At 36.1% G+C, this 72,089-nt stretch overlaps 5 protein-coding genes and 2 long non-coding RNA genes across 10 annotated transcripts in view; 2 read left to right on the top strand and 5 right to left on the bottom strand.

The window, feature by feature from the left end:
* The window catches only part of LOC126625232 (protein BRANCHLESS TRICHOME-like), a 1,540-nt gene extending 1,177 nt beyond the window's left edge, over window positions 1-363 (top strand). The window contains exon 1 of the mRNA XM_050294317.1: window positions 1-363. This exon is cut by the window's left edge and continues 1,177 nt beyond it. Coding sequence (XP_050150274.1) covers window positions 1-71 — 71 coding nt within the window. The 3' untranslated portion in view covers window positions 72-363.
* A 7,031-nt stretch (window positions 364-7,394) lies between these two features.
* On the top strand, window positions 7,395-10,229 carry LOC126625216 (growth-regulating factor 8-like). The gene is made up of 4 exons (XM_050294304.1): window positions 7,395-8,145; window positions 8,285-8,449; window positions 8,706-9,039; window positions 9,525-10,229. The coding sequence occupies exons 1-4, from the start codon at window positions 7,785-7,787 to the stop codon at window positions 10,108-10,110; spliced, it is 1,446 nt and encodes a 481-aa protein (XP_050150261.1). The 5' UTR covers window positions 7,395-7,784; the 3' UTR covers window positions 10,111-10,229.
* Window positions 10,230-11,319: 1,090 nt separating this feature from the next.
* LOC126625068 (protein IQ-DOMAIN 17-like) lies at window positions 11,320-13,961 on the bottom strand. Of its 2 annotated transcripts, XM_050294139.1 has the most exons (6): window positions 13,908-13,925; window positions 13,671-13,873; window positions 13,299-13,565; window positions 12,757-13,005; window positions 12,479-12,598; window positions 11,320-12,255 (listed from the first exon to the last, which is right to left on the bottom strand). In XM_050294139.1, the coding sequence occupies exons 2-6, from the start codon at window positions 13,797-13,799 to the stop codon at window positions 11,467-11,469; spliced, it is 1,554 nt and encodes a 517-aa protein (XP_050150096.1). In that variant the 5' UTR covers window positions 13,800-13,873; window positions 13,908-13,925; the 3' UTR covers window positions 11,320-11,466. The 2 variants fall into 2 exon arrangements, with proteins under 2 accessions (XP_050150096.1, XP_050150097.1); XM_050294140.1 differs by having other exon boundaries at window positions 13,671-13,961.
* Window positions 13,962-21,197: 7,236 nt separating this feature from the next.
* On the bottom strand, window positions 21,198-21,620 carry LOC126627212 (uncharacterized). Its single transcript, XR_007624934.1, has 2 exons — window positions 21,532-21,620; window positions 21,198-21,464 (listed from the first exon to the last, which is right to left on the bottom strand). It is a non-coding gene; the product is annotated as an uncharacterized LOC126627212 (long non-coding RNA).
* A 5,248-nt stretch (window positions 21,621-26,868) lies between these two features.
* LOC126625197 (uncharacterized protein At3g28850-like) lies at window positions 26,869-28,327 on the bottom strand. Its single transcript, XM_050294288.1, has one exon. The coding sequence runs from the start codon at window positions 28,048-28,050 to the stop codon at window positions 27,064-27,066; it is 987 nt and encodes a 328-aa protein (XP_050150245.1). The 5' UTR covers window positions 28,051-28,327; the 3' UTR covers window positions 26,869-27,063.
* Window positions 28,328-30,839: 2,512 nt separating this feature from the next.
* LOC126627441 (uncharacterized) lies at window positions 30,840-33,439 on the bottom strand. Of its 3 annotated transcripts, none has more exons than XR_007625017.1 (4): window positions 33,051-33,439; window positions 32,467-32,967; window positions 32,068-32,154; window positions 30,840-31,150 (listed from the first exon to the last, which is right to left on the bottom strand). It is a non-coding gene; the product is annotated as an uncharacterized LOC126627441 (long non-coding RNA). The 3 variants fall into 3 exon arrangements; XR_007625018.1 differs by having other exon boundaries at window positions 32,068-32,797; window positions 32,919-32,967; window positions 33,051-33,437; XR_007625016.1 differs by having other exon boundaries at window positions 32,068-32,967; window positions 33,051-33,437.
* A 5,898-nt stretch (window positions 33,440-39,337) lies between these two features.
* Window positions 39,338-41,317, bottom strand: LOC126625218 (NAC domain-containing protein 43-like). The gene is made up of 3 exons (XM_050294306.1): window positions 40,997-41,317; window positions 40,535-40,806; window positions 39,338-40,228 (listed from the first exon to the last, which is right to left on the bottom strand). The coding sequence occupies exons 1-3, from the start codon at window positions 41,181-41,183 to the stop codon at window positions 39,485-39,487; spliced, it is 1,203 nt and encodes a 400-aa protein (XP_050150263.1). The 5' UTR covers window positions 41,184-41,317; the 3' UTR covers window positions 39,338-39,484.
* Window positions 41,318-72,089: the final 30,772 nt, after the last annotated feature.

Here is a 72,089-nt window from a genome sequence, read left to right on the forward strand (position 1 = left end):
AAAAAGCTCAGCTCAGAATTCTGATGAAGCAAAAGAGCCCCATTAGATCCAATAGTTTCATTATTAGTTGAAAGATCGTAATGTGAATTGGAAAATCCGTCAAAATTATCATTTTTCAAATTTTAATTGTTTGAATGATCAATTTTTTGCTCTGTATGTCGTTGATCAATTCAGCAATTAAAATTTGACTTCTGATTATTTTACGCCATTTTTCATGTTAGTTTATTTTTTTAATTATTATTTTTTCTTATGTGGATTGTCGAAAGAGTGGTATGATTTTTGTGGTTATTGCACATTTTTGTGTATGATGAAATTAATCAGAAAAAGTCTTGCTTTGGATCTGATCAAGGCTTTAAATTAAAATTTTTGACTTTATTCTAAATCTGTGATGCTTTTGACTTGTAAGAACACATGCACTTGCTTCATTTTTTTAGTTCACTCAAGTGAGTGTATTTTTGAGTTTTGAATACACTTACACATGCACTGGTACATGTACACGTTTCTTCTTTTCTTTTCTTTTTTCACTTGAGATTCTGGATTTTTAGTACATAAATAATTAGATGGTTTGTAAAGCAGATTATGTGGAAATGTTTTAGGTCTCTATTTGGAGGTGGATTTAGGAGATGATCAATTGGGGCTGGAAAATGCCTGAGGGTTGCATGAACAGTTGGTTTCCTTTCCCAAAAAGGACCACACATGCCTTTATCTACAAGGAAAGGACCACACATGGTATATGACATGCCCAAAATTTTCAGATCATATCTACTTGGTCCATAGTGAGGTTGGACCATGACACAGAAATGTCAACAACCCACAATTGCTATAAAAACCGACAATAGTCAGTAACATTAGTTGCATAAAATAAGGGTGTATAAAAGACCTAATAGTGATAATCAGGTGAGTAAAGACATATTAGCGGCTAATGAGATGGGTAAAAAAGAATATCAATGATGCATGAGAGTATTCGACATGGCTGAGCCTTTTTATTTTCAAATAGAGAAAGATTAGGTGAGATTAACTTTTCGACAATAATCGCGTACGATGCGAGGCACCTACCCTCCTTTGAAGGGGTGAGCACCATTACACCCGAAAATCTGTCGCCCCTCCCTCCTCTACCTTGTATACAACTAATATTAGTGATTATTGTCAATTTTATAGAAGTGACAACGAGACATATTAATGTTCATGCCTATAATGTAGCACATGAGGGTTAATCTTTGTTAGATTATCATTTTGGGAAGGGAAGATTCTTTAATGTTTAGAGATGATTACCATCCAATTAAACAATTTTGTGGGAAGTAGAAAAGGCATAACATATATGATTTAAAACCATTCACTTTGCCACTTGTGAAGAATGCAATCATTAACCGAATTTGTGATGGTATTACACCCTGGAAACTCTGCACAAAATTGTTTCTATTTAGAGGGTCCATAACTGTTAGGAAGACTACACTAGGTTAATACAAAGATAGAAAAATGCTAAGGAGACTCTTTTAAAGTAAGACTTTTTATAGATTTTCTGTCACCTCATTGTTTAACGTCAATTTCTATGTCAGCATTTAAAATTTTCATCCAGTACATGTATGATTAAGATGAACTGCTAAAGAATGCTACATACCTTCTCCTTTGTAATTTTCCATTTAACCTTCTTTTTTTTTCTTTTTCTTTTTTTATCAAACGATAACATTTGTTAGATTAGTTATTAGATTAGGGAGCCAACGGGGTTCGAACCCACGACGTGGTGTAAGAGCAATACTTCTCTCCATCACTGTAGTAGAGGACCACTTGTCGTTTTACCTTCTCATTTCTAATCTACAAAGTTGTTCATTTTTTTTTTATTATCTTTAAAGGATCATTGCTATGTAATCAAAACACCAAGCTCGTCTGTTTAATAGATGGTGTGAAAATTTTGTTGACACATAAATTCATTATTAACATTATATCATAAATTCTTAAGATATAAACCATGCCGTTTGGCACGTGAATTAGTAATAATATCTAAACAAGATAGACGAGTATTTTTCGACCACATCGTACAACAAAGCAATTCACCGTCTAAAATCATGAGATTACAAATTTAGGATCTCTAGGTCTAAAAGCAAGAAATACAAGAACAAGTACTGGTTCCATTGCATGAATCTTATCCTTTGAAATTATCAGAAATGGTACTGCGTAGTACTCCTTGTCCATATTACTCTCTTCTCATCTCTTCAGTCTTCAAGGTTGTACCGTGGACATGAAAATGTACTTTGAAATCAGCTTCAAGATTTTTACCGTACCATGATATTTGACAAGGCTGCCAAAGTAATTTTAATCTTTAATTCAGCTCTTCATGTTACACCAAAGTATCCTATATATGTACCCATATAATATTTTTCTTCGCCACAATGTTTCTCTCTGATTCTCCCTTACTTGGCAACAAAAAAATTTATATATATTAGGAGAAATTCTTAGGTAGGGTCAACTGTGTCAAGTCACCTATCCGCTCAAGACACATAGACCTCGTTTGGCAAGCCGTATAAGGAATCAGATAAGATAAGTAATACAGACTCAAGTGTTTGGTGTAGTTTTGCACTAAATAGTACCCTAATTAAATAAACTGGGCCCGCATCCTTATACGGTATACACCTGCTAAATTATCCAAACCAAACCCTCTGTATTATTAGTCGGGTAGGAAACCACGTTGTGCTCTCCCACTCTCTCCCGTCGTGTCCCTCTCTCGCATTGTGCACAAGACTCATTCCTGTTGCAGTCGTTCAATCGTCGTCTCCGTCAAGATTTCTTCTTCTTTCTTTCTTTCTATTCTACTCTAAATTTTTGGTCAAGTTACAGTTCCTTTCAAAATTAAGGTTTTGAGCCCCAAAATTTCTATACAATTATGTGAAAATAATTAGGGTTGGCAGATGAAGCTTATTGGCTCAATTTCTGCTGTTGCAATGACCCACCACGATGTAAATCCAATTAATCGATTTCCTTGACAAGATCTGAAACCCGACGACCTGCAAGTCGCCCTTCCGACTGAAATAGTTAGTACAGTTCGAGCTGCCAAACGAGACATGAGCTTGTGTAAGATATGATTCCTTCTTGTGTGTATCTTTAGCGGATTGAGTGACGTAGCATGAATAGATGTATTCAAGAATCTCTCATAATTTTGGTCCTATTTGGTCGAACGACTTGGATAGCATTGGATTGTGATTTGATCATTCGATAAGACTAATTGGAATCTAACTAGACTTATCATGTGTCTTTGACACTCAAGTCTCAAGTTAGGAAACAAATCGGCCATTTTTTCGACATTCGTCCAATATACGAGTTATGTCCACAATCCTTGTGACACAAGTGGCCATACTCAAGAATCTCTTCTAAATTAGATCATAGTGGAGGTCCTTGGATAATAATGTATTGAGCTTTAAGTATTGCATACGATTAACTAAAATTTGACTACACTTATCATGTCACGTCAACACTCACTTCTTAAGTATGGACAATTGGACCTCATTTTTTCAAGGGAACTTTAACGAAAAGCATCTGGTACTGTTCACTTTAACGAAAAACCACATTTTTACACTAAAAAGTCAATCTTGGTACTATTCACTTTACCCTTTATTTTGCCCTTATCATTAAAACTCAAAGTTTACAAGCCCATTTTCATTAGTTTTCCTTTTTTTCGAACCTTAATCCAAAATACAAGTCCAGTCCACAATCCTTACTAGTGCAACAAAACATCGACCATGACACTAGTAAACTCACTAATCACAAATCCGAGAGACAAAGACATGAATGTTTTGGGATCCACCCAGATATATAAACATATCAGACATAACCAAACTAACCAAAACTTATTAATTATTCACACCATCACATTAAACTTTTATGCATCATTTTTGGGTAGAGAGAACGAAAGGTTTCAAATCAATGTGTTGCATAAGTTATAAAACATTCCTTAAACCAATTTGCAAAATTAATGTCACAACATTTGTGGGGTCTAAATTAATAGGGCGAGTGAGATGGACAAACGTCAATTAACCATGGCGAAATTGGTTACTGCATCAACATCTCACCAGCCTTTTTCCTTTCAAACTCTACAAGAATTATAAGGATGAGAAATTTTTCAATGTGTTCGGAATACAAAACGAAACACCACATACACGTGACGCGACGCTTCCCAATGCTTGACAATTGTTAACGGCGTGATGTGATGCCGTCAAGCTTACGTCAGAGTCTCAACGTGTCAGTTGTACAAAATGACAGACAGCCAATGAGAGCCTTGTCTGCACTGAAAATATTTTGACTCCTTCTCTGGAAGGAGTCAATGCTTACTGACCGACCAATATGGGTCTGCTGTCGAACAAATTGAAATAAATAAAAAGAGAAATGCCATGAATACTTTCAATGAATTTTTTAAAGATGTGATATCCAACACATTCCATTTTATTTCTTATATATCTTTTTAATTTTTAACCGTCGGATCGGATGAATTGAAGAAGATCAATGAACAAAAATTATTAAGGGATGTGTGAGAAGTAAAATGAGATGTGTGGATAGCACACTTTATTTTTTTATCACCATATACTTTTATGTTAATTTATGTGTAAATATTATAAAATATTATGTAAAAAAAAATATATATATATATAATGGCAGAGACTCTACAAGGTGTCTTACTTTAAGAAAGTTAACATTTCTTAAATTAAAATTTTAAATCTAATTGAACGTTTTACGGAAAGGTAATGGTAAGGAAACTAAATTGGTAAACAATATTTGTAAACTAAATGATGTGTAACTAATATGAATGAGATGTTTATCAACGTTTAAGTAATAATTTAATCATCAATTTTCATGTCATTTAATTTACAAAATTTTGTCTATAAATTTAGGGAATTGTTATTAGCACTCCAAAAATCTCATTTGGCACTTCAAACTTTCTATAATTAGAAAGAAAAATACACTTATGAAGAGTGTAAAATGAAATTTTTAGAATGCTAATAACAATTTCCTAAATGTACTCTTCCTAAAATTATCCTTTACGGAATGAAAATTGTCTTCCAATTTAGCTCTTTCAAAATATCAACATTCTATTGTAATTTCGTAAACTCTGAATTTTTCATATATTTTTTAACTAGAAAATTCCAATAATTTTTAGTGAAGTCGAACAATATCCAAGGAATTGTAGCTAAGGGTGGTATTGGTATGATTACCGTATCAAAACTCATGTACCAATTACCATACCAAATTTTTGGTATGATAAAATTTATTACCATTATTGTGCCAAACTTTCAGTATACCTAATTTTGGCATGCCAAATAGTTCGGTTGGCATGGTATGGTAATGGTAATTACCATTTTGTTTTAGCCCATTCTTTTGGGCCAAAATTTGATTTCTTTTTAACAACCTAATTCAAGGCCTAAACGTGTTTTGGCCACTCCCTTTGGGTATCTAGAACTTTTTTATTTAATTATGAGAATTTTATAGAGATTCATTAATAAACAAGAAGTAAATAAATGACAGAATTGTGAAAAAACCCAATATCCCTAAAAAAATAGTACAAAGATTCCTAAATTTCATCTCTACATTCTTTAAAATTGTACAAAATTAACTTGATAGACGAAGTCAGGGAGAAACATCCCAATTTGATGAAGGAGAAGATGAGATGGACTCCGGAGAGAGAGAGAGTCGCCGAAACTGGAGCAACAAAGATGAAGTCGGTGGTTAGATGAGTGAAAAGATGAAAAGTCGCAATGCAAGAAGGCTTAGGTTTTTTATTGGGAAAGTAGAGGTTAGAGGGTGAGATGATTGGATAAATGACTAGGAAAAAAATATAAAGTGCAAATATAATGATAATAATACCTAATTATATATAAATGAATAAATAAATGATATAATATTAATAGTAGTGGTATGGTACGGTATACCATTGGTAATGGTTTTGAATACCATTAACGTACCAAAAATGTATGGTACGGTACAAATACCGTTCCATTACCAATGGTACAAATTTTTTGGCACAACTTTGGTATGATATGGTTGGTAATTCGTTTGGTATGGTAATTTAGCAAAACATTCCACCCCTAATTGTAGCACCACAATTCTATCAGACACTGTCATCATAAATAATTGGTGGAACAACATCAGGGGCAGATTCAGATTTACCGAATGTATGTAATCTTATCTTAATAGTTAGCCGCAATTTAAATTCGTGTGCATGTAGTCTAATAACTTGATGGACAAAATACTAAATTTCTACTTATGCGTTATGCATTCAAAATTCTCCACTCATCTAAATTAACGTAAAAATTTCAAGTCTTCTCTCGTTCTCTTAATAATAATAATAATTTTTCCATATATAATTTTTTTTTTTTTAAACAAGCACCTATATTCTAAATTACAAGGAGAGGGATGTGAAACTTTCTTTTTAATATAAGAAGTCTATGACCACTCATTAATAACATATTAATGCTCCTCCTTCTGTAGCTTCAGTATCACATGAAGTAGTAACATACTTTTAATATTAAAGTAAAGTCGGCCCAAAGAATGCATCCGTTGAAGTTCATACTTGGGTTGGAGGTTTCAAACCATTGTTCGCTTTTCACTAGACTATCCACTTGGAATTAAAAATATAATTATACTAAGAGTTTGGATGTAGGTTAAGCTACACAATGTGTCATTTATAATAAATTGATATCGAACTCGTCATCAATAATATTCAAATATAAAACCTCTTAAACTATCTCCAAAGGAGATTTCAAATTTTTAACATAAAATTTAAATTTTGACAGCTTATGTGGCACTTTGACATCTTTTAAAGTTTTGTTCTCCAACCGATATGTCAAATTAAATTATTATTTTATTATTTTATAAAATAAATTATTAAACTAATTAAAATTTAATAAAGGACATTAAAAGTTTAATCAGTAATCTGTTCACATTTTTTTATTGAAAAGAAGAAAAAGTAGAATAATTGCATGGTCAACTCAACATTAATTATAATAAATGATTAAGCTAATTAAAATTTAATAAAATACATTTAATAATTAATAAAAAAACATTTGAAGTTGCTGCCAAATTTGACAGCAACCTCTTTTGCTGCCAATCCATGACATCGTCACATAGGATTTGGTACTTTGATTGAAGAATATTAATGTGATCTTTTTTTATTGTTATAATTGATGTGTACATTTTGATATCTCATTTGAAGATGTTCTTACTTGCATATAGTCTATAGACGAAGAAGAAACAAGTTCAACTAGTCAAAATAATGAATGTTGAGAGAACACACTATTGTGGCTAAATAATTTTTTTCAAGTAGTGTCCTCTATTTATGGCCAAATATTGGTACCTATAATCCCCTACTTTTAGAAACTTAACACTGTTAGATTAGACGTGAAGTAAACGTTATGTACCACAGTGTGAGAGAGGGAGAGAGAGAGAGAGAGAGAGAGAGAGATGTTATTCTGGGTTTGTTGCCAGCTGCTTGTACTAGTTTTGTCCTTATTCATAAGGGGAAGTAATGTTGGAAGCTTGGGAAGCAAAGCCCAACACATGGCTAAAAATGGCGGCACCGCCACACCCTAGCAAACCCCCCCACAACACCACCACACTCCCACCCACAGAAGAGAGAGAGAGGGAGGGAGAGAGAGAGAGGCAAAGCTAGCATGGGTTGTAATTAAGGCCATTTTCCTTTTCAGAGTTTTGTGGGGTTGAACATTGAAGGGGAAGGCAGTGAGAAAAACTCAGAAAAGGTGCCCCTTTTTATTTCAATTTTTTGAGTTTTTTAATACCAAATCATGGGAAAAAGAAATGGGTTTGCTGAGAAGGGAGCAGCAGCAGAAACAGAGTGGCTGGGTTTGATGATGCAAAACACTCAGCAGACCCAGCAATCATTTCCTCGGAAGAAGACGATGACGGTGATGCATCATCATCCTCATCATCATGATCCTCTGCTTGCCAGTGCAGGAAGAGAAGCTTGTGGGGTTTGGGATAACAGTCCTGGTGCTGGTGGTGGACCTTTGTTTTGCAACACAAGCAATCCAGTCCCGACTTGTCCGACTGATTTATACAATCCTGTCGGTTCTGATTTTGTCCTCCCAAAGTCTCTGCAGCACCATCTGCCTTGCTCTGATCACACCTTGGCTTTCAGTTCCTCAGGTAAAGTTCCCACCTTTATTTCTTAAAAAAAATAACAAAGATTCCATACTTGATGAACAGTTTAGTGATTTTCTGGTCCTTTTTCTGTTGGGTTTTTTTAATTTTTTCTTTTTTATTTGAATTTTTTTAATTTGAATAGGTGGAATAGTGAATGCGAGACGCCCTTTTACAGCAGCTCAAAGGGAAGAGCTTGAGAGACAGACAATGATTTACAAGTACATGATGGACTCTTCCCCTGTCCCTCCCCAATTACTTTTACCAACTTCCAAGAACACATCAATTGTCCCTCGTTTGTTCCCAAACTGTAAATCTTTCTCCTTGTTTTTTTCATCTTTTGGAATTTTTCTACAATACACTGGAGTATTGCATATTTCGGCACTTAGAGCCATTACATTCAACCCGTAGATTGGATCCAACGGCTCTAGGTGCCCGTGAACTCCGATGTAGTTGTAGGCAGACTCCATCGTTAGGTCTATTTTAACAACGTTTGTGTTCCTTTGTCTTTAAAAAACAAAAAAAGCATTCCTTTGTTTTACTTTGTTGTTGGGTTTTTTGTTTAGTGGTGAAGGGTTCACTGGAGTTGGGGATTTCTGGGAGCTCTGATCCGGAGCCATGGAGGTGCAAAAGAACAGATGGAAAAAAATGGAGGTGTTCCAGAGATGTAGCTCCGGATCTGAAGTACTGTGAGAGACATGCTCACAAGACCAGGAACCGTTCAAGAAAGCCTGTGGAATCCCAAACCCTAAACCCCAACTTCCTCACCAACAACAACAACATGAGAAGTCCTACGTCTAATTTTTTCAGACAAAGCAACATCACCAACCAGCAAAGTCCATATTCTAGCAACATGGTTCCTAGTGCTGCCGCTGCTGCTGGACCACATGTCCAACCCAGGTGGGTTTGGTTTTGGGTTGGGTTAGGTTAGGTTTGGATTCAATTTTGAATGCTCTGAAACTTAGGACCGAAACTCATTAATTCGGTTGTATTTTATTGCTTTGATCTCATCCGTTCCCTATTAATGTGCACGGGATGTCACTGTAGCATAGCAGTATTTCAAGCAATAAGTCACTACAATGTGTTTTAACATTTTCACTTGGAATTGCTTAATTGGCTTGTAATACCGTTATTGTACCATCCCGTGATAGAAAGTTGTTTCTAGAGAAACATACCTACAACAAGATGCCACTGCAACGGTATTTGAATTCAATCAATCACTGCTATGTGTTTTAACTTTTCTACTTGGCATCGCATGAATAAATTGTGATACTGCTACAGTGGCATCTCGTTGTAGAGAAGTTCTTCTAATGTGATGTGGTTCTTGCTTGGATGTTTCCATTGTTTTGTGTAATAAATGAGGTTTTTGTCCTTGACCATGGAAGGTCCTTGGCTTGGTTCATGAATGGGGAAGCCCCAGCTGTGGGTGGCTCAAACCAAGAGTGGGAGCAAATGATGCAATTCAAGCTGGGCCTAAAGAGCAGCAGTCACAACTACACAAAGCCTACTAACACAGATGTGGATGTTCCAAAGCAACAAACTGAAGGCTCACTGAATTTGCACACAGATTACAGCGGTGAAATCCAAGGCCTGCAAATTCAACAGACAAGGCATTTCATTGATGCATGGTCAACATCAACGTCAGCAGAGAGAGAAGAAGATAGAGTTTTTGTTTCTCCAAACCAGAAGCTGCCCTTTTCATCTCTCACTCTATCAATGTCTGGAGGGGAAGGAAGCAATGAAGAGAGGGAAAATACCCAAATGGGGCTTGGGGTTTTGGGGGAAGAGAGGGAAAGTGTTGGGGGTTTGAAGTCCCAGTGGATGAACCCTATGTCATGGATGATGGGGTCACCACCTGGTGGACCATTGGCTGAAGCTTTGTGCCTTGGCATTGCTGGTGGATCTAAAGGCTGCAACAGTGGCTCCACGAGCTGTAAGAGCTCTAGTGGACATGGTAGGCAAGAATTTTGATTTGAATCACTGAGGATGGCAGTGATGGTTTGTTTTCACCTAAATGTTTGAAGTTCTAACTTTTGTGTCTGTCTCTTGAGGTTGATCATGAATGGGAAAATAGTTACTGTTTTAGTTGATTTTGTTGCCTGCATACTATGCCATTATGTTCTAGATTTTAGAACATCCTAAAAAGAAAATTTTGAACTCTTAAACTAAACTACTCGCAAGTGTACGACTCAATAACAGTAGAGAGATAAGAACGAGATCGTACCCACGAAGATTGAGTTTCACTCAACGTCGCGGCAATTTGTCCAACTTGCTTACCTCATACCTTGTTCAAAGAGATATGGCAAGACTCATGATGCAGACTGCAGACGTTCTAAACCTCGTATTCTACCAAACCTATATTCAGCCTTGAGAAACATTTGGTGCTGAAGAATTTCTGAGGCTAAACAACCTAACTCAGAATCAGCATCGACAAATGATGACGATGATCCGCTAAAAATTACAACTATCTGCTTCTTCCTCACACTACTCTCAACTGAACTCAACTTGCAAATTCTCAGAATCTACCAAAACTTGTGACACTTAAAAACTAGGAAGAAAAAGAGATGGGTGAGAGGCCAGCCTCTCTGCCTACCTGCATCCGTATGATGTGTGGGGCTGGGCCAGCATCACAACATGATTGAATACTCCTTTCATAGCTCAAACATTATTTGAGTTGTAAATTCCAAATATATTTTATAATAGTCTACTTTAAAAAAAAAGAAAGATATAATAAACTACTTTAATTTACAAGGAGTATACGAGCTTGGATGCATGAACGGGCAAACTACCTTAACCAACCAGTCGAAACCAATTTTGCTTGTAATATTTCACTTTAGGCTTGTACCATGATGTATCATTTTGAGTTGTATATAACTTTCCCAACTTATTAACCTTATGGGACGTCTCAAAATCACCATTTTCATCCTTTTTAAAATCATTAAATTCCCTTGCAACCTCCTATTGTAATTAGCCCACAAAACGAATCAAAATTTCAGTTAGGATTTCAAATCTCCTACATTTTCTCCTTTTTGAACCCAAATTCCAAAATCCATTTGAGTATTCTTCACTTTGTTCATTAGTCTCTTTGGTAATCTTTGTTCCTTGGTTTCTATCCCATTGAAGAGTAAGGAATCGCATCCTACATCGATTGTCAAAGCAATGATACCGAAGCATCATAAATTTTTCAGATAAACACCTCTCATTGCTAGCACATTACAGAGCAGAGAAGAAAGCATCTCATCCAACCAAACCAATAATAAAATTTCCATTCCAGTTCCAAACCAGACAACAAATTAAAAACTAGGTTCAATTTCATAATCACCTGCCTCACTTTAACCACCACAGATCAGTGGTTGAACATGGAGAAATCTCTCCCCCAAGGGTATCGGCGTACGACGACAAGTTCTCCCTCCCATCGTAGCCATTATTTTGTACGCTCTTGAAGCTAGGACTTCTCGAGTTCTGGCTAAAGCTACTACAATCAATGCCAACACAATTATGGTGTTGTGGCTCAGCCGAGACAGGGTACAAAAGGCGCTTCTTGGCTGAGCCGCTGCCTCTTTCTCTCTCGGGTGTAGAAGGCCTTGTTTTTGGTGTGCTAAGCGATCGAGCCTTGGCCTTTGCGGATTCAGTAGCAGCCATGTAATTTGGTGTTCCAGAACGGCACATTGCACCCCTGAAGCCCCAATAAGCATTGGTGCCTGATAAGCTTGGTGTGTGTGCAGCTGATGAACAATAGTATTTTTCCTCTTTCGGGCATCTTGGACTCGCCGTCCGCACTTTCAGAGCTTTTGGTTTTGAAGGAGAGGGTGTTGCAGGCGAGAGATGATTCATGTACTGTGATTTGTGCAGGGGTGAAGCTGAAGCAATGGCGTAGGAGGCTAGCTGCTGTTGATGTTGCGAATGTGACGATGAAATTGGGACATTTGAAGATGTGCACGAGGAAGGCCTTGAATTCGTATCGATCTCAACTGTTTTTATGGAGTTCCTTTTGTCAATTGAAGCTCGGCTTCTGTTCTCAAATTGCTTCGTGGCCATCCATCTTTCTAGCCATCTTGTTCTCTCTTCTAGCTCTGCATCATCCCCTGAAGATGGGTTCCTCTCAGGCCTCCATATCTTCAATTAGGCATCAAAGAATTAAAGACATTAGCTTGTTAGACAGAAACTTATATGCATGCATGTGACTGTGTCCTAAACCAATCACCAACTTTCTGACATGGCATTGTATGATTAGCTTGGGATAACGTCTGCCGTCTCATTTCGAGAAAAAAATATCTTCTAAAACAAACACACAAGTACTAAAAGAACCATATATTTGAGTGATGGAAAATTGATCAACCTGATGAGAGAAAGCATAAGCCAGAGCCTTTTCACGTTTTAAAGCAGCTTCCTTTCTACTATGCAATACGGGTTCAAGCCCTTTGTCCCAATAGTCCTCACCACGACTTTTCTCCCTACACTGCTTGACGCAGCGGAATATAAGAACGAGGAATTAGACAAGCACCGGAAACTAGTAACTGAGAAAACCCTCGAGTTTTATCGAAATCAAGCAAAAGCACGAATATAAAATTCATATTTTTATGCTAAAAAGGTGAAGAGGTAGCAGCTGCTGCATACTATTGACTTTCTGTCACGAATGTCCTGAAGAAATCTGGATTCCCACAAGTGAAGGCCTGTTTCAGCAAACATGGAGTTTCGACCGGCGTCATGCGAAAGCCTTGATCTTTCGTTGCGAACCTGATCTTGTACTCGAACCAGAGCTTGCATGCATTTCAGTGTCAGCTTTGCTTGCTTCCTAACGTTATGACCTCTCACTAAAGCTTGAAGCTTTACCAGCCCCTTGAGTGCATGTAGAGCTCTCCTTGCCTTCAGTCAAAAACCACATTTGCAATATGTAAAAAAAATTCAAATAACGACCATAGCCTCTGTAAGTAATCACATCTATACATTGTGCTCTATTTTTGTGTTTTAGGACTGGTTTGGGACTGGTTTGATAAGAATCACTTTTGTTCATTGCGGTTTTGCTAGAAGTACTACGTTGAAGTTTTTATCGAAAATCCAAGTGAAGAAACAGTTTTAAACATTACGCAGTCAAAAGTGTGTTGTTAAAAAGTGATTTCCCTAAGCAATCTCGAACATGTTCTTAGTAAGTTACTTACCAAGTAACCTCTGAATGCCGTTTGAATGAGTGTAGCAGCATAGTGTTCTCTAGCAAAGTTATTCGGTCTTGTGAGCCGAACAATATCTACTGCCGCTTGGGCAGTAGCCACTGCTGCAGTTGCTGCGGCCACAGCAATTGCATGCCTTTGCTCAGCATCCAAAACAGGATTCACAGGCGCGCTTGCATCTACAGTCACCGTCCTTGCTTCACATTGTTGAACATGCAGAGTAGGCTTCCGGAAAAGCCACCTTCTCTTTTCTCTCTTCTGTACACAAACCAAACATTGAGTACTCAAAAAGTAAAAAAAAAAACATAGATTAGAATAGTTTAAAATATTGTCTTATGAAAAAATTGTATGCAATATTGTTACCTTTTCTTCCTCTTTTGGTTCATGTTCATCTCTTCTTCTGCTACTTTTTGGCTGATCGTAATCTTTAGTGGGAGACCTGAACGCCCCTTTCACTATAGTCAGCCATGAAGTACCACTCTTCTTTCCCATTTGAGTGTTTGAGAAAAATTTTCCAGCATCACATGAATTTAAGCTGAGGAAGGCAAAAGAAGAAGGTGAAGTTGGTAGAGAGAGAGAGAGAGAGAGAGAGAGAGAGAGAGAGAGAGAGAGAGAGAGAGAGAGAGGGAGAGGTTTGTTTGGTTACATGCAATGCAGGAATCAAAGTACGAGCTCTGAGGTCCTCCAATATATATTGTAAAAAACGATGGTTTTTTTTTTTTTTGGTGGCATGCGAAACATTATAAAACAAAAATGGAGGGGACACAACGATGAGAGGGAGAGGTTTCAATGTAGGAAGAAGAATCCAAAGCATCCTAGCTAGGGCTTCTTTGATTGATCAATGGCTTTAAATTTCACTGACGAAAATCTAATGGTTTCACGTGACATGGACAACTAAAGGACGATGGAGAGAGAGAGAGAGAGAGAGAGAGAGAGAGTGAGAGAGAGATTTACAGTGAGAGAATGTGGCCAAATGTGAGTTTTGTTGTTATATTGCATCTTGCATCTGCATGCATTGGAAGTCCTCGAAGACCACCCACTCAGCTCGTATTCATGGGTAAAAGCAAACAGAGTGGGGCTTCATTTTCCCAGTAATCTCAGTCAAACTAGTTGGTAGGGTTTCTCCTTTCGTCAATTTTTTGTTTGGGTTAATTTTACTTGCTCAAGTAAAACACATATTCAATCAGACAGTGAACCAGAACTCTCCCTTTCTTTGCATGAAAATAACTACTAAGCATGTGAATTTCTACTAGTTTTTCTGAGATTAAATGGGAAAAATTACCAGTTACTAGTTCCAAACAAATCTTCAAAATTTACGCGGACCCAATATGTGTAGTAGTGTCAGTGTCGGTCATATTTACACCTTGATAATGGCCAGGCCAGACTCAAATTAAAAGCTGCATGTACATGTTGAAGAGAGGTTGAACTCAAAACATCTCTATTGGTATTTTAAGTCAATCATGCAACATCTTGCATTTTAATTTTTCTCATATGATATTTTATAATTAGTTTGAAATACTTTCATAGTAACTTTTTCCTTGCATGAAAATTATTTTTAGACTGCGGTTTTACAACCAAGATTTTTTGAAATGAGAATGAAACTTAAATGCATCATAGATTAATAGATTTCAAGGGTCAAAATGTGTTCAAGATCTATCCTAGAAAGGCTGACCTTGTAAGAAAATCGAACTCTGAACTATTATAAATAACAAGAGAATAACGTTTCATTATTTGGCGTCCGTTTATCTCACTCCACTACTCTATTTTGATTTGAAGGATACTCTTTAATAAGCTTCCAACAGAAGATCAACTACAACGATGAGGTATTTTTTAGTACTTATCTGCTGATTATGTTACCGCAACTCTAAATCCATTGATCACATATTTTTTAGCTGTGGGTTTACACAATGTCCTTGGCTTTAGTTTGCTGCTCAATTTGGCATTCTTTTGTTTACTGGCTTATTTTCGGATTTTTAGCTCTCTTTTATGTCGAAGCGGTTTCCTCCACATCTTCGAAATGTTTGGTTGGCTGTAGTGTTTTTCTTGCTAATGACTATTTGGAAGATACGAAATAAAGTGAAGTTGAAAGCAAGTCCCCTTCATTTTTATGTATATGTTGTTCTACTTTGGCTTGGATTAGACAGTTTGGGACTTTCTCTCGTGGTCATGTGCGCAAAGTTTCAGACAAGCAATCTCTCTTGGATTTCGACTAAGTTATGTAATGCTCTTCCCATTCTTTGACACCCTCCTCCGCGTATAATTGGGTTAAAGTGAATACAAATGGGCTGCTAAGGGTAACCCTGCCATGCAACTTGTGGTGGGGCCCTTCTTGTATAATGAAATGTAAGGTTAATGTTTCCCTGACTAATGTAACTTCTTTTAATGTCCTCCTGATTAATGTAACTTCTTTTTTTCGTTATCAATAAAATTTCTCTCTTAAGGCAAAAATTTTCTTATAAAAAATAAAGAAAAGAAAAATGATAAACAAACAAGAGAATAAGGGATTCATTATAATCAACCCTTTATTAATCTTGTGTGGAGCTTTTTCTTCATCAACTTCCTTACCGGTTTTCTCTAGGCAGATGGAAGAATCATCTATAGGAACTGGAAACATTAACCACCCCCAATTTCAAATCGGATTTGATTGTGAAAACTATTGAAAGATTTTCTAATATTATGACCTTTGGTGGATTATGTAGGTTTATACAAAAAGAAATCATATGAGCAATACCCTTTTGTCCTCCTATGCTCTTTTTTTTTTTTAATTTGTTTTAGCCTCTAGACTGAATAAATAAAAGAGAATTAGTGGACAAAAACAAGAGGAGGGGTGCAGAACAGCAGAAGGAGAAAATCTGAGCGTGAAGATTTACTACCCTTAACCATACAAGACAGACCAGACTTTGCCAAACCTTGCAACTGAAACTAAACAGTCGCAGGTGAAAATTTTGAGCCTACTCCCGATTCAACACGCAAATTTTACCCCTTCACAATCATTGTGATTCACCGTGGATAATAAGAATGTCCTTTCCTGGCATCCACTTCAATCCTCGGTGAAACATCAAACAGAAAACAGTAAAGAAAGTGAAAAAGCTTCAGAAAAGTACATATTCGCCAACTCACATCACCCTTTTTCAGGACCAAAGTTCCACAGAAAAAGTAGAGGCCTCCAAAACACTTTAAGCTTAGGAATGATATGTTCATTATTCCTCAAGCAAATGTAAACATTCATGATGCATTCGGAGTTCCACCTACTCACCGTAAACTGATTTTTTTTTTTTAATTCTGGAGAACAAATCGGTCTAAGCAAAATTTACGCTTGATACCACTGGTTTTTGTCAATCTAGTTTAGAAGGTTTCCACCACTTTTGTCTTTCCTCGCTAGCTTTAGAGCACTTCCATCCCATGAATATACCCTAGGTTATTGGGCAATCAAATTCCCCCTCCGCAAAATCACTCCAGCCTTACCCAATCAACTGGGCTTCAGGGGAGCCCGACAGACAACACGGGCGAATCGCCTGAGGTAGTCTGATGTCAGGTTGGCGTCAGCGACCTTTTTATATTTTTTTAGGCAAGTGCTTGAATTATACACTGGAGAAGGACGAGTGGCTCGACAAGAAAACAGGGCTAGGCCTGTCGAGCAGGCGCACTCAACCCTTCTCAACGGCTAGGTGACATGTCAAAATTTTGACCGTTGGCTTTTCAGATCAATGGTCCAAATTTTTAGGCCTAAAAAAATTCAAATGTTACTGTTGGCATATGTGTCAAAACTTGGGCTATTGGATTACAATTTTTTTAATCCAACGGTCCATATTAATTAAGTTAACAAAGATTTTTAAAAAATTATTCAAAAATATGAAGAAAAAAAAATTATAATTTTATTATATAAATACCTAACCATGCTCTTCTACTTTACACCATATTTCGTATTTATTCACAAATCTTATCGGAAATTTATCCACAAAATTCTTACAGAATCATGACATGTGGCGCTACGGAACTAGTTAAAAATCTACTAAAAAAATCTATCCACAAAAAGTGTGCTTTTAGTTAATGATATGTGACGTAACAAAATTTGTTAAAAATCATATCTGAAATTAAAAATAAAATTATCTTTTGTTATTCTATAATAAAAAAATATTTTAAACCAATAGTCTGATCTATTCAATTTAAAGGTGGAGATGCATTTAAGTAGTTAGTAAAGGCACTAATTGTCCTGCTCAATAGCCTAATTGCTCGGGCAATTTGGTAAGGGTGGAAGTGCTATTAAAGATTGATCCCTCTCTTCCACTAATAAGCTTTTGGGCAATCATTTTCTAGAGGCAGAGAAGAATACAAAAGAAGAGAAGGGAAATGACAAGTCGGCATCGACCAAGTTTGTGTTTAAAGGTGTTTTAAAGATTCTGTACGTTCACTGTCGGTACTTCCCTGGACAAAAGAAGTGTTTTAGTTTCTCCACTGATAAATCAGCGGACTCTTCGCCACAAACTTGTGGCAGCCAAGAAGCATCAGCATTCTCCATATATTCTTCAAATCCATGTGTTGAACTCTATCATGGTACAACAGTTCTCAAACAATTGAAGGGTAACTACTAGTTTAACCCTGTACTAACATAGTAAATCTTTCATTCGTCGCATTAGATTTTCTGAAAATCGTTATGATAAGTAGAGATAAGGATAACTCATTTTGAAGAAAAAACTTCATCGGTATATCATGTCTTACGACTAGTCATCTGAAAGATAAGTGAAACTAAAACATCACTAACTATGCAACTGGTGTGCCTATGTTCTGTTAGAATATGAGTATGAAATTGAATATTATGATTGGTCGTAATGTTTCAATTAACATAGAAAAGTCTTATTAAAAAGCTTAAAACTATCGTAATTCTTGTAGAATTTAATTCAGATTATAATAGTCCTTGTGAGACTGAAAGTATTTTGTTGATGCACTCATAATATGTTTGGATTCATAGTTGGTATCCTATGGTGATTCTAATAGGTGAATTATTAGAATTAATCTATTATAAATAATGGCCACTGCTCTTACAAAACATACGCTCAATATTGAACTAAGACATATTGTTAATTTGAGTACTTTTGGTTTTTCAAGAGAGGAGAAGGTGCACTGTTTATAAGTCTGCTTTAGCATATTGTTCTACTGTTTTTTCGGGTTAGTTTGTCATTGTGTATATCGAATTGTGATTTTAATGCTTGTATAAATTTGTGATTCATGAGCTTAATCTCTTAACTTATATTTATGATAAGTTTAGTTTTACATGTTCTCCACATTCAACGAAAGGCGACTAATTCCGGAGATTTGAGTTTCAAAGAATTTGTAATTTATTGTACCAACTGCAGCACCATTGAAGACTGGTTTTCTTTTTTCTTTTTTTAATTTTTTTTTCCAGAAGACTCTTTAAGTGTTCGTTTGGTTCCTAAAATTGGATAACTCCCTCTATTTAAAGTATGTTGTAAGAAGAAATGAAGAAACATTGTCTAAGTTAAAGGTATAAGATGGATTACTCGTTAAGGAATTTTGTCCATTCCAATCCCTCACAAAACGGCAGGATTAGACATAATAAGTTTTCCTCATGTTGAATATCAGAGTGCGCGACGAACGAGATTAACAAAAAATAAGAATATTATTAAACAACCGAGAATGCCGGAACGGCTACAAAACCTTAAGAGACTACATTGTGAATAACTTGATCCCTCAAACTAAATTACAAGCTCTATTTATAGAGCAATAAACCTAAGAAACCCTAATGCTTAAATGCCAAAAATACCCAACTACAAAATCAAATCAAATCTCTAATTAATTTCCTAAATAAACCAAATAAATTTCAACACCCCCTGTCAAACTCATGGCGGTATACGTCATGAGGTTGCCAACAAGCAGATGCGGATGCAAGACTCCAAATTCCAGTGCTAGTGCCAGTGCCAATGTCAATACCAATGCCAATACCAATTCTAATGCCAATACCAATATCAATGCCGATGCCGATGCCGATGCCAATTTCAATACGAAATTCCATCGGTGCAAGTACAAGATTCCAATGCCAGTGCCAGTGCAAGATTCCAATGCCAGTGCCAGTGCAAGATTCCAATGCTAATGCCAATTGCGAACTCCAGAACAAACCTGAACAAGCAAGCAAAAAACCCAACTTTCGCAACGTTACTCGAGTAGTCACTAGTCCAAACACTCGAGCAATCGTCACGGAAGGCAACAACAAACCTCCCAATACAAGCGGCCTTAAAAACAACCAAACCACTAAAAAACAAACGACCACTATTTTCCCGATCCAACCTCAAACTTCACAACCTGAAAAGGACACATTGAAACCCACAAAAAATTCAAGATCCAGAGAACAACCTAGAGAGAGAAGAAACAAAACGACCCCAATATTTCTTTCATCTCCGCGTGGGCCTCCAAAAAAACAATCAAGCCTTTTTTTTTTTCTACTACGACCAAGGTATTAAATATCGGTAATATCGGAAATATCGGTAGTCCGAAAATACGGAAATATCGATGGAAATATCGGGATAATATCGATATCGATAAAAATTACATGGAAACCACGGAAATTGTAAGAAAAACTTGGAAATTTTTATTGAAACTTTGCAGGATGTTTATTTAGTCAATTATCTATTAGTTTATCACAAAAAATTGGAAGGAAATGCATTGCATGATGGATTTAACATTATCAAGTTGATTATATAGTGAGCTGACAAACATTGTGAGTGTAGAAAATATGTAGTAATTAATGAAAGAAGTCTAAACACACCATAATCATTTATATATAATGAATTAGTACAATATTTTACACTTTATACATTGCATGGTAAGATACATGAGTGACTTAGTACCACATAGAGTTCCTATGAGGTTCAAAATTTTCACTATCTTCATTATCTCTATGTGTAGAGTGAGTGTATTGTGAAGAATAGTTATCAAATGATAAATCCCCAAAATAGTTTTGCATGTAATTGTTAACATGCCACCCATATGGATCCGAGATTGGTTGACGTTGTTCATAAGCAAAATCATTTGAAGATTGAGTCTCGGATTGTTTCCATGAGTCGCTCGATTCCATCCCAATAGGAATGGGATATAAAGGGTAGGGAAATTGTTGGTTATGAGTATTACCATAGTTACTACTTCCCACTCCAACAAAGTCCGAAGTTCTAGATAACGAGTCATTTTCTTGACTTGACAAAATCCCCTTGCCTTTTTCTCTACGAGTATAGTCCTTCCCTATGGCACCAATTCCTGGTCCTGCCCGCCTACTGCCATGGTCATCATCCTGTGTTGCATGCGTGAAGTTTGCCTCACTAGTGAAAGGGCTCATAAATCCGGGAGGTGATCCAACATAGTTTCCATATCCACTACCACTACCTCCAGCTCCACTATATCCTTCATCATTCCCACCTCTGGTGGTAGGTGAGTCTCCTGATCTTGTACTAGAGCTATCATTAGTATCAGCACGATGTTGTGGTTGTGTAGGATTGGAAGAAGGTGGAATTCCAATGTTTCTTAGTCTTGGGCGCAAAAGTTCTTCCAAATAGTCAGCGCTGCTAGATCCCACCTCCTCCTCTAATACTCTTTCTACATTTATCCCTTCATTACGTGCTTCTTCAGCAACTCTGGGAGCTGGGTTGCCTTCATAATCATCTAAATGAAGAGGTCTAATCCATTGATAATGTTGGTTACCTTTTGTATCATCATCTTCACCAACAATATCAAACATATATAGTGGGTCACCACGGTCGACATGATCTATTTCTGCTTCCTTATCTCGAATTTGAAGCTTCATGTTGTAGTAACAATAAACTAATTTTTCCAAGCTACTGTGAGCCAACTTATTTCTTTGCTTTGTGTGTATGAGTGCAAATGTGCTCCAATTTCTTTCACAAGCAGATGAGGAAGCTGTTTGTGATAATACTTTGATTGCTAACTTTCTCACAGTTGGTGCATCGGTCCCATACATGATCCACCATTCAGCTACAATGAAAAACAATGTTGATAAGCCTAATAACTCGAACAAATTCTATTATAAACTTATAGTGAAATATGTTTACACTCACTAGGAGACATTGTTGTTCGAGCAGCAATTGATGTTGGTTCTCCAAAAGTTCTTCTTGCATCTTTAAACCATGTTAGCTGAATTCAATAAATCGTGTTAGTTTAATCCAACAAAGTAATTATTATAATTTAAGTAATTGTGTACCTCATTTCCAAATTGGCCAACTGCTGGTGATGCAGGGTCTAATTTAAAGTATACATTATGTACAACACGTATAAGGGTACCATCATCTCTAACACCGGGTCTGTATTGGTATTGGGGATTCAAATAATATGTTGTTCAAAGAAACACATACTCTAATAAGAGAAATAATACTTATGCAACTAAAGAAATGAATTTCAAATTATGACATAATTTATACCTGCTATATGCAAATCGTGGTATAATGTTTTATAGCATCGGTCTTCAATTATCTTTATGACCCACCTTGCACCATGTTTTCTTTTCAATTCATCCTTCACTACACGCATCAACTCATATACTGCCCTCATAGTAGGATACACTTCTGTGTCAACGATCCGTAAAACTTTGTAAAAAGGTTCAAACACTTGGCACACATATTCTGATTGAGTACAAAAAGCATGATCAAGCACTATACTTTCTTCTTAAGTAGGCTGTCTAATGCAATATAGTTAGTGGCGAATCGAGTGGTAGCTGGACGAATAATTTCTCCTTTGCAAAATTCACGCATCTTTGCCAACAACCAACCGTGATTGTAAATATAATTTGTGATCTTTCTAGCTCTTTTTACCACAGTAGCAACATTCTCTCTCTTCCCCATTGCCTCAAACATGAGATCAATACAATGTGCTGCACCAGGGCCGGCGCTGAGGAGGTGCAAGTGGTGCTACCGTACAGGGCCCCCAAATCGGAAGGGCCCCCGATTTTTCAATTTTGCATGCATATACATATATATAGTAATAAGTGTAGAATATTACCAACTTGAGTTTTAGCGCAAGTGGAATTATTGCTTCTTTACGTTGGCCTAGGAGATGGGTTCAAAACTCATCTCCATTATTTTTTCAGTTTATATTTTTATTAAATGCATAAGCTTCCACAAAATAATATAAAATTCCACACAATAACATGAAAATTTGAACCCTGACCCTCTAAATAGTTAAGGAAAAACAATACACCATCTTTTCACTTGTTGATTTGTTAAATTTGTTTGTGCTAATAGAATTTATAGAAGCTCAATTGAAAACTAAAATTATTACTTTGAACAAAAAAATAAAAAAAATAAAAAGTCTTAGTACTTTTTAGGGCCTCCAATTCACTTTCGCACGGGACCCCTGAAATCTCAGGGCCGGCTTTGTGCTGCACATGATGTCCAAAACACATTATGATGATTCATTAACTTTTTTCCAGCTTTGACAAATGCAGAACCGTTGTCGGTCACGACTTGGACAACATTATGCTCTCCCACCTCCATGATTACATCCCTTAATAATTTGTAAATATACTTGTAGTTCTTTATATGGTCTGAAGCATCAACAGACTTAAAAAAAATTGTCTTTCCCTTGGAGTATACTATGAAGTTTATGATAGACAATCCGGTCGGGTCATTCCATCTGTCACACATGATTGTGCAACCATTAGTTTCCCACTTTGACCTCAACTTGTTAACATACTCGCCAATGTCCTTATACTGCATATCCAAATATTTGTTTCTTATCTCATAAGGAGTGGGAGGTTGTACTCCAACACATGCCTGTTGACATCCCACTACCATATTTTTGAAATGATGTGATGATGCCTTTGCAGCAGGGACATTTTCATAGATAAAGAACTTGCTAATTAGACGCCCCATTCCTTCCTTCACATTACCTCCAGTGAAATAACTCCAAACACTCTTTTGACGTGCTTTGGATGACTTATATAAACTTGGGGCTATTGGTGGTGTTGGTTATGATTCTCTAAGACTGCCTCCCCGTCTCATTTATGTACCACCACTTGTCCCAGAACCTTGTGCTCTATTAGGAATTTTATGAAGGTGTTCTCTTTCCCATGCTGACTGTTTGGAGGCATGTAATGCTTGTTTCAAACTGCGTCGTTCTTCAGGTCCCATGTCATCATCACATTCGTCCTCATCGTCATCATCATCACTGTCAACCACTTGGCCAATGACTTCTCCTCGTAGCCCAGCTCGAATATTTTCCATTCCATGTGTTATCTTTTCCTTCTGCTGTTTTTTATTTTTTAATAATGTGCTGATGAATGCCTTCACTTCTGGGGGGACATTATCACATCGTTGGACATTTTTTGCTGGATCTAATCCACTAAGATGGTACTTAAGTCGTGTCACTCCGCCACTCTTCATTACCCAACCACAATATTTGCAAATTGTGCCATGTTTGTTTCCGTCTATTGGGTCTCCATGTTCCCAAGCTGGATCACGTTTAGTAGCTCCACTGGACATCTTAAACGTACCTACATTTATTTTTCATGAAAATTAGACAAATATTTTTTGGCCAAAAAATATAGTAGTGATGATGGTTATATAAGAGAGAACCTAAATAATAAAGTTATTCTACAGAAGAATTAAATACGAAGTAAAGAAAATGATTGTAAAAATTTACAGAAGAATTAAATACGAAGTAAAGAAAATGATTGTAAAAATTTAAGTAATTAAAAAAATAATATGGAATAATAAAACCTAATATTAATGAATAATAATCCAATTTGATAAAAAAATAATTCTAATATAAAACATAGTGATGAATAATAATCCAATTTGATAATAATTCAATTTAATAATAATCCAATTTAATGAATAGTCCAATTTGATAATAAGCCAATTTAATGAATAATAATCCAATTTGATAATAATCTAATTTAATGAATAATAATCCAATTTGATAATAAAAAAAACCTAATATTAATGAATAATAATCCAATTTGATAAAAAATAATCCTAATATAAAACATAGTGGTGAATAATAATCCAATTTGATAATAATCCAATTCAATAATAATCCAATTTAATGAATAGTCCAATTTGATAATAAGCCAATTTAATGAATAATCCAATTTAATGAATAATAATCCAATTTGATAATAATCTAATTTAATGAATAATAATCCAATTTGATAATAAAAAAAACCTAATATTAATGAATAATAATCCAATTTGATAAAAAAATAATCCTAATATAAAACATAGTGATGAATAATAATCCAATTTGATAATAATCCAATTTAATAATAATCCAATTTAATGAATAGTCCAATTTGATAATAAGCCAATTTAATGAATAATCCAATTTAATGAATAATAATCCAATTTGATAATAATCTAATTTAATGAATAATAATCCAATTTGATAATAAAAAAACCTAATATTAATGAATAATAATCCAATTTGATAATAAAACCTAATATTAATAAAATAATAAATAACATTAAACATATTAAAATTATCCTAGGGAATAATTATACAACATTACTTAATTACTTAAAAAAATTAACATGTAATTGTTAACATTACTTAATTACTTACAAAAATTAACATGCAAGTATTAATTACTTAAAAAAAATTAACAAACGAGTCCATATAAATTTATTTGTTGTTGTATAAATTACAATAATATAAATATAAGTTTGTAAACTTACCTTAAATATGGAACCCTTTGTGTTCAAGCTTTGGAATGGATCTGGAATGGCTTTGAAAATGGTAAGGGAAGAAGAAGGAACGAAAATGCTCTGAATGCCTCTGATACTCCACCTCTGATAAGGTGAAAGAATATAAGTATATAACAGACAGTGGCACATGGTTTTGCATGTGAAAGAATATCATAGACTTACAGTAGCACACGGTTTCATTATTAAAGCACTATTATTTGTTGTCCATGGTTTGAAATTGTAAAAAGTGATTGTAAAATCAGTCAAGTGAGTCAGATGAGATGACCCAACCACACACACACACACACAGACATGCCATCACACACGCACACAACACACGCACACAGACCTCACACGCATACGTCTCTCTCTCTCGAATCTCGATCATTCTCTCTTCTTCTTTGAACTCTCTTCTCCCCCTTCTCCATTCTCCTACACACACAGATCTCTCACTCTCTCGATCCTTCTCCCACACACACGCACACAGACCCACATCGCCTTCTGCTCCTCAGTCCGACAATCTCGAATCCCTCTTCCTTTTCAGAAACTAGCTTTCTGGGTCAATTCCTCCTAAGCTCAGCAACATCGGAGCTCTCCAAAGCTTGGATCTTTCCGACAATCTGATTTCTGGGTGGATCCCAGAAACCTTTTCGGAGCTGAAAAACCTTAGACTCCTCAGTCTTTTCTACAACGAGATGAGCGGCGAAGTTTCCAACTGAATTGCAGAGCTTCTGTCTTTGGAGACGCTGCTTTTATGGAACAATTTATTCTCCGGCAACCTTCCCCGGAGCTTGGGGAGGAACTCGAAGCTCGGATGGGTGGACGTCTCCACAAACAACTTAAACGGCAGCGTTCCGCCGGATATCTGTGCGAATGGTCAGCTCCTTAAGCTGATGCTGTTTTCGAACAATTTCTCCGGCGATCTCTCCACTTCTCTGTCAAACTGTTCGTCTCTGGTTCGTCTTCGACCCGAAGATAACAAGTTTTCAAGTGAGATTTCATTGAAATTCAGCATTCTTACATGCGTGAAATTTGAACCTTATATGTGAAATTTAAGTTCGAAATCGTGTTTTTGCAAGGTTTTTGGGATGAAATCGGCTCGGGAATAGGCACACCATCTCCGGCGAGGCCGTGGGTGGTCGACGAACTTTCCGATTGCACAGTTCAAAAAATATCGCGATATTTTGACGAAAACCATTTCGATACCTATTTAAATATCCATTGCGCGAAAAACCGATAATATCGGCATTTTCTTCCATGACTACGACTATCAATACCGAATTTCCAAAGACAAAAGAAGGAACATAAACAGAGTGACCAAGAAGAACAAGGGACACAGACAGAAGCAGAAGCCAACGCGTAATCGAGACCAAAACTAAACCAAAAGAACAAAAACTGACAAAACAAACTGATACCATACAAGAGCAAATAGAATCCGCTCTGATACCAAATTGAATATCAGAGTGCGCAACGAACAAGATTAACAATAAAATAAGAATATTATTAAACAACCGAGAATGCCGGAACGGCTACAAAACCTTACGAGACTACATTGTGAATAACTTGATCCTCAAACTAAATTACAAGCTCTATTTATAGAGCAATAAACCTAAGAAACCCTAATGCTTAAATACCAAAAATACCCAACTACAAAATCAAATCAAATCTCTAATTAATTTCCTAAATAAACCAAATAAATTTCAACAGTCTAATATCTTCTAATCCCTCAAATGAAAACCACTCACCTCTACAGACCTCGACTTTAATGAGTTATCAAATCCAATCTTAGACACCAATCAGTCCTAACAACAGAAGATTAGTATAACTTCACAGAAAACAACTACACCAGCAAATCAATATATCTTCACAAATCAAAAGCAGATATATATATATAATAACTATCAACATAAAAACAAGAGAGTAGAGTACAGAATTAGAAGCCTTTGGTTTCCATCAGAAACACAAAAGATGCCCCAAATTTAAGATAGAAGAAAATGCTTAAACACAATTTCGACACGAAAACAGAGATCTTTGCATCTCTTGTTCTTCACCATTCAGCTACAAATTGGGCAAAGCACCAGCCCATTCTCATTACACTCAGGACACCTCGTCACCACCGTCGTCCCCTGCCGCTGCCCCGCCACATCATCATTCACCATCAGCACCATCTTTGAACTCCCATTGCACTGGAAGCAGGGCAAGAACCTTGCCTCCCCACACCCTTCACACACAGACCCAGCTTTTTTCTTTGGACACCCAGCAAGAATCTCACCCAGCAAACCCTCCTCCAAAATCTTCAGCACCTCCTCAGAGCCGCCTATATATCTCCCCTTCACAAACACCCGCGGCGGCACCGCCGCCTCCTTCCCTTTCCTCTTCATCAAGTCGCTCAACTCTTCTCTGAACCCGCGATCCATCGACACGTCACGCTCGACAATCATCACCCCGAGGCCTTCTATCTCTGCCCGGACGGCGTTGCACTCCTCAAAAGTCCGCCGCACTCCTCGCAGCGTCGTCGTGTAGACAACCACTTTGTTTTCTCCGCCCGGCGGGCATATTTTCTCGAACCGGTCAAGTGGGTCCTTCTTGTTGTTCACCCGGAAGACGCTTTCGTACGGAGATTTGAGAATTGTGCGATTCGGGTTGGAGTTTTCTTTATCGGGGGTTTTTGGGTCTAAGAAACCGAAGGGTTTGGGCGGCGGAAGCGGCGAGAATCTGAAGCTGTCGGCGTCAAGCCCGTCCATAAGCTCCCATGAGTTAATGACTTCCGGGTCGGAAGGCAGCGGTCTCGGGTCGGACAAGAGCGACTTGGGTTCGGACTCGAGCGACTTGGGCTGGGACAAGGGGCTCGGGAAAATGGACCCGAGAGTGAATCGAGAAGGGGGTGTCGACGGAGTGGTGGGCGCAGGCGGCGGCGGGTCGAGAGTGAGGAGGCCGTAGGTGGAGGAAGTCAGCGAGACGATGTGGTGGCTCAGCGCGGAGCTGCCGAGTTGGGAGAACTCGTCGTTGTGGTTGAAGAGATTAGAAGAAGCACAACCCATGTTCTCGTTTCCGGAATTGCGAGCTTCGATTGCGAACTGTGAAGTGGCGGAGGAGTGAGACTTATGTTGGAGTCGAATTTAATGCTTTTTTTTTCTAAATTTGGAAGGAATTGAAGAACCTTTTTATATAATTTTGAAATGGGGATTCTGTAGCACATGAGATTTGAGCGCTAAAATTTGATTCAAATATATTGTGCGTGTGGGTGTTACGAAGACGAAGAGCGGTGCCGGCCAATTATTGCGTTACAGCGTTAGGAGGACTGCGTTTCCTTTCCTTTACTTTCCTTTCCTTTCCTTTCCTTTCCAGTCAAAAGGTATTTGGTTTCCACAACTTTAGAGTTTAGACAATGGGCCTTCTGGTTTCTAATAATCCAATTTGTACAGTCCACCACCACTTCTGTTTACATGAATCGGTCCAAAGGCTCATTGTCCCTCTTCATAGGCCTTGTTCATCAGATGCGGCGTTGAGGGGGAATGAAAAGTGCAATCGCATAGAGCCTCTAAAACTTTTTTGGTATCTTATATTTATATGTAATAATGTTATATATTAAAAATACTTTTATTAGCACTTTAAAATTTTATAGTGTACTTTTTATAAGTGTAAATTTTGTTTTCTTTCTAAATAAAAAAAAAATTAGAGTGCACAATGAGAGAGTAGAAGAGCCAATAACAACACCTTAAAAAACGATTTTCTTTTCAATTTTATTGTATAATAATGCTATATATTCAAGTGAAACTTTAAAGTTAGAGTTTTTTAAGCTTTTTTTCTTTTTTTATTTGGTTGCTTAAGATTGAACTGTTTTTTATTATTTAGTGAAGATTATATTTGTAACACTTTTTACTTATTTCATGATATTTGTAAACTTACCGTGAGTCCTAAAGATTGTTTTGATTTATGTTATTATTTTCTAGTACCAATATATTGTCCTACTTTAAAAAAATAAAAACTATCTTAAAAATGGGCCCCTTTATAAATTTCGCACATAGCCCCCGAAATCTCAGAGACGGTCATGCTGTTCATCTAACGGGTCATTTGCCCACGTACGAGTCACTGTCATCAGTTGACGGATATGGCGTTGTTGACACTTGATAGTGTACGTGAGTGACATTGTTAGTATTCTAACATGTTATGTTATGTTGTTCAATATCGAATTTAGACGAAAACCAGAGCTTGAATGATTTAGAATCTCAATGATAATAGTGCACCGATTATCAAATTATTGTTTTAACACCCTCAACAAAATTGTTGAAGAGAGAAAAACCTTCTCTTTGATGGTTTTGCAGATTTTGATCATTCTCTCTGTTTCTGGATTTTATTTATTTCAAGTGTCCCTTCTTAACTGTGCGAATCTTACAAACCGATGACTTTTCTAAGTCGAGCTTGGTCTTGTTCTATAGTTAGTTAACTTCTCAACATGATTAACTTTATAATTAAGTTTGTAATTGAATAACTAATCAATCCTCCGAATCATGCAAGAAGGGTTGTTGTCTAAATAATTAAGCTTGACTTAAAATTCAATACAGCCAACAAAGTCCATTATTAATTTTCTACTAAGTAAAGTAGCATATAATTATTAGGGAAGGAAATTAGTATACGTGAACAGCAGTAGTCGGCAGTACCCACATTCAGCGGACGTAAATAGCTTCTTTTTTTCTTAAACAGTCATTTTTTGAAATTAAGAAAATTAATTTGGATTATATTATTTGGATTCAGCGTCAAATCTACAGTCTACAATACTGTTTTGAGATTTCAACGATAAAATTATCGTCCCAAATTGCAAACTTGGTATTTTCTGTAGAAACCTAATGATTACATATATGGATTGATGATACAAGTCTTTAGTAATATAATTTTAACATACACTTGCAGAAAAATATCAGTTACGTAATCTGAGAATTTTTATTCGTTTTTGGACAAAGGTGAATAATATTACCAAGCTCACAAACAAGAAGATCTGAAACAAAGAAAACCAAGCAGACTGCTACCTCTGCCACCGCCGCACTTCCAGCAGACACTGGGGGGCAAACCCTCGAACCTGCACCGCCTGCAGACGCTGGATATGAAACCAGATAAAGCCCCATAATCGGAAAGAGAGAAGACTCCATGTTCCTTCAACAAGCACCACAACGATCGGATCTGCAGCCATGAACGAAAAGAAGCCAATGGGAATATGCAGCCCACTACCAACAGTGCCGAAAACAGCAAAGATAGGGAAGGTCGTGGTGTGAACATCCGATCCGAAACTCTACGCAGCTTTCGATATGACCGCAACAAACTCATATATTGTTGTGTTTATTTTGTTTTCCGTGTTATTGGTGAAAGTTAAGATTCTACCATAAAATCAATTGGTGATATGGAAAGTACTTAACTATTTATAAACATGTGCAAGGTCCCTTCCTCTTATCAATGTGAAATTCATTCTCAATACGCCCTCTCATATGTAGGAAATTTTCAAGCCTAATACGTGAACAACACAATTCGGATGGCGTGAAGCACGTGTGGTCATTAGGCTTCACACGTGAGACCTTGTAGAAAGTTGAAGTTCTACTATAAAACCAATTGGTTATATGAGAAGAAACCCAACTACTTATAAGCACACGCAAGCACGTCATTCACGTGTGACGAATTTTCAAGCCTAACACATGAATAACACAATTTGAATGAATATTGCATTGGTGCCTTTCCTGCCGTAGAGGGCTCTATTGGTACAATGGCTACCAATATTGCATTGGTGCCTTTCCTGCAGTGCCACCCTAATTCATATCGGTGTCAAAGTTGCAAAATAATATTAACAAAAAGGATGCCCTGTGTGTGGGCATCCAAATTGGAGTATCACATTTCTTTTTCTATTTTTGGTGAGAAAACAAATTGTTATATCATTAAAATATAAGAATGCAACTATAAATTTGCATAACTGATATTTTATACAATTTTGTACAAATGTTGGGACCAAACTTTAAAAAGTCTTCGAACCCTTTGTTTCCAAGAGCTTAATCATCTCAATAATTGAATTGCTCATCTAGTGCAATAACTCTTTACGTTCAGCGGTCTCTCTCTTTCCACCTTGTATTGCTCAAACAGGCTCATCTTCTCAGCCACCTGATGGGTGCACACACATAAAAACCAAATTCAGAAAGGCAATTCGTTGTCACGTGCCCAAACATACCAACACTTACATACATCTGTTATCTCCAAAGCGACATATTTAAGAAGAGCAACTTCATGAAGTTGTCCTTACAGATATCTCACAGTTGTTCATTTCATGTTAAGATTGTCATTCCATGTTACGATGTAAACATAAATGTTTATACTACAAAATTTCTCCCCACAAGTAATTTACATGTTAGGATGATGTCACAAAGTTAATTCTACAAAATCGAGTCAAAACTTATTTCCCAAATGCTACCTGAAAACAATTTTTTCAAAGAGTTTATATGCACTACTAAGCTGAGAGTGATTGAAAATATAGAGACAAAGCGCATATTCTTAAGTATGAAGTATTCAAAATCAACTGATGGTCAAACTCTGCTCGCTCTATTGCCCGCATGTCACTGTGGAGCTTCAGGTCTGTTGGTATTGTTATTTCTTTTACTGGAGGTTTCAATAAGCACTGAGATGACAAACCCATCAAAATTTTCAAAACAATAAGAAAAACCCATCAAAACCCAATAGAACAATAGAACAAAAGGATGTAGAGATAAAAATCAAAACCCAATAGAACAATCGAAGAAAACAATAAGAAAAACCCATCAAAATTTTTCAAAAAAATAATTTTAAAAACAGGGGAATAATACAAATCCTTGGACGAAGGCGCAAATATGGCCCTGAAAATCCCAGAAGAAGCACAAGACTCCTTTGACCTGAAAAGCTCAGAGGTAAAGGAAGAAGAAGACGACCCAGTTTTCTTTCTTCCCTCCCTTGCTCTCTCCCTATTATAAACCTAAACCTCTCTCTGTAATAGATATTAGCAGAGTACTAGGTGTATATATATTGACAACTAGTCTGCAATGCAATACCTTGGTAACTTTGTGAACTTTCACAAGCTGCATATGAAGAGATACCACTCCCGAAGCCACCATTGTATACTTGGATAAACTGCAGGCCTAAAAGAAGAAAGGTACAAACCCAGTCAGCTTTGACGAAGAAGATTAATGCGATTCGAAGAAAGGTATAAACCCAGTAAGCATTGATGAAGACGATTAATGTGATTCGTAATACATATATTTGCAAAACAGCGACCTTTAACTTTATTCTAATACGTCAAGCTACACAACACTGAAAAGAAAATTTTCTATTACAAACTTGAGAATATAGGACCATCCTAGGAAACAGTGGGGTTTAGTGATGAAGTCTAGGCATAAGAAAAAACTCTACATTCGGTAAAAAACTATGTCAAGATATCTGAAAAGTTTTACCTTGTAGCAGTAGTCCAGTAGGAAAACAACAAACCTTCCACAAGAAGAATTTCGCCCTCGTCAATGTTATCAGCATTAGTTGATTTGAATAAAGATGATAGCCCATCCAAGAACCTGCTTGCTGTTTCCGAGTCTTTATTCATTTGACACCATCACTAGATTCACTACACACACTTTACTTATGCGGCTCTTTTACTAATCCCGAATCGAAACGGGAAAAATTGAAATACAGAAAGAGCTGCATTTTTTCAGAAATTTCAAACCCAAATCGCATCCCTCAAACCCTAAACCCTAAATCCCAACCTCAAATTCTAAATCATAAACCTAAAAACTGAAATTTCAAAGTAGAAATTTAATTTCACAATCGAAATCAGAATAAAAACAAAGAAAAAAAAGAATCAAAACCAAATGCAGAGAAATTGATTGAAAAAAGAGAAATACAAAGCACATACCTAAAAATCAGAGTTCGAGAATGTTCCAGCCGCTTTTAGAGAGAGACCCCTGCAGAGAGAAAGAAATCAGTGAGATGAAGAGAGAAAATCTTCGAGAAAGAATTCGACAAAGGTAAGAGAGTGCAGAATAACCAAAGATTTTTCTATCCCCAATCTTCGTGTTAGGTCAGAGAGAAGAGATAGTGAGGAGCGAGGCGTAGAGGGTTAGAGAGTGGGTGAAAGAGGGAGACGAATGAGAGGTGGCAGACGTTGCCGGTGGCAAACCACCAGTTGGCTGGCCGTCGGGGTCGATAGGAAACTGGAGGCTGGGTTAGGGAGGAGGAGAGGGGTTGAGAGCAGGGAGGAGAGTGAGAGACAGAGAGAATGGCTGGTTGAAAATTAGGGTTGAGGTAAATTTGTCTAGTAAAATTTAGCAACAGTGCATACACTTCGATGTAGAAAATTACAAGTTGCCACCAAAATAATATAAAGTATGTAAAAATCCAGTTGAAAAATTATAATTTGGATATCCACACCGTTTTTCCGTGTCCGCTTACCAATGGCCACGGATTATATATGTCAGTGCATACAAAGTGAGAAGGCACCGATTTTTTCTAGTGGGTAAATATCGGTGTCCTATAGATAGAATTCTAGTAGTGCTTATTTCTTGTAGAAATCTTCCACATATACTGACTTTATGAATCGGTTACGCAACCAATCAAATGAGATGCATACCTTGGTTCAAACCTCCCAATCAAGAGGATTCCTTTTCATTTAAATCACAACACTAAATAAAAGATGGTTAACCACCTCGTTTTAGTTAACAAATCTTCAAATTTTTAACTTAACAACACACGCAATCCGTCTCCAGTTGTTGAGAGTGAACCCCACATCAAGGGAAAAAAAATCAGAGACATTGCATATGCTTATAAGGGTTGAGCTACTCTCCATATTACCAATTAGTTTTTTAGTGGAACCTCAACTTTTTTCATGGTACCAGAGCAAAGTTGTTCCATGTGTAGAGCCCAACAGCCACACAACCCCGTTTGTATTGTCTATGTGTTAGACTTAAAAATTTGTCACACGTGAGGGGGCGTGTTGAGAACGAATCTCATCGTGGAAAAGAAGGACCTTGCATGTGCTTATAAGAGGTTGGACAACTCCCTACATTGCCAAATAATTTAATGATGGAACCTCAACTTTCTTCACTACGATAGCCAATCGGCTATCGGCCTGAAACTCGTTTAGCTTTGAGAGTTTGAGCGACGTCTTTGCATTTGTTTGCTTCTAGAATCTAGGGTTAATAAAGTTTACCACAAGTCAGTGACTTACCTAGAAAGAGTCGTGTGCATGTCCAATCACCATCGCCCATCGAAAGATGCATGAAAGAAATCATCCTAAGAGCAACTTCACCAGAGCTGATAGCCCGATGGAATGGCTATCAAACAGTGCCAAAATGCCCGAGCAAGAAGGTCCAGCCCAAGCTGGCAATTGAGCCCAAAGGGGCAAGAGCGAGAAGCCCGTTGGGAGTTGCTGGCCTGAGAGCCCTGAGTGGGTATGATGCAAGGCTGATGTCAGGGCGACGTCAGCTCATCCCCATCAACTTTTTGCTTCTTCTTCCTCCTCACCTTCGATTTGTAGATGTCCCAAGCCTCCACTTTACCATCCTCAGCTTTCAAACCCATTTCTCACAAACCCTAAAACAATCAAATCCAAATACTATCAAACACCCAGAACCGCCTCTATTCGCCGTCGACACAACCCATACGAAAAACCCACCAAAATCCCTGAAATTTCCGAACTTTACAAAAACCCAACTAAATTTAGAGGAAAAAAGGACGACCTAGCTGAGAAAATAGCTAGATCACACAGAAAGCAGATGAATGAACCCTTGAAGCGAAATCAATCAGCTCGACAAACGCGAAAAGCAGATCAATGAACCCTTGAAGCGAAATCAATCAACTCGACAAACCCTCAACGAACCCTTCTGCTATTTTATTTGTTGGAATTATTGCCTTTCTGATTTTTTTTTTTCTGAAAATCTAGACTAACAGGTTTTTCTTGGTTGACTTGATGGATTAATGTTAAAGCTTGAAACTTTCACACTTCCCATTTGAATTAATGTAAGAATTGGTAAAATATAGATTATTTATTAAAAAATACTAATATTTTATTACCTATTGCTAGGGCTATTCAATGTAGGGATGAAAATACAAAAGGTAATTACTGTTCATTAAAAACAGTTACTATTCACTAAGTGAATTCAATAGTGAATAACTCTAGGGAACATTTGCAACGCTGAAGTTGTTCAGTAGCTATCATGTTTGCTCTGATGGGAATGCATGAAGCCTTGGATCTGTAGATCAATCAGATGGAAAACCAATTGTAATCTTTTTCTTTTTTGGCAAAGTTGCTGTGCAGAATTAAGTCCTTTGACTATCGCGCCCGCTTCAATCATCTGATGTAGAACGCTCCTTTCATGTCCGCTAGGCTACATTAATTATACCATCAATTGAAGAGATTTTTTAGTGTGTCAAAAGTACGGTTCTGTACATTAGGTGTAATAATACAATTAGTTGAAAACTTGAAAATTATAATACAATTAGTTGAAAATTTAAAGATTTTAAACCAATTATATTATTACACTTGTTGTACCAAACTGTGACAAATTCTCCCATCAATTGGTCATTTCTGCATGCGCATACTTTTTTGATAGTTTATAAACATACCTATCAAATGAGTGTACTAAGATAATTTTTTATTTCAAAAATAGGTGTAGGGTTTTTAATTCAACAAAACGTGGGCTGTTAATAAATCTATTCTAATTAGAATTTGTTATATATAATAGTAATAAAAGTTTACACTTGTCGTGGTCTCGACGATGAAATGTTTAATTAAAATCAGTGTCATGGTTTGGTTTACTAAAGGAAGGTTTTTATATACACACTTCTATAATTTCATCACGAATAATGTTAAAGAAACTAAATTTGTAGACAAATTTGCAAACTAAATGATATGTCACTAATAAAAAATAAGTACATTTATCAACGCTTAAGTAATAATTTAATCATTAACTTTCATATCATTACCCTTTCATCGTATAGGTTTTAGTACTCTGTCAAAGACATTATTTAACTGAAAAAAGGTATTGCACAAAAGTTGTACTCTTATCCCCATAATTAGCGTTTGTAATATGGGCCATATTTCCCTGAATTTACGTGTTATCATGAGGAGGGATATACAAATGCTAGGGTTTATACGAAGAGTTGTATTATTTTTCATTTTTCTTCTAATTAGTTGGTAGGTTAGGTCCAGAGTAATTCCTACAGTTGCATCTACTCTAGGGTTTCGGCTTCATACATCTGTAGTGGAACTGTGTGGATAAATGAAGATGTACAAACATCGGCCGGCGGTACGTTTTGGTTATATCTACTGATAAATTATGCCTCTCAATCAATTGCTTTCATTGTCCATCAACTTTGTTAATTATATTATACTAATCAAACTAATTGCCCGACCATTTATCACACAAAACAACAATCTCTGATGAAAAGTTTCCATTTTTTGGACGGAATAAAACCAACATTCTATAATGTAACTCTCAATGCTGTAGCAGATAGCAGCAGGTATATAAATGATCACTAAACACCAAACGTTAATCTTCACCACAAAACAAGGATGGGCATGCAACACTGCTACCCAGCCACGCAATGTTAGTGCATATATGAAAGACCTAGAGCTGTAGAGAAACTCATTGATTCTTAATTTGTTATTCTTCTGTAATTGTATTTAGGGAGACTTTGGATGTAGTCCTTAAGTACTAATGTTCTTTAGATAAAACTTTATTGATTTTCAGTTCTTAATCAAAGTCCTTTGAATTGGTACACCTTAGCATTTTAATAGTACTATTATTGTCAATACCTTTTCCAACAAACCATCAATTTCGTAACTGCAAAACCCCTTAATTTTCTCATTGAAAACACGAAGTTAATTAATTTTTTTCATTCAAATTTCGTATTGGAGATTTACCCATATGAATGAGTAATATTTGTACCCATACTTTGTTCTGTTTTATTTATAAAGAGAAGTACTCTATATACATTGCACATATTAGAAAATAAGCATCAAATAATCTAAAATTAGTTGACAATGGGTGAAAGATTCAACATTATTTAAGGGGTGGTGATGTGGGAGATAAAAAGAGGTGTGTGGATAACATCACCCTGTTTAAATTATAAGGTAAAGTTTTAATTCGCCGATGTTGGGATAATTTACACTTTTAACACATTTCTTATGGGTCGTTTAGCATCCAACTCAAAACTAGCTAATTTAAAATGAGTAAAGAGTGCTAAAATAGTTTAAATTATTAGGCAACGTTTTAACTGCGTAGAGTCGTACTAGCTATCCCAACTTTTCCTCGCTAACATAATTGAGTAGATTGAAAAAAACTTAAGGTTACACCCCAAAACCTAGTAGCAATGGGAGAGCAGACAAACTCCTTATAAATTTATGCAATTTTCCTTAATTTTTTTATGTGATACTCTTGAACGTGTGATGAAGTTTTAAGAGTAAAATGTGGATAATTTACTTAGATGATATAGAGCACGTGTGACAGTGGGCTTCACACATGGACAACCTAGCCAATCTAGACCCTGAAACTATATTGTCAATGAAAAATGTAATCCAAACTCTTTATAACTCTATACAAGGTTCCTCAGCCTATGTTTGGGTGAGATTTCCATGTCCCAGTGAATTGAGTCCAAGTTAGTAAGGAATGAACCATAAAATGCAGATATTAGGGGATTAGCAATTTCATCTTTGAAAACTACAAAGTCATGTGAAAGAGATTTGTAAATTGCTACTTAAAAGGTGTCATTTGCAAATCCCCCTCAGTTTTTTGTAATGCTCATAAAGAGCATTGCTAATCCTCTCGATTTGCGATTTACGGTCCATTCCTTAATAATTCGAACTCAATTTTTTGAAATTTAGATGTCCCTCATCTAAATACAGCCTTAATTCCTTAATATGAAACTTTTTGACTTGTAGCTCGCATTCTCACGCGGATAACATAAGAACTACATTGAATGTAAGTAAATAAGATTTAAACTTGGCGCATATATATATGTCAACAAAATATTGCCATATCCGTTGAAACTTTAAACATATGACTAATTATTGAAAGAAAAAAAAGACTATTAGTTTGTGTCCGATTATTGTTTAATAAATTAATTACGTACGTAGTGTTTGGTACATATAACCTATGCCACAAAGTATTCTATTGAGTTTTCCCATTTCATCTTCTAGCTTGACAAAACTACTTAATTCGACACAATGGGTAAATCTCTGAAAGCATGCACATGTAGCTACATTTATCAATTCTCCTACATCACGCTCTTTCTATTACATGATCCTCTAGTACGAATAATACAATAGCTAATCTTACGAATTGAAACTTATCCTCACATTAGCTAGCATCTAACACAAGGGTGTATATTCCTAACTTAATTTAGTCTTGTTTTCTTTTCGTTTGAAGATCATAGCTAGAGATAAAAGCATCATCTGTGAGGATTTGGAGTTTTGTCCCACATCAGAAAGTTAAGAGATTTTGTATGTACATATCAGAAGTTTGACTACTTCTTATATTGCTAATTGATTTTATAGTGAAACCTTATGTTTCTTCATGGTATTCGAGAAAGTTTGGAGCATGTGTAAACGGTCAATGGCCACACACATACTCCATGTTACCTGACATGTGTTGTCCACGTGTTCGAATTGAGTATTGCCACATGTGAGGGGGCACGTGAGGACGTGAAATTTTATTTCATATCAACAAATTAAGCACATTGCATGTATTTATAAGGAGTTAGGTGATTATTGCATGTATTTATAAGGAGTTAGGTGATTATTCGTATAAATTTTTTGGCCATTTTGTGAGAGAGAGAGAGAGAGAGAGAGAGAGAGAGAGAGAGAGAGAGAGAGAGAGAGAGAGAGAAGAGCAGTTATGGGATATTTTCACTTGATCCTCATGCTCTAATCTTATCTTTATTGGTAAAGGGGTTGCTTTTTCCACACCATAATTGGTACGTACACGTTAGGTGAAGTTGTGAACCAAGCCAAGAATGTTACTGTTTATGGACACTAGAATAACAAATTTGTACCAATGTCATAAACTCATGACCAAGCAGTGCTTAGCAGGTTTAATACACACTCATCTACAATATTGACATCATGATGATCAATTGCCATGATACCAAATATACGATCAAAAGTCAGCAACATGTTATCATTGAAGCTTAACCTAAGGACATAATTACAGGTTAGAAATTAAGAGCATGCATGTGACAGCCCTCAAAAAATTCGACAACAAATTAACTCACTTTAATGGAAAGACATGTTTATTTAAGTAAAGATAATGGTATGACAATGCCACACTATCTCAGTTATCACCTAATTCATTTATTATTTATTATTCATTACAAGTATTCTCATTTAAACATAAACGTACGTACGCACTTCCTATATATATTTCTTGTAGGTTAAGCTACTATATATCGTATATAGTATATATGTCGTTTCAAGTGCTTCCCTTACACCGACAAGTGGCAAAGCGGGTCCGATGATGACGGTGATGACGACGATTTGGTGAAGTTCCACAGATCATTCTCGTTGTTGTATACTTCGGATTGATGATCGGATGATCTACTTGTACGTAGGTATGGATATGATAGCTGTACGTCATTGTCTTGATCATTAGGATGAGGAGAAGAACAAAAGGCCATGTTTGGATCGCCAAAGCAAGACAAGTGTTTTGGTGTCTCTTGATCTTGGCCATTGAGTTGACCTAGTTGGGATGCCACAAGCCTATCAAGGGTAGCCCAGTCATTTAGCCTTGTTTTGGGGTACTCATGATCATCGACTAGGTCATTATTGTGACAACCATTGCTTGGTTGGTTTGTTGAAGAAGGCTCAGTTTCTATGAACATGTCATCAATGGCCGAATAGCAAGCTTTGAAGCTACGTTCCTGATCGAAAGTGGGAAGGTTTGGAAGAGTTGGGCTCTCAAGCCTTGGCAGATGCATAAATCTTTCTGAGATGTTATTCATGGTTAAGGATTGATCATGATTTTCCAGCTTGCAAGTAGTCCTTCCCATGTACATCAGTATTTGATCAAGAACACCATCGTTTCTTGAACCATGCATTTGGTTGTTTGATGAGTCCATGGAGAAGGAGGCTTTAGGGCTCTCTAAAGCTTTCTGATAGTTCTTCTTCTTGAATACCCGGCAGACCACCCACCCTTCTTCGGTCATCGACTCCCCCATTGAGCTAGAAACCTGTATGAATACACATATAGTACGTAATGAATGTATGAGAATATCAATAATTGTGTACACACAGAAGTATGTATGTGAAGAAGAATATTATAAGGGGATAGTTACCTTCCTACTATGATCCAGTGAGATTTAAACAGAGGTAGTTTTGATATGTTAAAGAGAAGCGTATACGTATAATAAATAAATAGTACTTTGTGCAATCGGCACAAGAATGCAAATTGGTGTTTGATTATTCTTGGAATAAATGAAGTGTTTGAAAATTTCGATTGTGTGAAAGTTGAAGAAATGGGGGGACTAAAAACTTACGGTGGTTTCATGAGTGTTGCTTTCATCAAGCCTATATTCATGCATGATCCAATCTGACTTTTGTCCATGAGGAGCTCGACCCTTATAAAACACAAGTGTCTTCCTCAATCCAATTCTTTTGAAGCCGCTATAGATGATCTTGTCCCGCCCGGTGGCCTTCCAAAACCCAGCAGTGGTTGCCCGATTGGTTCGAGTTCCGGTTGGGTATTTCTTGTCCTTGTGACTGAAGAAGTACCAATCATTTTGTGGAGTGGAACCTATTTTGCACTTCTCTGCATTATGTCACAAAAATGAATGAACCAATCGGTGTCACAAAAATGAATGAACCAATCCGATTTCCATGAACCGTGACTCTTATGTATGAAAATTTTACGATGAGTTTATATATATATATATATATATATATATATATATATATATATATATATATATATATATATATATATATATATATATATGTACCTTGAATGTCCCATGGCTCAAGCTTATTAAGATCAACTTCTCGAATTACATCAAGATCAATCCTCTCAAAGGCAACTTTCTTCCTAAGATAGTAGTGAAGAAGCTCCTCTTCGGTTGGATGGAACCGGAAACCTGGGGGAACTTGAGATTGACCATTTATTGATAGACTCATTTGATCATCTGACATTATATCAAAGATAAAAACAGAGAGACAAAATATTGGTAGTGATGAGAGAATTGAAGATGACGAGAAGCGAATCGAATTGAAGGAGAAAACACAAAGGAGGGGTTTGATTTCGTAAAGGGTACACCGCAGTCATGATTATTTATAATGGGAGTAGTGCATGGAAGGGTCCAAAAATGCATGAAAAGCTTAGGTATCATGGTTATTAGTGTACTTAGAGTGGGGTCCATCCCTTGAAGAAGAGCCAACCACCTAAACTGTAGAGACTGAAGAGTGAGAGAAAGGTTTAGGAGAAATTGTGTATCGACATCATTCGTTACGTGATTTATTATTTTAAATTCCGAATATTATTTAAAACTCGACATTAAGGAGACTGAAGTTCTACTTATTCTAAAATGGTGGTTTGTGAAAAGTGTGTAGAGAGAACGATTGATGCAGTGGATTGAGATACGTGGATTTCAATACTATTATTTTCAAATTTTCGCCAACTTCTCCTCAACATGGGATTTCAATACTTTTATTTCAATTTTTAAATTTTAATTAGTTTTAGCTTTTTTTATTTGGTTTCCCTTGACAAAATTATCCCTGCTACTTTGTTTCTATTATTTTCAATCAGTTGTATTCTTTTTTTTTGTTTTAAAGACTTTTATGTCCAAATTTTTTGGTGAAACCTTGAGACACTAAAGTAGTTTTCTGGCATTCTAATTTTTTTAGAGTCAATGAACAAAAAAAATGAAGGTTATAATTTGGGTGTAATAGATATATTATATTAGTGGTGTTTGGATACACTAAAAATCTCTTCTCTCTTAGACATCGAGAGATTTTTCAGTATGCCAAAAATGCGACCTGATATACTGAGTGTAATACAATAAATTAGAAACTTGAAAACAAAATTTCTAACCAATTATATTATGATCCTATACGGACCGTGCTTTCGACACTTTAAATTTTTTTATCGAGGTCTAGAAGCTGGTGGACTAGTCTAATATAGGTTGTAAAATGGGGTCCACATGAAAAAATGCGTTAGAGGCATCAATATTATTGTGAAGTCAGTGTGTGGGGGGGCACACATACATCTCAACTGTGACCCTCGACCTTAATATCTATATGAAAAGCACCTCTAAAACCACCACTAGCTAGGCACTATATTCCTCTTTGATCAATCCCTCCATTGTCTTCCTCAAAAGAATCTCTCTCTCTCTCTCTCTCTCTCTCTCTCTCTCTCTCTCTCTCTCTCTCTAACTAAGAAGACTTGTGCAACCACCTCAACGACAAGAAGGGCAAGAGAGAGACAGAGATGATGGGGTCGGAGCCACTGAGCTTTCATATGGTCCCTCATCAGAAAAAAGACATGATGACCTTTCGTGCCGGAGAGATTTAAATTAGTTGTGGATCGAATGTGGTATGTGCGCAATGTGGATCTCCTATATATTTTAATACAGTTACACTAAACATATATTGCATTTCACCATGTGAGAGGCTAGGCTCCACATAAACTTAATGATTCAACAACACTGTAAATAACATTACTAAATTATAAATGATCATCATAAAGTGGTATTATATTTATGTTCAAGGTACAAACAAACTGCATAAATGGATGAGTGCAGTACATGCTATATCAGGAAATCTGACTGGACTATACAGGAACATGTGGAATAAGTCCAGTGCCCTATTTCATCGTGAAGTACTTGCATGGGGTACGTTTTATCATCCATATTTGTATGAATGGTACTGATGAACCCCTTTGCAATATCCTCCGGATCTTGTCTACATGAATAACATATGTAACTGTTGATTCTTTCAACCACGCTTGTGGTATTTTACATATTATTAGTAAAGTAATTTCTAAATTTACGAAAGGGAGGATTGAAATTCAAGTTTAGAGGCGAACATGTTACCTTAGTCAACTAACATACCCACATCTACACAGGGCTGTCTCTGAGATTTCGGGAGCCCTATGCGAAATTTATAAAGGGTCCCATTTTTAAGATAGTTTTTATTTTTTTAAAGTAGGACAATATATTGGTACTAGAAAATAATAACATAAATCAAAACAAACTTTAGGACTCACTGTAAGTTTACAAATGTCATTAAATAAGTAAAAAGAGTTACAAATATAATCTTCATGCTGAATAATACATAACAGTTCAATCTTAAGCAACCAAATAAAGAAAAAAAAAAAGCTTAAAAAACTATAACCTTAAAGTTTCACTTGAATATATAGCATTATTATACAATAAAATTGAAAAGAAAATCATTTTTTAAGGTGTTGTTATTGGCTCTCCTACTATCTCATTGTGCACTCCATTTTTTTTATTTGGAAAGAAAATAAAATTTACACTTATAAAAAGTACACTATAAGATTTTAAAGTGCTAATAAAAGTATTTTTAATATATAAAATTATAACATATAAATATAAGATACCAAAATTTTTTGGGGGGGCCCTTCAAATTTGGGGGCCCTGTGCGATTGCACTTTTTGCTCCCCCTCAACGCCGCCTCTGCATCTACAATAGTTCAAGTAATACTAAAAAAAAGGTCGTACCCAGTGCACAAGGCTCCCGCTTTACGCAGGGTCTGGGAGAGGTGAATGTCGGCTAGCCTTACCCTCATTTATGGAGAGGCTGCTCCCAAGTCTCGAACCCGAGACCTACCGCTCATGGGCGAAGACACTTGCCATCGCACCAAGTGCGACCTCTAGTTCAAGTAATACTAAACAGGAAAAATATAACCATGTATGAATTACTATATAGATTTGGTCAAGTTCCATTTTATTCATTTTTTTCTCCTTCATATTTTGCAACTATGGGATAAAACACATACAAGTGGATTATGCTAGTTTGATTACAAATTAAACAACTCATCTCATCCTCTCACATTCTCTTATTTTGTCGTTCTCTTGCTATAAAAAATTAATATAAGATGTTGACGTGACTTAACCGTGACCATTCAAATAGGAAAGGAGGGAAGGAGAGGGAAAAAAGAGGAGAGAAAATCCTATTCTGCCTACCGGCGGCTAATGTTAAGGCCTACAGCTAGCTAGGAAGGTAAATTCTAGGCCTACCGGCGGCTAATGTTAAGGGCCTACAGCTAGATATGAAAGTAAATTCTAAGTATTCATACAGGGACGTCGATTATGACTACGTGTGTATGGCCGTGAACGTAAAGTTGGCTGTTGGTGCAAGACTTGGAGACAGCATATATATATATATATATATATGTTATATTCAAAGGTTGATAGAAGACCTTAAATCAAAACTTATATATTTTTTCTTCATACAATCGAGTGAGTGATCTCCAGTTGGCACGTACGAATTTGTGAAAGCTTAATTATGAAAATATTTTCTTGTACAAGGTTTTTGTTATATCTAAAATAATTTATGCTCAAAAGTTGTTTTTGGGTTTGCTAGGAACTACTATATGTAGAGCACTTTGTTTATAAGCGCTTCTATTATGAAAATGTTAAAATTTTATAAAAAATTCAGGTGCTTTTTAAGAAAGCAATTGGAAGTGTTATTTTAAAAAAGTATCCATACAACCCATATGCACTTTCAAGTTTTTTCTATCAACGTACACATAAGTGCATTTCCTTGCTCAAAATACACTTTATAGCCCTTTCACAAACAAATTTCAAGTAGCCTATTGCTTTGTCATTTGTCTTTTTATATTTTGTGGGAGTAGTGAGCTCTGTTCTCTACTTTTTTTTTTTTTTTTTTCAAAATCTTCCATGAGGAATGAGTTCCACACATGTCCTGTAATATATAACAATAATGTTATTTTTACCATATTTTGGTGCCACAATTGTATACGGTGGCATCTAATGTGGACAGTCACATCATCTAAATTAATTAGCATGTAATTTCAAAACTTTAATCAATAATTAATAAAAAGATTGTTAATTAAATGATGATTGTGATATACGAGGAGTTTCATTCTTCCACCTAAGATTATTTAAGTGTTTTAATTAATAAAAAGATTGAAATTAAATGATGTAGCTTGTCCAACTCATATACCACCTAAGATGGTAAAGAAATGTGGAATGAAATTGTGGTAAGAATAGCATTACTCAATATATAATGTTTCCAACCCCTTGTGAAAGTTAGGAAACACAAAGTTAAATTTAAAGTAAGAGAAATTAGGTTTCTATTCATTTTTTATTTTATTTTATTGATTGAAATTTTTTTCCTTTTAATTTTTATCAAGGTTATTTAATTTTTATCCATGTCATTATTTCAATAATAATGTATTTACATGTTAGCATATTTAAATTTTATTTCTTAAATATATCCATTTAGTATTAGAAATATTACATTTGGTATATTTATATTTATGGCTAAAATTTGTGCCATATTTATGCCATATGTCACTTAGAACAACGGTCTAGGGGTATTCCTCTTCACTTGCAAGTGACAGGACTTAGGTTCGATTCTCTGTAAATGCGAATTTTTGAACCACATTATTGCTAGCCCATTGTGAGGCTAAGCCCACCCCCCTAGTGTAGGTAATATCATCTGTTAAAAAAAATATTGTACCATCTATTCCAATTTTAATTTGTACCCATTTTCAGTTTGCGACTATTTTCTTAAATTATATCAGTTTCCTTTATAGTTTGATTTGTACCCATATATTTACTTTCTTTCTATGCCTATATTTTTAAACTTTTATTTGTACTCATAATTTTTTTAATCTTTTATTTGTAGTCATAATTTATTTATAAGTACGCATTTTCCTAAAAAAAACCACTTGTTATGTAAAATGTATTATTTTTTTAGTAAAATGTATGCATTTTTTAATGTAAAATTTATTCACTTTTTTTTAACTAAAATATGTATTAAAAATCCTTACAGGTATAAACTTTGCATGATCATTGGGAGGAGTTATTAATTTTTTAATTAATATTAGAATTTAACATTTTATTTTCAATCAAAGTATTCAAATTAATAAAGTTTCCGTTTAAGATTTTAGTAAGTTAAGTTCTGGTAAGCAAAATTTTCATTTAAAATATATATTTTTTTTTTTGAACAAACGATATTATCTACTAAATAGGAGGTGAACTAAGCATCACAATAGACTAATAATAATGTGGTTCAAATTCGCATTTGAACTCCATGCGGATCTCCATTGACCAAAATATACGCCAATCCAAAGAATAAATGGTTTTCAGTACTCCCTTGATTTGAGAGACCGGAAAGTAGTTGAATTTTGCACATTCTTAAATCTGAAATTATTACATCCAAAAAAAATCTGATACTCATTTTACCATATTTAAACTTTTGTAAAAAAAATAATCGTCTCTCTCTCTTTCTTCTTCAATTCCTTTTCTTCTTCTTAGTATGCCTCTCCTCCCTCTCTGCCCAGTCTCTTCACCAAAATAAATTAGGCTTATTTTTAGCTACGTTCCTTGTAACTTGATTTCAATTCCACTTTACCTTTTAAAATTAAAAACTTGCCACTTTACTTCTTGGAACTCAATTTTGATCTCACCTTACCCCCTGAAATTCAAAAGTCACTGCCTTACTTCCTAGAACCCAATTTTGAAACCACTTTACTCCCTGAAACTCAAAACTCACCACTTTACTCCCTGGAACTCCAAATTCACTTTACATTGCCTTATTTATGTTTTTTAGATTAAGTTCATCCATTCAAAATTTATAATTGGTAATATGTCAAATTCTCCCATGAAAAAATGGGTAATAAAAAAGATTAAAAAGAGCCATCTTCTCTCTTTACCAACCACCTCCATTAATTAAGAGCATAAGAAATAACGAAATCAATAGAACTAATGATAAGATGGCTGGAGATGGAAGGAGAAGGGATGAATGTATGGACAACGATTAGATAGAGACAGAAGGGAGAAGAGATGAATGTATGGATGACCATATTCTCTCTTCACCAGCCACCTCATTAAGAACCATCTTTCTTCCTTTTATTTTATTTTTTATTTTTTTAATATGTTATCCAATGTTCGATTTTTGTTTTGTTTCAATCTATGTGGCACTATTTGATTGGATATGTAAGCTTTAATACTTGTGTCGTGTCAGCCATAAGTGGGCTGTAATTATGCCACATAAGTAAACTTAATGGTTGTTTGACAGAATACAAACAAGCCAAAGTAGAGTGATGAATATTGAGTTTCAATAAGAAAGTGACGACTTTTGAGTTTCAAGGGATAAAGTGGAATAAAAATTGAGTTTCGTAGAGTAAAGTGACGACTTATGAATTTTAGTTGGCACATCGGGATTGAAATCGAGTTCCATAAAATGTTGCTAAAAATAAGCCTTAAATTAAAAGGAAATATAAATGATGTCATCCCCCCATAATTTGCGTAATCAAAGTATAAGGCATGCCATTTTTTTCCCAAAAAAGGTTCCATGTTTATTTTAAGTAAGCCACATTTAACTACCTAAGTCACTACAAATCGCATTTGTAATCTTCGTTCAAGATTTTTTTCTTTCAAATATATACTTATAACAAGACACCCTTTTGGCCACTAGTTGAAGATTTTAGTGCTGCTTTCTCAGTCTTTCTGACCCTCAAACACAACACTGCACCCACAAAAATAACGGTAGAGCGCACTAGCTACCATTACCAATATATATTACATACAAGGTTTTCTGTTATCAGATTTTTTGTGTCTTTGCCATAATCATGAGATTTATTCCTCCAAATTATATTCTATGCCCTAATCATGGTTTATGAGAGACTAATTGACTTGGCAACCACCTCTCTTACTAACCTGCACTGGACAGTGGACATCTCATCTCTCCCTTTCATCTTATTACTTCCTGACTTCAACTTCTTGTTTGTTGTTGGTTGTGTAAAATATTTCTGATTGATTACTTAATGACACAATATGATCTCTAAATTCGATATATAAAAATAAAATTAAAACATGTGAAATCGCTAGTTAATTAATTAATTAATGGTCACCAAGTGACGTGTATTATGACAAATCGTGAACAATTCCCAAGTATAGAGAGGGACAGAGTACGGTGGTGGGGGCTGATACATTAAAAAACTACAAAATCAATACAAGCGATGCTGATTGTTGAAGTGTGCTGTCCATGACGTAATATGTGTGCTTGAGTGGCAAACGTATAAATTCTCTGGTTTTGTCGACTCCAGTTTTTTAATAGGAGTAATTAGGTTTTCATCCTTATTTTTACTACTCTATCGATTAAAACCTTATTACTTTTCAATTTTTGATCAAGGTCATTTGTATTAATAATATCATTAATTATTTCAATAATAAAATATTTTTTATTTCTAAATATATTCATTTAATATTAAAAATGTTACAATTAGTATATTTATATTTATAGCTAAATTTTTTATCATATATTTTTATTTTTAGTTTGTACCCATTTTTAATTTGCAACCCTTTTTTAATTTGTACCAATTTTCCTTTCAATTTTAATTTGTACCCATATATTAATTTCTTTTTGTGCCCATATTTTTTAAAGTTTTATTTGTATTGTACCCATATTTTTTTATTTATTTGTACCCATTTTTATTTTTGCTAAATGTACCCATTTTGAAGAATGTACCCATGTTTTGATACAATAATTTTTTGGTTATTTTTTATGAATGTACCCATGTTTACACACACACACACAATAGTATATTTATATTTTAATATTTTTAATCCCAAAAATTATGTTTTTTATTTAAAATCTCATTACTATAAACAACTATAAATTTTAATTTTTAATTTAAAAAATATAGTAACGTACATAGAAATAAATTATCAATTAATTTTAGGGACTTGGATCAAAAATTGAAAACCAACAAAGTTTCAGTCAAATATTATTCATAACTAGGGACCGCATCCAAAGTCTCCATTTTTAATATATATGTTGAGAGTTATGATAGGAAGGTAAAATAGTTTTATATTAATTAAAAAATAAATTTTGTAAGAGCTTATAAGAGGTTGATGTATTTTTCATATTGCTAATTATTTTTATGATAGAACCTTAACTTCTTTATGGTATTAAAGCAGGTTGATTCATGTGTGAAATTTAGCGACCACTCATGCTCCACGTCACTTAATTTGTGTTGTTCACGTGCTTGACTTAAAAATCTGCCACACGTGTGGGGTTTGTAAGAATGTGGGAATTCATGACATGTATTAAGTTTATGACACACACAAATAGGTACATAAGCTATGAACTCGTATATTGAGTCACGTCGGCAGTATTGATCCTCATCAGTAGTATTTGTTTCATATGAAAATGAATAATTAAATTGTAATTAACTTAGTAATACATATAAAAATAAACCTATTTTAGTTCTTTTTCTTCATATTTTTATCTCTTGATTAGTCTTTGATTTCTTCCATGGTAAGACTAGTAACAAGAGAAAGTGTATAAAAAGAAAATAAAAGTACGAAAAAAGCTTTATATACACCAATGATTTGAAATGTTGGATCATTACGGATGCCAATTAATTAAGTAGAAGAGAAAATTGTAGGATCCCTGATATGCATAGGCATTGAAATTTGAGGTGAGTTAATCAACACATACACATGCATGGTAAGTGTTCCTCTACTGTAGTGGTAGAAATGAGTGTTGTCTTTATAGTATGGATTGGGTTCAAATCTGGTCGGCATCATAATCCAACATCTAATCTAACAAATCTATAATATGATCAAAAAAAAAAAAAAAAGATCAACACATGCACATGCATGCATGAAGGAAACAAATCCAGCATATTTTTATGGGTTCTTTAGATATAAACCCTTATAACTCTTATTTCCTAGATAAAAACCCACCTAGTTATAAATATCCAAATAAAACCCAAATTTAAAAATGACTGCCAAATATAGAAGTAATTGACCTATAATTACAAAATATTTACAATTTGTACCACAATATTCAAAATAAAAATAAATAAATGTTATTACTCACCTTAATTACAATGAAAATATAATTATTGCACATATTATTATCCCAAACACACACATATATACGTTCCAATGTATATATTACTACCATAAGCTCAATATATATATATATATATATATATATATATATATATATATATATATATATATATATATGTACACATATATAGTTTACCTATGTATATAATACTACTATACATTCACACACACACACACATATACATATACATGTACAGTACTACATATATGATCAAACATATTAAACTAATTAATCTACCTATATTTAAAATTATGATGAGCAAATAACATATAATTTGTAGGTAAATTAATATGGAATCAAATAACATTCTTTTATTTCATAGGTAATTTATTTTCCATGTATTATTACATATATTTGGCACATTTTATTATTATAAGATATATGTCCAAATAATAGGTAAATTAATCTTGGATAAAAAAAACAATTGCTTTATTTTGTAAGTAAATTAATTTTGAATCAAATAACATTTCTTCATTATATAGGTATTTTATTTTGTATGTATCATCATATATATTGGGCATATTTTATTATTATATGTACAAATAATAGGTAAACTAGTATTGAATAAAATAATAACATTTTTTATGTAGGTATATTATTTTGCATATATTTGGGTTTGCCTTATTATGTAGGTAAATTATTTTGCATGAATTTTATGTATGTCAAGCATGCTTTTTTTGTTGTTATATGTGTGTGTATGTGTGTGAAATAATTTATCTACATTTATACGTAAAATATAATTTTATTGACTTAACTAAGCATGTATTAATACATTTATTAGGCATGTTTTATTGTTATTATATATTATGCAATGAAGTTTTTTTTTTTTTTTTTTTTTTTTTTGTAAAATCATTAATTTTCCCTTACAATTTGCATGGAATTAATTGTCAAAATCAAACATTCAAATAGGGGTGTTTTGGGCATCAAAATTTTTTAAATGTGTAAAGTCAAATATAATTAAGGAATTTGCTGATGTGGAATCTAGTCAATGAGTTTTATTCCAGTAAAAAACTTATGTCGGGTTTTATTTGGACAAACTTAAGTTTCAAGGACTAAAGTCATATTTTCAGTATTTTTATTTATTAAGATGAACATGTTTGTTTGAAGCTTAAAGGTCAATCCTACAAAAAAATTTACTCATTTTATTGTTTGGGAAATACTCGTCTTTGAAGATAGACATAAATTGGACACGAAAGAAAGATGAAACTTAATAAGCTTATATAAAAGTCTGAATATAACGCTGAAAGGGCGCTAGGTACGCACCTCACACAAATACTTGTGAAAGGGCGCCAGGTACACACCTCACACAAATACTGTTTTATCTCATATGGAGGCGACACTGCTCGGACTGTAAATATAGATTCTTTCAAATTTCAGTATACATCATTGAAATTAAGAAGGGTAATGCTTTTTGTAAACCATATAACGTGGATTGTTATGTTGACATAGATTTATTACCCAACTCGCACAATGAATGTCTTCAAACGAGTTATGTCTTTACCATTGGAGACACCACAATAATTTGAAGGTCAACCAAACATACCTTACTTGCGATTTCAACAACAAAGGATACATAAAAGGAGACAACACCAAACATATTGCGCTAAAGTTTTTCTTTTCACATTGGTAACAAGAGCATTAAAATATTGAAGTCAAGCAGATCCGATCCCTAGACAACCTTGCCAAGTAGTCATTGCTGAAGTATACTTTTCAGAAGTTTGTTCAAGGAATTGGTATGCGTAAATTGTCTTATTTTCAATACTTGTAGCTGTCATTTAGGAGTTTTGTCAAACTCCGGGAGAGTATTATGAAGTATACTCATGTGACCTTAAGGCCCATTAAGTTTTTGTTGCCCGACGAGGTTTTGATAAGGCACCTACTTTGGGTTGGTCATATACTTTTGTACGTTTTACTTACGTCCTGAAGATGTTAATTTTTTATTTGTTGCATTTACTCACTTTTCTGCTTAAATTATAGGTTTTGTCTTACCTTGGGTCTATCATAGCCAGATTTTGTGAGATTTATCCTAATATGCATTTTCCTTATTTGAGGCTCACATTTGCTACTTGTGTCGACAAACGAGATAACTTCACCAACTACTTCCATATCATCCATGAAGATCTGATGCGTCATTTACTTGAGTATTTACACACTCAAGGGGGAGTATTACAATTAAAATTATAACATATGTGTGATTGTTTAAATCCTGGTAGATTGACTTTAGGATTCTTTTGTAATCTAGAAGATCATAGGCATTCTTACTTGTAGGGCAAGTAAGCCCATTATGTTTATTACAAATAAAGACAGAAGGTATGGGAAAACTCACAAATAGATTTTTCCTACATTTCTCTTTTCTCTCTTTGTCGCCGGCCCCTCTCTCTCCTTTAGTTAAATTTAGGTCTACAACAATTAATATAGTGTATACATAGTAGTTTAATTTGTTAACACTCAAAATTTGCAGGTTAACAATTAAAATACTAAACCCTTGGTGGACTTGGGATGTGGACAGAAATGAAATGGATTCACCCCTTAAAACTGGGCCACATCGCTGTATTGCTCTAATTTTATTGGTTTCAAGACTAAAAATAACGATAAGTTAATACATGAACTCTATCTTCTTTCAGTTGTCTAACCTCAATACTAGGGGTTCCTACCCATTTATACAGGCCCTTAATGAACCCCAGCCTTGGGTTTTCCAAACATGGCCTTTAATGCATATTAACACATTTTCTCCTATCAGCCAAACATTCAACAGTGAAGTGACATGTGTTTAGTCGAGATGAGGCGTCTTTTCAGAGTCATGAGGGTCAAGTGGGGGTTATCCAACCATGTCTCTCTAAGCAGTGTTCCGACTACCTTTATGTCCTATCCAGGTCTTTGCTACCAACCTTGAGCTGCCACATGGCTTAATTGACGTCTGGGTAGACCTATTTTTGGATACTTGTGTCATATAGCTGTCAGTCTGCCCATATGCCCCTGGCGGTTAGAAAGCACTTTATAAATGCTGGTTGGGCTCAGCAAATAGACGATTAGCTGTAACGCTCAAGAATATTGTCTTCTAAGCCCCTTAGGCATGTTATGGCCCTAGGACTTTTCGTGGCTTTTTTTCCGGCCTGCACCATTATGTGGGCCTAAAGGTGCCAACATTAGTATAATTTATTGATATAATAAAAACTAATTGGATGTATGAGTGTTATACTATAGTTTTCCCAATACATACAAAAATAATAAAATATGAATAAAGCTAAAATTTAGCTCTACATGTTTGGAAATGAAAATGGTGAACTAATAAAAAGTTCCTCACAAAAACATTTAAAAAGTTCCTCACAAAACATTTTTTTAGTCAAAAAACATGCATACAACATTTCTTATTATTAATTAAGTGTTGTAGGCCTATTTAACTGAGCTATTCTAAGGGAATAGAGAGGGCGAGGCCGGCGGCAATAAGAGAGAAAAGAGAGAGATTTAATTGTGAGGTGTGTGTTGTATCACCTCGTTGTGCCTTTATTTATAGTAGCATGATAGGTTAAATCCTTACCTTTTTAGGATTACAACTCTAATAGGATATTAACTATTAAAGGGAATATAAAAGATATCTCTAGATACACTATGATTTACACAATTACATTCTTATTCTAAATATGACTGCAACACTCGCCCTTGAGTATGTAAATACTCAAACAAAATATCGCATCAAATTTTTAGCAGATAAGGTAGAACAGTTGATGAAGTCAGCGGCACAACGGGTGAATGCGAGTCTCAAATTTAAAGAAAGTATGCATTGGTAGTAAAACTCACAAAGCCTCGCTATGTGGCACCGTTGCCGGGGATTAGCAAAGTTGCTAATCCCTTGGATTGTTTTATTTCAGTTTGTTTAAATTGTCCAGATTCTGACCTTGTTTTTGTTTCTTGTTTTAGGTACTAGTTTATGACTCGAAGTTCTCATCCGATTCGTGAACACATCTTGGACTTTGACGACGATTTCGAGCGAGAATTGAGACGAAAAAGGAAGAATCCAGAACCTAGTGAATCAAGTTCAAATTTAGATGCCGAAGTTGAGTTTGAAGAAGAGGAACCCACGGCAAGAGTGGGTGAAGTAGAGGAGGTCATGACACAAGACAATCGTACAATCAAGGAGCTTTCAGCTTCGGGATTGGACAATGTCGCACCCCTATGTATCTAATATCCCGCGGCTGCCCAAGGAAAGACCGAGGAATTCGAGTTGAAGTCAAGTTTGCTACACCACATTCTGAAGTACCATCGGTTATCCATGAAGGATCCTAACAAGCACTTAAAAGAGTTCGAGGTGGTGTGTTCAAGCATGACTCCAATCAACGTCGATGGGAGCATATTTAAGATGAAGTCCTTTCCCTTTTCTCTCTTGGAAAAGGCGAAAGATTGGTTATATGAATTAGCTCCCGGAACTGTCACATCCTGGGAGAGCATGAAACGGGCTTTCTTGGAGAAGTTTTTCCCAACTTCTCAAGTTATTCTTCTATGAAAAATGATAAGTGGAATTCAACAAGATGAAGGTGAATCTTTTCCTACTTATTATGAACGTTTTAAATCTCTTGTTGCTTCATGTCCACAACATCAAATGAAGGAGGAGCTTCTTCTACAATACTTCTACGAGGGGCTTCTACCAATCGAACGTCAAATGCTAGATGCCTCAGCGGGATGAGCCTTGGTGGATAAGACCCCCACGGCTGCAAAGACATTGATTGCGAATCGAGAGTTGAATGCTCAACAGTACGAAGGTGTTGGACAAATGAGCACCCCATGGCAACACCAAGTGAATGAGGTAAGTGCCATCTCCGAACTTCAAAATAAAATGGCTAACCTTACTACTCTTCTTTCTCATGTTATGGAAGGACCAAAAGTACAAAATGTAAGTGCTTGTGGCGTGTGCTCCATGCAAGGACACCTTACGGACAAGTGCCCACAATTGATAGAGAATGGAGGGTGGGAGACCCTCAATGCCGTGGGTTTTGGGCAGCCATACCAACAAAGAAATGATCCATTTTCTAATACATACAATCCGGGATGGAGGGATCATCCAAATTTCAAATGGCGAGAACCCTAACAAGGCCAACAACAAAGCACATTTAGGTAACAACCCCCGGGTTTCTATCAAAAGCCGTTTGCACCAACTCAACCCCAAACACAACCTGCCCAAAACAAATCAGGTTTTTCTATTGATAATGATCAAACTTTTCAATTACTAACTTCTATGGCGCAGAGTATGCAAATTAAGGACAAGAAGGTGGACGAGTTGGAGAAGCAAGTAGGGCAGATTGCGGAGTTTGTGGGCCAATTCCGAGAGCAAGGCAAGTTGCCTAGTTCAACCATTGTCAACCCAAAAGGAGGCTTTGAATTTGCCAAGGCAATCATGCTAAGGAGTGGAAAACAAGTGGGAACAGCCCTCCAACCATCTAAATCAGCCCCAAACAAGGTGGAAGAGTTGATAATTGAAGAGGAGGAACAAAACCAACCTAAGGCAAAGGTGGAAACACGATTGCCGCAGACCCTAAGTGATCCTAAGCCATCCAATCTGTCCAATAGAGGTATGAACGTGTCCAATTCAATTCCTACTAATGCTTTTCCTTTGAATGTTCCTTTTCCTAGTAGGTTTATGCAAATAAAGAAAGAGGAAGCTGAAAAGGACATTCTAGAGACATTTAGGAAAGTTCAAGTTAATATACCCCTTTTAGATGCAATTAAGCAAGTCCCGAGGTATGCCAAGTTTTTGAAAGAACTTTGCACCACTAGGAAGAGGATTTCGACCAAGGAGGTTGTAAAAGTAGGTGAAAATGTCTCAGCCATCTTGCAACGCAAAATGCCCCCTAAATGCAAAGATTCGGGTAGTTTTACAATTCCTTGTGTCATTGGTAATACTAGGTTTGAATCTGCCATGTTAGACTTAGGTGCATCTATAAATGTCATGCCATATTCAATTTATGCATCTATGAACCTAGGAGAGTTGAAAAATGATGTTGTGATTATACAATTAGCCGATAGATCTAATGCCTATCCAAAGGGAGTTTTGGAAGATGTTTTAGTGCAGGTTAATCATTTGATCTTTCCGGCAGATTTCTACGTGCTTGAGATGGACGAGTCAGACCATGCCCCTTCATTGCCCATCCTACTTGGAAGGCCATTCATGAAAACTGCTCGTACAAAGATTGATGTGTTTAATGGCACTTTGACGATGAAATTTGATGAGAAAGTCATTAATTTCAATCTTTCTGATTCTATGAAGTATCCTAGTGAGAATCATTCATGTTTTGCTATTGATGTAATTGACTCTTTGGTGCAGGACCATTTTGACAAATTGAACGACGATGTACTTAAATTGGTCATTGCACGAGGAATGGATATGCAAAACATTGAAGCAGCCACCATGCAAACCCACGACATGCATGACCATTCCTTTGCCGTGCCCCCTAATGATGACATCCTTGAGATGATGGCTGCCCTTGAGTCATTGCCACCACAATCTGGTAAGTTTTTGGACCCTATTTTAAGTTCAGTTTCGGCTAAAAAGATGTTTCCCTCAGTTATGCAGCCACTTACACTTGAACTTAAGCCATTGCCTAGTCATTTAAAGTACGTTTTCTTGGGAGAAGATGAAACGTTGCCCGTCATTATTTCATGCTCACTCATGGCACAAGAAGAAGGTAAGTTAGTGAGGGTGTTACAGGAGTACAAAACAACAATTGGGTGGACGTTGGCCGACATCAAAGGAATTAGCCCCACAACTTGCATGCATTGCATACTTTTGGATTAGGGGTCTAAAACATCTCGAGAGGCTCAACACCGACTCAACCCTCCTATGATGGAAGTTGTGAAGAAAAAAATCATCAAGCTATTAGACTGTGGAGTTATCTATCCAATCTCGGATAGTAGGTGGGTTTCGCCCGTTCAATGCGTTCCGAAGAAATCCGGAGTGACGGTGGTAGCAAATGCCGAGAATGAACTTGTGCCTACTCGCATTCAAACTGGTTGGAGGGTGTGTATCGACTATAAGAAGCTAAACACCACTACAAGGAAGAATCACTTCCCATTGCCGTTCATTGATCAAATGCTTGAGAGGTTAGCCGGTTATGCTTTCTATTGTTTTCTTGATGGTTATTCTGGTTATAATCAAATTGTCATAGCACTTGAGGACCAAGAAAAAACCATATTCACATGCCCTTTTGGCACATTTGCTTATCGTCGCATGCCATTTGGTTTATGTAATGCACCTGCCACATTTCAAAGATGCATGATGAGCATATTTTCTGATTATGTTGAGAAAATAATTGAGGTTTTTATGGATGATTTTAGCGTCTTTGGTGATTCTTTTGATGGTTGTTTGCATAATCTTAGCTTGATTTTAAAACGTTGCGTTGAAACTAACCTTGTTCTTAATTGGGAAAAATGTCATTTCATGGTTAAACAAGGCATAGTTTTAGATCATATTATCTCTGAAAACGGTATTGAGGTTGACAAGTCAAAGATAGATCTTGTACGTCACTTACCCTCTCCTATTTCGGTTAGAGAGGTTCGTTCTTTTCTTGGCCATGTAGGTTTCTATCGTAGGTTCATCAAAGATTTCTCAAAGGTTGCCCAACCTCTTTGCCGACTCCTACAAAAAGATGTGGCGTTTGATTTTAATGAGGAATGCACTGCATCATTTAACCAACTCAATGAGTTGTTGACCACGGCACCAATCATTGTCCCACTGGATTGGAACCTACCTTTCGAGCTTATGTGTGATGCGTCCGATTACGCTTTAGGAGCTGTTTTAGGACAAAGGAAGGACAAGAGGCCGCATGTCATCTACTATGCCTCACGGACGTTGAATGATGCCCAATTGAACTATTCCACTACGGAAAAAGAACTTCTTGCCGTTGTTTTTGCTTTAGATAAGTTTAGATCATATCTAATTGGTACTAAAGTAATTGTTTTCACTGACCATGCAGCTTTGAAGTACTTGCTCACTAAAAAGGAAGCCAAGCCACGGCTAATTCGTTGGATGTTGCTACTTCAAGAGTTCGACATTGAGATTCGGGACAAAAGGGAAGTGAAAACGTGGTGGCTGACCACCTAAGCCGAATGGTGCATAATGAGGAGTCCCTACCTATTGCCGAGACATTTTCCGATGAACAATTGCTGTCCATAAAGGTAAGTGAGCCTTGGTATGCCGATTTGGTAAATTTTTTGGTGTCAAAACAAATTCCTAGCACTTTCACTAGGCACCAACGTGATAAGTTAAGGCATGATGCACAATTTTATGTATGGGATGATCCCTATTTATGGAAATTTTTCCCTGATTAGATTGTACGTCGATGTGTGCATGATTCTGAATTCCATTCTATTCTAAGCTTTTGTCATACATATGCATGTGGTGGGCACTTTGGCACACAAAGAATAGCACTTAAGGTGTTACAATGTGGATTCTATTGGCCTAGTATTTTTAAGGATGCTAGAACCTTTTGCTTAACATGTGATAAATGCCAAAGAATGGGTAACATAGGTGCTAGGGATCAAATGCCGCAAGTTTCTATCCTTAATGTTGAAATTTTTTATGTTTGAGGTATTGATTTTATAGGTCCCTTTCCTTCCTCGTATGGTTTCATGTATATTTTGCTTGCGGTGGATTATGTGTTGAAGTGGGTGGAAGCAAAAGCCAACCGAACTAATGATTATAAAGTGGTTGCAGATTTTATTAGAACTAACATATTTGCAAGGTTTGGCATGCCACGTGTAATCATAAGTGATGGAGGGTCTCACTTTTGCAACCGGACCATTGAGGCGTTATTGAGGAAATACAATGTCAACCATAGGGTTTCTACACCTTACCATCCTCAAACGAATGGCCAAACCGAGGTTTCCAACCGTAAGATCAAACAAATTCTAGAGAAAACCATTGAGCCTACAAGGAAGGATTGGAGCTTACGGTTAGATGATGCACCTTGGGCGTATCGTACAGCGTACAAGACACCCATTGGAATGTCCCCATTTAGGCTCATCTATGGCAAACCATGCCATCTCCCCGTTGAATTGGAGCACAAAGCTCATTGGGCCGTCAAGAAGTTCAATATGGACCTAATTGCAGCGGGAAGTCATAGGAAGTTCCAATTAAATGAACTTAATGAGATAAGGCATGAGGCGTATGAGAATGCTAGCATTTACAAGGAGAAGACCAAAGCTTTCCATGATAAGATGATTCGAGGCAAAACATTCTCCATAGGGCAGAAAGTGCTATTGTTCAATTCCCGTTTACAGTTGTTTCCCGGTAAGTTACGTTCTAAGTGGATTGGACCGTTTGTTATTACTAATGTTTTTGTTCATGGTGCAGTCCAAATCCAAAGCTTGAAAACGGGACATGAATTCAAGGTGAATGGGCATCGATTGAAGCCCTACTATGACAACTTTGTGGAGCATGTCGTGGATGACATCCCCTTGCATGCCGTGGGCTCCAATGAAGAGTGAATGAGTTCTTCGTCCGACTGCACGACATTAAAGCAAGCGCTTCTTGGGAGGCAACCCATGTAATCAACAAAGGAAGACCAAGAAAGCACTCCAATTCCAGATTTGCGTTCCTAAACCCTTCTCTTTGTTGATTGTTTCGTTTCTGCCATATTGATTTGTTTAGTTGCTGTTTGTTTGTTTATGTTTTGTTTTTGTGAGTTTATGCTTGAAACATTGAGGATAATGTTTGATTTAAGTGTGGGGGGTAACCAAAGTGTTTTAATGCAAATTCGTAGGGTTTTATCACCCATAACTTCCAATGTTGTTCTTTGTTGTTTTAGGTGTTTTTAGGTTGTTTTGGTGTGTGTTTAGTATGTTTTGACATAAAAATTCGAAAATCCCATAAAAAATTTGAAAAAATGTTTTGAAAAACCCAAAAAGAGTCGTTTTAAAGTTGTTTTGTGTGTTTGTTTGTGTCTTAGGGTACCTTCCAACACAATAATGAGGATTCAGTTTTTAATTGCATGACTGTTAAAGAGAGTCATAAACATGGATGGAAGTTTGATTTACTCTTTGGTTTATGCTTGTTTGTGGTTATAACTTATGAATTCACATGTAACCACAAAGGAAAAAAAATTAGTTTTTGTAACATGCTTGAAGGAAGGAACTCAAACTAACGCTACAACCTTGTGAAACTTGAGCCTAAACGTTTATTTGGAGAGTTAATAATTTGTGCATTGTTGTTTTCTAAAGTCGTTGCATGATCTCATTATTCTTTACTTGGTTGCTACTTAGGAGGCGTTTCATCATTTAGTTCCAAACACTAGAACTCATGCCTATTTCATTCAAAGCATGCTATTGATTTGCATAACACATATTCAAGATGAAGTTGACCACCATTTAAGCCAAATTGCCGTGTCCCCCATGTTCATTTGTTTTGTAGGTTTTAACCCGTTGAGCCTTGTTTAGCCTATATTGTTTGTTAACCCACATTATCCTCACCTACCCTAGATTAGGACTATCCATACCCTTGTTCTTGAAGCATAGTAAAGCATGACTCAAGATGAATTCCTTTTGATCAATGTATTGCAGAAAACAAGTGTGGGGGAAGGGATGTATGTGTGTGCCAAAGTATTTAATGTGGCACGGGTAGAAAAGAAAAAAAAAGAGAAAAGAAAAAAAAAATTCGTGGAAAATAGAAAAAAGAAAAGAAAAGTTGTGAAAAGTATGGAAAAGAGTGAAAAAGATGGGAAAACAAGCTCTAAAGTATGGTTGTTGAAGAAAGGGTCCAAAACGCTTGAATTTGACCATAAGTGTTGCATGAATCTTCCCTTTATGTTTAGAAGTTGATTTCTGCATTCTAAAGTGAATTCTAAGTTTCAATTTCATTGCTTTGCTTGCTATTACTTTAAGAACGTTTGTTATCCCTATCCTTTCTTTGTTAGCCATTACCCTTAGTCCCGTTACAACCTTTGACTTCTATCTTGAGTGTTATGTGTTTCAATTTGTGGAGTTTGAAATTGGTATGAGCATATGGTGTCACTGGTTCTTAAATCTAAGTAGTAGCATTCCATTCATGAGATCATATCTAAATGCTTACTAACTCCAGAAATTGCTTTCTTTGTTATACATATATGTGAGCGTTCGTTTTTAAGTCTATATCAATCTTCTCACATATAACTAGTATAAGGTGTGTAGTTAGAAAATTTGAGTGAAAATTGAGTGCATATCTAGTAAGGAATTGAGGAAATTCTCTAAGGCATGTTACTACATTCAAAACATTGTTTTAATTGGTTAATTGTGAATTAGTAAGTAGTGACTATGATTAAGTATGTGCTTAAGTGTGACGATGACTAAAATCTGTGGGAATGATGATTTTTAACTTGTCATGTGCATTGGAAATCCCTGAGGCAATTGTTGGAATGTTTAGGTTGTGTTTTACTTGTTTTGTTTCGTTTTGTTTACTTGTTTCGTCTTGTTTTGCTCGAGGACTAGCAAAAGCTAAGTGTGAGGGAATTTGATAGGAGCATATTTATGCGCCTTAGTTAGCTAGTTCTTATGCATTTCCATGGTGTTTTCTTAGTTAAAGTAGTCTTTTGAGCTAGTTTTATGTATTTTTAGGTTTTAAGGAAAAAGTATGCAAAGTGGTGCATTTTGGAGCCTTTTGGAGCACAATTGAGCTTGGATTGGACATCACATACTTGGAGCCAAAAGAATGGACGAAATTGAAGATTTAAAGATGATGATTCCTACTTGAACAAGGTTTCCTAGTTGAAGTAGGAAAGTGCCTAATTAAAGAAGGTTTCCTAGTTGAAGTGGGATTCCTAGAAGATTGAAGTTTCCTACTCAAACAAGGTTTCCTACTTGAAGTAGGAAAGTAAAACCTCAATGGCCTTAAGTTTCAGCAACAAAGAAGTTTTCCAAGTCCAAGAAAGAAAAGGAATTTGAGAAGAAGAAGGATTGACAAAGACAAACTTTCCTAATCCTAATGCATAAAGGTTCCAGCTGCAAAGAGGAGTCCCAAACACTTTAGGACACCTTATCCTTATTTTAGAAGTATGCCGTGCACTTTCCCTTGTCTTGTAGGGTTTCTAGAAGCCCTATCCAGCCTTGCCGTGCCTATCCCTTCTAGAAGACCCTAGTTCCTTGCCTTGCAAGGCTTTCTAGAAGCCTTATCTTCCTTATCCAAACCTGCCGCACCCCTAGGCTTTTTCCCTTGTGGATTCTGATTGTTTTAAGCCTTTTCCTGATGGATTTGGGTTCTAGAAGCCCTAATTTGATTTACCTAGGGTTTTAGGTGCTTATATATATATATATATATATATATATGTATTTACACCCTTTGCCGCAAGGACCACCCTCCATAATTCATTCTACACGTCAGAAATCCTCCATTGTTCTCTGCCGCAGCTTCATCACCATATATCCATAATTCCTGACCATCTTACACCTTGGTCGCATCCTCCCATCCACCCTAAACACTACTACCCCATTCCATATCCATTCCTCTATACAACCACCATCCAAAACCTGTCCCTGGACCTTGTGCCGCAGCAAAGAGGAGGAGGAGAAGCTTGGACGTGCATGCCATTCAATTGTGGATTGCTGGACATTTTAGGTGTTGTCTTTCCTTTGATTTCAATGTTTAATTTCAATACTCTTTGTTCAGTACGTATGAGGAACTAAATCCCCCCTTGGTTAGGGGGGATTCGAAACCATGTTTATGCTTGCTATATGATTTGATTACTTCTAATTGCGTTTCATAAGTTGTGAATTCAATTTGCTTATCTACATGAATTAAAACTGATTTGTGTGTGTTGGTTGAGAGTGCACGCTTAATTTTCATGCATAAATCTAATGCTAGGATATAAGGGATTTTCACCGAAGCGTTATGAATTTATATTCACAAGTAGTAAAGGTTGTTGATCACAATCGTGTTAAGTAAATTCTTGGCATAAGTTTCATGCAATTCATAGTAACAAGTGCTTCGTCAATGATTATGTTTTTCGTAGAACTTAATGATTCTTGCTTGTATCTCTATTATGCAATTCATGTAGGGAACTTGTGGGGAATGCTTTGGGTTGTTGTATGCAATCATCCAATTCAATAACTTTAGGAAAATTTGAGGGTTAATTAGTGCAATTCACGGTTAATCTGGGGCGTTGAGAATTCATAATCTATTGAAAATCAATTGGAAATTGTTTTGTATGCAAGTGTGACATGTGTGGAGAAGAACCCCTTAGCTAGCTTTCCATCCATTCACTTTAATCAAGTTCTTTTTAAAATCTGTTTAGTTTACAAAGTTTCTGTTTTGTTTTTAATTTCGTCAAAATCAAATCCCCTTTATTTTGAAGTGTTAAATTAGTTAGAAATCAATTTAGTTTGTGTTTTTGAGTGTCTTGAGTCAAGTTATAACCTATTTTCGTCCAAAATTGTGTTTTGTGTTCAAAACTGCCCAGATTGTGTTTTTAAGGCAGTTTTGAGTGTTTATGTGCTGTTTTGAGTCTTTTGGTTTGTTTTAGTGTTTTAGAGTTTAGTTTTGCATTCTTTGAGTCTAGTTTAGTGTTTTAAACTTTGTTTTTACGTTTTGAGTCAGTTTTCAAGTGATTTAGCAATCCCTCCTAATCCCCGGCCTAGAATGATCCCTACTTACATACTTTGCTACAATTGATAAAAAGAGGGTTTAATTTGTGTGCTTATATATTTCGCATCATTATGATAAAACCCATAGACTAAGGAGAAAAGTGAAAAGTATGCATAATGTCTAAAACATACGTCAAATAGGATGAAAGTAGTGAACTCAACGGAGTATGATCATCCTAGGATGGGTGCCTCATCAAAACCTCGTTAGGTAGTAAAAATCCAGTAGGAAAAATGCTCCTAATCGTAGGAAAAATAGTACATTAAGATCAAGTAAGTATGCTTCAGGAGACTCCCTCTGAGTTAGACTAACTTCCAAATAAGAGAACTACAAGCAATTCAACTCAGATAATTTACGCATACCAATTCATTGGACGAGCTTCTGAAAAGTAGACTTGGGCAATGACTTGGTAAAGAGATCGGCCAGGTTGTCCTAGGAACGGATTTGCTTGACTTCAATGTTCTGATGCTGTTGTTGCCAATGAGAATACAAGAACTTTGGCACTATGTACTTGGTGTTGTCTCCCTTCTTTAACTGCTCGATACATGTTGCATTGTCTTAAAAGATTGTCGTAGAAAGGTCAACGATGGTAGTAAGACCATTAGTGCTTCGAATATGTTCCATGACTGTTCTCAACCAAAAACACTCACACGATGCTTCATGCAGGGCGAGAATCTCAGCATGGTTCGAAGAAGAGATATAGTGGTGTCTCCAACGATAAAGACATAGCCCATTTGAGATCGTGCCCTATATGGGTCAGATAGCTATCCAACATCTACGTAACCAACAAGGCAGGAATCAGTCCGAAAATTGAGGGGGGACGGCAACTCTCCAAGATTCACGGGTATAGAACAAGCCTAAATTTTTTGTACCTTTGAGGTAGCGAAAAATGTCTTTAACACCATTCCAGTGTCTATGTGTGGGCACATTGTTGCATCTAGCTAAAAGATTAATAACGAAAGAGATGTAAGGTCTAGTGTGTTAAGCCAAGTACAATAAAACCCCAATTGCACTTAGGTATGGAACTTTGGGTTCCAAAATCTTTTCCTTATCCTCATTTGGATGGAAGGGATCTTGTTTAGCATTTAGAGTCTGAACGACCATAGGTGTACTTGACAGCTTCGAGTTGCAACACCTTTTGGGTGTAGTTCGATTGATGTACTAGGATTCCATCCGAACAATGCTCGATCTCCAGGCCGAGACAATATCGAGTTTTCCCAAGATCTTTCATCTCAAATTCCAATTGCAAGTGAGCAATAATTTCATCAAGCTCTGTGGGAGTTCTAATGAGGTTTATGTTGTTGACATAAAATGTGAATTCTTTATGAAAACGCATGGGAATAATTCGTTGTTCACATAACCCTGACTTGTCAAATATTCACTCACACAATTATACCACATCTGCCTGGGTTGTTTCAATCCATAAAGTGATATCCTCAATCTGATAGAGATAATGTTCTGTGGTCTAGAACTATTTAAACCAGTCAATAAAAGTCATTCTAGAACTTTCATGTAGATTTTCGTATCTAGATCCCTATAAAGATACTCAATTACCACATCTATAAGCTGCATATTCAGTTTTTTGGAAACTACCAAGTTGATTAGGTAATGGAACATTATGACGTCCATTATGAGGGAATACATCTCTTCGTAATCAATCCCAAGGCATTGAGAGAAGCCTTACGCTACGAGGTGTGCTTTGTATCACACTATTTCATTCTTCTCATTACGCTTCCTCATGAAAACCCACTTGTAGCCCACGAGCTTCACATGTGGTAGAGTATGAGCTATAGGTCCAAACACCTTACGTTTCATAAATGAATCGAGTTTAACCTGGATTGCTTGTTTCCAGTTTAACCAATCCGTTTTACGTCGGCATTCATCAACGGAATGTGGTTTAATGTCATCGCCAAATATGATATCAGTAGCTACTGTGTACACAAATGCATCGTCAACGATCATCTCATTGTGATTCCAAACCTCATCCAATACTGCGTAGTGGACTGAAAACTCGCTATTCTCGGGAGGTCAGGTTATCTCGTCTAAGACATCACCGTAATCTAGAATAACCTCATGCGTTGGAACGGATGAGTAAGAGATGTCGGATTCAAACTAGGGTCACTAGTTAATGTCGATTTCCTCTTCCAGGGTTGTGAATCATTTGAACCAAAGGGTCTGCCACGCTTCAGGATTAGAGCAAATGATTGGCTTGCCGCCAATGTACTATACCGCATGGAAGTTGCAGCCTCCCCTCATTCGAGGATGGTCTGGCCTTCTCAAGTAGGATTATGACATACGTGGGGTACATCTATCCTTGCAGGTGCGTTTGTAGTAGATATATGTGATCTTGTCACCTTAGCTAGATCAGTAAAAGCATATGGCATGCTCTGAGCAATGCTTTGAAGATCTATAATTCATTGCACCTCAATTTCAGACTAGGCAATGCGATAATCTAAATAAGACATAACGGGAGCATACCACGACAATTCGCGACGTTCTCCAGGAACATTAGCATGCTTATCTCCCCCTAACGGCTGGAAGACTGTCTAATCAAAGTGACATTTCGCAAAACGTGCGGTAAAGAGATTTGCTGTCAAGGGTTCTAAATAGCAAACAATTGATGGTGAATCATAACTGACATAGATTCCTATTTTTCTTTAAGGATCCATTTTGGTACGTAGTGGTGGCGCTATAGGCACATAACCTATACATCCAAACATACATAAATGCTAGATGTCAGGCTTGTATCCAGTAATCAACTGTAACGGTGAATAAGGTTAGGTAGCAGTGAGCCTTAGATGGACGAGCATAGTTGCGTGCAATATTGCATAGCCCCAGGCAGATCCCGGCAGTTTGGTTCGCATAACCAAAGTCTGAGCTATCAATTGAAGGCGCTTTATGAAAGCTTTTGCCATGCTGTTTTAGGTGTGAACATGAGGTACAAGATGTTCCATTTTAATCCCTACTGACATGCAATAATCGTCAAAAGTCTGTAACATAAACTCTCCAGTGTTATCCAGTCGAATTAACTTGATCGGATAATCAGGGTGATGAGCCTTTAACTTAATAATTTATGCTAGGAATTTCACAAATGCAGCATTACGTGTGGACAACGGGCAAACATGTGACCATCGTGTCGATTCATCAACCAACACCATAAAGTATCTAAATGGTCCGTATGTTGGTTGGATAAGTTCACAAATATCCCCTTGAATCCTCTGAAGAAACTTAGAAGGGTTGTGAATGATCTTTGTAATCAAGGGTTGAGTATTTAACTTCCCTAAAGAACACGTTTTGCATGGCGAGAATCCAATGTAGGGAGGTAAATGATGCGCATGTGATGATTTGAGGATATGGCTCATCATGTCTTATCTGGGATGTCCCGTACGGTTATGCCAAAGCAGTAAAGTGGTTTGGAACTTAGGCACAGGGCCGGCCACATGGTTCTATGCCGCGAATGGTTATGATCTAACTTTTTATGAATACGCTTCTGGCCATATTTGTACGAAGTGAAACAAAGAAATTCAGAACCATTATCTTCAGTGATTTCAATACGATATTGATTATCTCGAATATCTCTAAAAATTAGTAACATTCTTCAGGAACGTGGAGAATAGAGAGCTTCTTTAATGGTTAAGACAGTACCATTGGACAACATGATAATGGCATTTCCGTATCTTTTAATCAAGTTGGATGAGCCTAAGAGAGTTGTCAGATGTGCTTTCTTAGGTACAAAGTTAGTAAAATATTGTCGCTCACGCAATAGGGTGTGCGTGGTAGCACTATCAGCCAAACAACTAAGTTCCCCACTAGACGTATACCTAGAAATAAATTGATTGAATTGGTCACATGCATAAATATAAATCCATTCATTCAAGTAATCAATTCAAGAAATAATATCCATAACTCAAAACAAACCAAAACCAAACAAATAATTCCAAATACTTAGAAAAATTGTCCAAAATTAAACTATAAACCTAGAAATTAGGGGGGGTTCGGCCACTCCTAGTGGGTTCAGCCATTAGGGGTAAAACACCCTAAAAACATGTCTGATATCTCCATAGATGTAATAGCATCTTCCGGATGTTCCACATGTGCAAAGTTAGACTCACGATGGGAATGATACTTGACAATGGCCTCAGGGGTAGCTCAACATACGTGTAACCAATGATCATTTGATCCACAGCGGTAGCACATTTCCATTTCAGTGGAAGTCAATTAGATGGTAGCTTTTCCTTTGTTCTTGAAGTTTGGGGCTTAAAGGGCAAGGGGTTGGCGCTTTTGGGTCAAATTTCCCCCCTTGGGTGGGCCTTGACTATGTTAATCTTGGGTCCGTGGTTAGGTTTGTTGTCCATTGCTATGGCCATGACAATTTTTGAATCGTTTGTGGCTGCTAAAATTGGTCGCATGCGCTTCAGGCTCGGCATTTGAACCAGTGGGTCGAGCTTGATGATTCTTCATCAAAAGCTAGTTCTATTTTTTAGTGAGAAGTAAAATAGAGATCAAATCCAAAAATTTAGTAAACTTATGTACCCTATATTGTTGTTGCAGGATAATATTGGTGGCATGGAAGGTTGAATAGGTCTTCTCCAAGAGATCTAATTCGGTTAGTTCCATTTTACAGAACTTCAGTATGATCGGATTCTACAAACTTCAGAGTTGTATTCATTCACAAACTTAAAGTCTTGGAAATGTAAATGCTATTAGTCATATCTTGCTTCAGGCAAGTAGATGTCTTTCTAGTGATTGAAACGGTTGGCCAGGGCAAGCCAGAGGGTGTGTGGGTCATCCTCAACGAGGTACTCGGTTTGCAGTGCATCATGGATGTGTTTTCGAATGAAGATCGTTGCAGTAGCTTTATGAGCTTCGTCAACATGTTTGTCGTCGATAGGTGCCTTGATAGTGGCTTTAATACCCTTTGCAGTAAGATGGAGCTTCACGTTTTAAACTCACTTCAGGTAGTTTCTTCCAGATACTTCGAAAGCGATGAAATCGAGCTTGTTCAAAGGCACTAAATATGAAACTACAAGTTCAATTTAGTTTTATGAACGATTAGTTCATAAAGTAGAGGTTCCTGCACAAACACAGAATGCAATATGTTGATTTAAGTGTTGTGGATTTGAGTTACTTTGCGAACTCAAGTGTGAGAGCTTCGAGACTACGAAAAGATGTCAACAGTTCAAAGTATAAAAATAAATTATTGAATCATTAATGTCCAAAAGTGATATTCAGGTCAATAATTTTGGATTAATTATCAGATTAATGGACTGCAGATTACTTTTAATTAATTCAATAAATCGGGACCAAACAGGATCGATCGTGGAAGCAAAATAATGATAAACGAGTCATACTAGCTTTGATTGGTGATAAACCAAGTGATAATTAAATTAGAATTAATTAGCTTAAACCAAAGTACCCCAAATAAATATTTGGATATGATTTATAACATGAAGATGTCAAAAATTGGCATCATGTCGAAAAAAGACATGGGAGTGGGCCATGCAGGTATTGCTGCAGGCTTATTAGGCCTCGGGCCGAGTGGTTTGGGAAGCCCAGTAACCAACGTTGGTGGCTTTAGGCCAAAAATTGGACACGTGTGCAGGCCCAGCGAAAGATGGCCTTGGGTTGGTCCAGAGAGCCCAACCGAAACTGGGTTTAGGTTGGGGTAAGCTAAGCCCAACAACAAAAGTTGCGGGCAAGCGGGACAACGCGAGGTCAAAGCCCAGCAAACGGCATGAGCTTGCTGCTGGCAGGTTGGGTTGGGAACACATGGACAGGTCCAAGAAAGGCTGCAGGCTTTCTGAGGAGATGGGCTAGGCTTTGGGCCCGGGTAAGCTAGCCAGGCTGAATGTCTGGTGTGTCTGTGTAGTCGCAACAAAGTCCAAAGGGCTGTTGCCATGGTCCTGACATCGGAACGACGTTGTCCTGGTGGCATGCTCGACGCAACTGGGCTACAGGCCAGTACGGAGGACACTGGCGATGCCATGGTGGTTGTGCGGCGGCCATGTCGCACAGTTTCCCATAATTTTTTTTGACATAACTAGGGTTTGAAAACCCTAAATTGCTTATAATTTATTTATATGCTTTGACTCACAAATTCCACATAACAATATAATTGCGTAATGCATGAAACATATACAATATATATATCGGAAGGAAAATATAAACATAGAGGGTTCATGCATCGTGGGGAATGTTTTCATGCTTCGTGGACGTTTCAAATATCTTCCTTTATTTTAAGCGTATCTGATTGGCAGAAAACAAATAAAAGCCTTTGAATTTTGTAGAAGACAGCCTCCTCATAAGATCCTTCAGTTCCTTAGCTGATAACGTGTTGTAGGCCTATTTAACTGAGCTATTCTAAGGGAATAGAGAGGGGGAGGCCGGCGGCAATAAGAGAGAAAAGAGAGAGATTTAATTGTGAGGTGTGTGTTATATCACCCCATTATGCCTTTATTTATAGTAGTAGAATATGTAAATTCTTACCCTTATAAGATTATAATTCTAATAGGATATTAACTATTAAAGGGAATATAAAAGATATCTCTAAATACATTAGGATTTACACAATCACATTCCTATTCTAAATATGACTGCAACATTAAGAACATTTTTGCATTATATGGAAAAACAAAAACAAAAAGGAGCACACTTGATGAGGATTCTAAATAAAAAAAGTTTTGATAGAAACATATGATTAATTTTTTTTAAAAATAATCAAGGCTTATACTATTTCTTAAAGATATTAATTTTTGGAGAGCGAAAACATGGTCAAAAATTGCGTTTAGCTCTTCATAATAATCAAGGCTTATACTATTTCTTAAAGAGGTTGAAACGCATGCTTAACTAACAGGGAAAAGAGTCAAAAGGCTAGTCTTGATCTAGTCATGACAATTTTGTTTATTTTTTATTTATTCTTTGCACAAAGATAAATAAGAAAAAACTTTTTTTTCCTGTTATATTTCCGCTATGAATTATATAGATGTCCATAGTCACACTTTACTACTTTAGGCAGCAGAGGCAAATGATTTTCTAATTAAGGCCCCACTGTACCAACTTAAAGTGTGAATTAAAATTAGTAAGCAACAAGAAGGTCCAATTTAATTTCTTGAACCCTTTTGAACTTGATGATACAGTGATGTATTATCTCAGCAGAATCTTGCTAAAGCAGCTTTTCCTGCAAAATTAAAGTGCTCAGCTTAGCCGTCATGCATAATTATTAGTGAATGATTTTACATACACAAGAACAATTATATATATGGCAGAGATTAAATTTGTAAACAAAATTTTGTAAACTAAATAATATGGAAGTTGATGATTGGATTGTTACTTAACCGTTGATAAACGTGTTCCTTCATATTTGTGATACATCATTCAATATGCAAATTTTGTTTACAAACTTAATTTCTCTAGCATTACCCTTATATACGTGTCTCAGGTTAGGGGTCCCTAACCAATATAAATGGAGACTAATTAAAATGCCCTTACACAGATTTTGAATATCACGATTCACGTGGCTGGGGTTGCTTCAAATCTCATGAACTATAGCATTGAAATATGTCAACGTTGTAACTTTCATTCCTTTTCTTTAATTTGATTCTTTCTCCTTTACTAAATTCTTTTTCTTTAACTAATTGTAAAAGTGTGATCAATAATTAATTCATTACAATCTGTGCAACTAAATGATAGGGTTTAGTCTTCATAAAGCTCATCGGGAGGTACGAAGCTTAAATGTAAGCAAAACCATTATCGATAACTTCTTTTTGCATTACTGATTAATTATGGATGCCATGAATTCATATCTCTGCATTATGAATTAACTTGCTAACCAGATCACCAAAACAAGAACAACTCGTATATTATTATCCAATACAGAGCTATGTGTCGATACATACACTAATTTGCAAAGTAAACACCCACACACATATTTTATATATAAACTATGTATGTATGAACCTTTTTAGACATATCAATTATCAAGATCATATTGCAAATCTTAATCAAGCATCTAAATGTGGTGAACCTTACATCTCCATTCACAAACACACACACACACACACACACACATTATGTAAAAGCTATATATAGGATTATATGTGACTGAATATGTAGTCTGACAACAGAAGATGTTTAAGAGTTTGGCCGCTCCCTCTCTTGCACCGCCACACCTTGTACTCATTATTAAATAGGATTTTTTTTTTAAATGTCATATGAACATGCACACTTTTTTTTAAGTTAGCATATAAACTATATTTTAGGCGATATGTCATATTAACTATCAAAATCATTAATTTGTCATCTCACCCTGACTCTGTTACATTTTTCATCCAAAAAAAGTTATGTATCTTGCACATGACTTGTGTTCAA

This window comes from Malus sylvestris, chromosome 6 (genome assembly GCF_916048215.2).
Source record: "Malus sylvestris chromosome 6, drMalSylv7.2, whole genome shotgun sequence".
Classification (NCBI taxonomy): domain Eukaryota; kingdom Viridiplantae; phylum Streptophyta; class Magnoliopsida; order Rosales; family Rosaceae; genus Malus; species Malus sylvestris.

What these genes read in the sequence shown, in the direction of transcription:
- LOC126625216 (XM_050294304.1), top strand. Translation starts at nt 7,785, where the DNA reads ATGGGAAAAAGAAATGGGTTTGCTGAGAAGGGAGCAGCAGCAGAAACA. An exon ending in CTTGGCTTTCAGTTCCTCAG is followed by an intron (nt 8,146 to 8,284) that starts GTAAAGTTCCCA and finishes TAATTTGAATAG; the next exon opens with GTGGAATAGTGAATGCGAGA. An exon ending in GGACCACATGTCCAACCCAG is followed by an intron (nt 9,040 to 9,524) that starts GTGGGTTTGGTT and finishes TGACCATGGAAG; the next exon opens with GTCCTTGGCTTGGTTCATGA.
- LOC126625068 (XM_050294140.1), bottom strand. Translation starts at nt 13,799, where the DNA reads ATGGGAAAGAAGAGTGGTACTTCATGGCTGACTATAGTGAAAGGGGCG. An exon ending in CGGCATTCAGAGGTTACTTG is followed by an intron (nt 13,006 to 13,298) that starts GTAAGTAACTTA and finishes TTTTGACTGAAG; the next exon opens with GCAAGGAGAGCTCTACATGC. An exon ending in CTTATGCTTTCTCTCATCAG is followed by an intron (nt 12,256 to 12,478) that starts GTTGATCAATTT and finishes GCCTAATTGAAG; the next exon opens with ATATGGAGGCCTGAGAGGAA.
- LOC126625197 (XM_050294288.1), bottom strand. Translation starts at nt 28,050, where the DNA reads ATGGGTTGTGCTTCTTCTAATCTCTTCAACCACAACGACGAGTTCTCC.
- LOC126625218 (XM_050294306.1), bottom strand. Translation starts at nt 41,183, where the DNA reads ATGTCAGATGATCAAATGAGTCTATCAATAAATGGTCAATCTCAAGTT. An exon ending in TGAGCCATGGGACATTCAAG is followed by an intron (nt 40,807 to 40,996) that starts GTACATATATAT and finishes GACATAATGCAG; the next exon opens with AGAAGTGCAAAATAGGTTCC. An exon ending in GCAACACTCATGAAACCACC is followed by an intron (nt 40,229 to 40,534) that starts GTAAGTTTTTAG and finishes GTATTCATACAG; the next exon opens with GTTTCTAGCTCAATGGGGGA.